The 72,089-nt window shown below is 41.7% G+C and overlaps 1 protein-coding gene and 1 long non-coding RNA gene across 5 annotated transcripts; one reads left to right on the top strand and one right to left on the bottom strand.

The window, feature by feature from the left end:
- Positions 1-12,737: 12,737 nt before the first annotated feature.
- Positions 12,738-40,381, top strand: LOC143785999 (uncharacterized). 2 transcript variants are annotated; one of them, XR_013218195.1, is made up of 6 exons: positions 12,738-12,955; positions 18,165-18,274; positions 18,940-19,023; positions 31,606-31,778; positions 38,497-38,613; positions 40,281-40,381. It is a non-coding gene; the product is annotated as an uncharacterized LOC143785999 (long non-coding RNA). The 2 variants fall into 2 exon arrangements; XR_013218196.1 differs by lacking the exon at positions 18,940-19,023.
- A 19,243-nt stretch (positions 40,382-59,624) lies between these two features.
- Positions 59,625-67,655, bottom strand: NR4A2 (nuclear receptor subfamily 4 group A member 2). 3 transcript variants are annotated; one of them, XM_077272932.1, is made up of 8 exons: positions 67,512-67,655; positions 65,497-65,622; positions 63,921-64,783; positions 63,110-63,239; positions 61,875-61,963; positions 61,089-61,291; positions 60,744-60,922; positions 59,625-60,658 (listed from the first exon to the last, which is right to left on the bottom strand). In XM_077272932.1, exons 3-8 carry the CDS (start codon positions 64,779-64,781, stop codon positions 60,402-60,404), a joined length of 1,719 nt encoding a protein of 572 aa, XP_077129047.1. In that variant the 5' UTR covers positions 64,782-64,783; positions 65,497-65,622; positions 67,512-67,655; the 3' UTR covers positions 59,625-60,401. The 3 variants fall into 3 exon arrangements, with proteins under 3 accessions (XP_077129047.1, XP_077129048.1, XP_077129046.1); XM_077272933.1 differs by having other exon boundaries at positions 61,800-61,963; positions 63,921-64,605; XM_077272931.1 differs by having other exon boundaries at positions 61,800-61,963; positions 67,512-67,649.
- Between the last annotated feature and the right edge of the window lie 4,434 nt (positions 67,656-72,089).

Here is a 72,089-nt window from a genome sequence, read left to right as displayed (position 1 = left end):
CCACCTTGGTCAGGCCTCATCTGGAATACTGTGTCCAGTTCTGGGCACAACATTTTAAAAAAGACATTGAAAAACTGGAGCAAGTTCAGAGAAGAGCTACCAGGATGATGAGCGGACTGCAAAGTATGTCACGAGGAATGGTTAAAGGATCTGGGAATGTTTAGCTTGCAAAAAAGAAAGCTAAGAGGAAATTTAATAGCTGTCTACAAATATCTGAAGGGATGACACAGTGTAGATGGATCATCCTTATTCTCATTTGCACATGGAAACACAAGAAGCAATGGAATGAAACTGAAAGGGAGAAGATACAGATTAGATATTAGAAAAAACTTTTTGACAGTGAGGGTGATGAATGAGTGGAACAGGCGGCCAAGAGAGGTGGCGAGTTCTCCTTCAATGGAAGTCTTCAAACAGAGGCTGGACAGACATCTGTCTGAGATAGTTTAGTGAATCCTGCATTGAGCAGGGGGTTGGACACGGTGACTCTTGAGTTCCCTTCCAACTCTAACATTCTATGATTCTATGATCTACTAAAAGCTAAATCCAATGGTTACTACTCCCTGCTGATTCTCCTGGATCTTTCTGCAGCATTCGACACTGTGGATCACCAGCTCCTCGTCACTATGCTGCGCTGTCTTGATCGCAAAGAAACTGCTCTCTTGTTTTTTTTATTTGTCAGCTTCAATGGGTGGAGCAGCAAAGAATACCACTTCACTACTACTCTCATCAAAGTTGTGCCTGACCTGCACAACTCCACCAAGTTAGCAGATTGCATTCACTCTTCCCTATTTCTTATTACCAGGACTTCACCATGGAGGTCTTCTATTTTGTCTTCTAATCCTCTTACTGTCAGGGTTTCTCAGGGTTCAGTCCTAGATCCCTCTTCTTTCTGTACTCCACCCCTATTAGACAAACCATTAGCAGATTTGGGTTCCAGTACTATCTCTATGCTGATGACGCCCAATTATAAACATTTTCTCCTGACATCACCCCAGCATGACATCATGCCCTCCTCGTTTCTGAAACTGAATCTCTCCAAAACTGAACTTCACACGTTTCCTCCCTCTACTAACCTACCTCTACTAACCTACCTATACCTGATATTGCAATTACCCTGGGTGGTTCAACCATAATTCTCATTCTGCAAGCTCACTCTCTTGAGGTCATATTTGACACTGAACTTTCCTTTATTCCCCATATCCAATCACCCACTCATGTAACCTGAACCTTAAGAAATTCTACAGAATCAGACTTTTTCTCACCTTTGAAACACAAAAAATTGTTACTGTCTGCTGCAATGTTCTACTAATCAGTTTCCCTTTTACTAAACTTTCTCCTCTCCAATCCATCCTGAATGCAGCAACCCGGGTCATATTCCTGTCCAGCTGCTACACTGATGTCTCCACCCTGTGCCAGTCATTGCACTAGTTGCCCATTCACTACAGAATACAATACAAACTTATCTCTGTCACCCACAAATCTCTCCACAGTTAAGCAACACCCTACATCTCCTACCATATCTCTATCTATCACCCTACCCATGCTGTCCATTTTGCAACTGATTTAAGACTACCATCCTCTGTAATTCAAATCTTCCACTTCTGTCTCCAAGACACTCTCTTGAGCTTCACCCGTATTCTGGAATGCACAACTCCAGACAGATATCTAACCACCACATTTTTAAATTTGCTCTAAAAACACAACTCTTTAGGCGTATCTATCACCTCACTTCGATAGTGTAACTCTTAAGGTACCTTCACACTAACCGACTTAGCAGCGATAATGATAGCGATCCGTGACGTTGCAGCGTCCTGGATAGCGATATCGTTGTGTTTGACACGCAGCGATCAGGATCCTGCTGTGATATCGCTAGTCGTTGATTAAAGTTCAGAACTTTATTTGGTCGTCAGATCGGCGTGTATCGTTGTGTTTGACAGCAAAAGCAACGATACCAGCGATGTTTTACAATGGTAACCAGGGTAAATATCGGGTTACTAAGCGCAGGGCTGACTGTGATTGCCGGCCGTAAAGTAAAAGCAGAGCACAGCGGTGACATCACCGCTGTGCTGTGCCTAAACGGCCGGCACTCACAGTCAGTGCAGGAAGCAGACGGCGAGGGACGTGTGACAGACATCAGAGGGTGAGTATGTACTGTTTGTTTTTTTTACATTTACACTGGTAACCAGGGTAAACATCGGGTTACTAAGCGTGGCCCTGCGCTTAGTAACCCGATGTTTACCCTGGTTACCCGGGGACTTCGGCATAGTTGGTCGCTGGAGAGCGGTCTGTGTGACAGCTCTCCAGCGACCACACAGCGACGCTGCAGCGATCGGCATCGGTGTCGATATCGCTGCAGCGTCGCTTAGTGTGAAGGTACCTTTACCCGTTTCCCCTTTCAAATTCATCCATGCACACAATAGCACTTGGCAACTGTACTTTGACACTGACTGATGACCGGGTCGTGCAACTTATTTAAAAACCTCTATTATGATGATGGCTGGACCGTACATGACAAGCACTTTTTGCCTATTATAGTTTGTAAGCTTGCGAGCAGAACCCTCGCTCCTCCTGTAACTGGAATTAAGTGTTACTTTGTAATGTCTTTGTTTATACATGTCCCCGCTTATTCGTAAACTGCTGCGGAATATGTTGGCGCTATATAAATGATATTATTATATTATGTATTATATTATATATATTATGTAAATTAGCATGCTAAATTTTGGAGGGATCTCATAACAAAATTATCTCTTGTCTGAACAGATTCCAGGTAAATTCTACGATTACTCAACCCATGCTCTATAAAAGTATCAAAAATTCACTATGGAGCTACCATATGGTGCCTCCATACAACAATGCTTCCTGCCATGACTATTTTTGTCAGATTTGTACAGAGGTACAATGGGACATCTTTAGACTTAAATATGTGCTTTATTACGGCTCCATAAAACCCAGAAGTTGTACGGAACCATAAGGGTCGTGTGCATAAGCCCCGAGGAGAAAGCATAGAAGACACTCAAGCTTAAGAAATGAAACACGATCCGCTTCAATCTCTCCTTCCCTAGCATTGCTGCTGTGTAAGTGGCTCATTAAAGCAGTTAATTTGCCTATAATTATTACCAAGGCTTTTTGAAATCATTTCCCACCATCAGCTCTACTTCTAATTATTTTCTGACATTAAGCCAATGGTTCTCGCTGGCAAAGTCGTCATACACATGAAAATAGTTAAAGTCCTTACTTTCATCTTCAGGGAGAAGGATATTACCTTGTACAGTTGATCACCACTATATGGAATAAAAAGTGTGACTTGTTTACTGAGAGCTTTGGATAAAACAATATAAGTATCCGGCAGTTTCCTGTAGACTGACGAACTTTGAAGAACCAAAGTGCCGGTTAAGTGCGGTTCCTATAAACAAGTGCTCTTATCAAGTTTCATTAAATGTAAAAGGTTCTCTAAGGTCACTCAATAGTATTGATTTAAGCTCTGTGTACTTGTTGAGCCTCCATTTTATTCTTAATAACACTAAATTAAAATAAGCTTACATTTTTGTAGCTGTTAAACCGCTTTAAATTGCAGGGTCATGACTCCCAATTGCCAAAAAGAACCACTTAAAATGGGATAGATACAGAGCTCTACTTCTATATACTCTACAGAAAGACTCAAAAAGTCAACACAACACATAGTCAACCAGCTGAAAATGGATAATGGTGAATTTCTTAGTTTTTGCTTTGTAGCTTTGCTGTGTAGAATAGGACAGAGTGAGCAGAGTCATGTCATTCTGATTAGTGGGTGTGGAATTCAATGAATGACAACTCTATTCTATTGCTGAAGGTGAGATAAGGCGTAAAACAACAATATATAGTACACTACAAATAACATTAAGTACATTCATGCTTTGTACTCCATTTTTTCCTAGAGACTGTATAAACAATTTCCATACACATGTTCTAACCGTCAGTAAAAGACACCTCTGTCTGTGACTTTTCCCCTGAAAACAAAAAAGACACCTCTGCCAGTGACTTATCTCCCCTGAAAACAGAATGATTCTGCCTTTAAAGTTAACCTTCCAAAACCTGTTGTTTCCCAATCTCATCTGTCAGCAGGCTCTACTCTCCTAAGCCGTCTATATGGACATGCAGGTCATAGAAAGTTTAATAAAATGATCCCTTGATCTCTGCGATCCAATGTCTGATTCCAGAAAAATCCAAGTTTTTCTCAATATGTAAATGACTAATTAAGATCTATGGGCCGGACATAGATCTCCCCAAGAATCTGCCTCCAGAGCTTATTTCATATGAAAGGGAGAATTAACAGTGTGAGACCTTTCGATCAGGGGAGCAGAATGTCTGTCATTACATGTCTCATACTGGTAATGCTTCCTTTCATTTAAAATAAGCTCTGAAACAGATTCTCAGGGGGATCTATATCCGGCCCATAGATCTTAACAGTCAATTTACATATTTAAAAAAAAAAATGTGCATTACTTTGTAATAAAACATCGAATTGTAGACATCAAGGTGTCATTTATTCAACTTTCTATGACCTGTATGTCCATAGGAGGGTTGATCCAACTGACAGATGCCCTTTAAGTCTATGAATACTTTGTTGATATTAAAGGGAACTTACAGCTGATCCATGTTGCCTGAATTCTTGGGTCATTTTTTGTTTCCATGAATGTTTTACTTTATAATGCTGCTGCTTTTCAGAGAAAATATGCTTTAAAAGCTGGATGGGAATGATGCACCTAGAAGGACTAGTCGTAGAGGCCTGTCCGTGCCCTACTTATGCATATTGACAGGTCTCTCCCAATGTTATTGTACAGCTAGAGTGTTGTCAGTCAAGGGGAGCGGGGTGGGGAGAAGCAGCCAAGGACCTGCCTCTATGGGATACTCGTGGCTGCTGCCTTAAGGCTTACACACCCTGCAGCATTGACTTTACCGACAATGTAGGACAAAAGCATGTGTATCCAATATGGCCAACTCTAAGTATTTCATTTTTATTAAATAAACATATAAAACATTTTTAAAAATAATAACACAATAATCACAATAGATCGTACATTCTCAGAATCTTTTCCAAGTCATTACAGTGACTTTTTTTATTTCCATATTGTCCAGTGTCATTAAAATTCATGGTAATTTTAGTATTATTTTGCAGGATTTGTGTCAGCCTAGACTAAACTTGAACTTGTGATGATGTCCAGGCAAGAAGGCTATGAAAAATTTATAGGGGTTGGAAAAAAAATGTTTCTTTTTTCAGAAACAACATCACTATCTATGGTTATAGATATCCGATACACCAGTCTTGAGTAAACTGCCATAGAAGCTATATGCAAATCAGTCTGAAAGTGCACTGTGGGTGTGTCAAGGAATGTGAAAACAATAAGTTAAAGTGGGTGGAGACTGAATACCCTTGGACTCATGAGCTCTCACTCCATAGCTGAGATCATAAAATGCTAATTTTAATATAAGGATTATACAGACATTCTTAGGCTATGTTCACACACACAGCCATAGAAGCTATATGCAAATCAGTCTGTAAGTGCACTGTGGGTGTGTCAAGGAATGTGAAAACAATAAGTTAAAGTGGGCGGAGACTGAATACCCTTGGACTCATGAGCTCTCACTCCATAGCTGAGATCATAAAATGCTAATTTTAATATAAGGATTATACAGACATTCTTAGGCTATGTTCACACACAGCCATAGAAGCTATATGCAAATCAGTCTGTAAGTGCACTGTGGGTGTGTCAAGGAATGTGAAAACAATAAGTTAAAGTGGGCGGAGACTGAATACTCTTGGACTCATGAGCTCTCACTCCATAGCTGAGATCATAAAATGCTAATTTTAATATAAGGATTATACAGACATTCTTAGGCTATGTTCACACACACAGTGTTTTTCATGCATTTATTCTGCAGCCAAAACATGCTCTCTTGGAAGTAAAAATGCATTTTGTTGTGTTTCTTGTGGCATTTTTGCCATGATTTTTTGAGGTCTACATGTTTTTTGTTTACAGTACATGTTCAATAAAGTTATTTTTATTCCCCATAAATACCTCAAAAATGCTGTGAAATCATCCGTGTAAAACCGTGAGTCCGTGGAAACAATCAGACTGCGCTCGGATGATAGCTGAGTGCAGTCTGTTTTCTACGAACTGAAACAATGGAGAAGAGGGAGACTTTTTTTTCTCTATCTTCACCTTAGGGCTGTCCCACACGTCCAGATAATTCCGGTACCAGAATAAATCGGTACCGGAGTTATCCGTGTCCGTGTGCCTGGGAACTCACGTAGGCCATACGAGCGGCACACGTGTGCCGCCCGTATGGCGAGTGGGTACCACACGGAGCGTGTGGTACCCACGCGTCTGGTACCCTGCATCGCGGATTCATATGTTCCCTGCAGCAGCGTTTGCTGCAGAGAAAATATGAAGAATAGTGTTTAAAATAAAGATCTATTTGTCCGCCGCCCTCCCACCACCTGTGCGCCCCCCCGCTGTTCAGAAAATACTTACCCGCCTCCCTCGCTGCTTCCTGGTCTGGCTGCGGCTTCTAGTGTATGCGGTCACGTGGGGCCGATCATTTACAGTCATGAATATGTGGCTCCACCTCCCATAGGGGCGGAGCCGACTATTCATGATTGTAAATGAGCGGCCCCACGTGACCGCATACAGTGGAAGCCGCGGGGCAGAGAGGAAGGAGTGACAGCCAACGTGGGAGCGGGTGAGTATTTTCAGAACAGCGGGGGGGCGCACAGGGGGTGGGAGGGCGGGGGACACATAGATCTTTATTTTAAACACTATTCTTCATATTTTCTCTGCAGCAAACGCTGCTACAGGGAACATATGAATCGCGGCTTCAGCACCATGTGGGGGGGACAGCGCTTACTGTAGCGCTGTCTCCTGCACGCACACGGACCCCAGACGGAGAACGTCCGTGTGAGGTCCGTGTTTTACACGGACCCATTGACTCTATTGGGTCCGTGTAATACGTGCGCTCCCACAAACACTGACATGTCTCCGTGTTTGGCACACGGAGACACGGTCCGCAAAAAATCAATGACATCTGAACAGATGCATTGATTTTTATGGGTCTACGTGTGTCAGTGTCTCCGGTACGTGAGGAAACTGTCACCTCACGTACCGGAGCCACTGACGTGTGAAACCGGCCTTAGTTTGATCAGATTGTGATTAGCATAATCAACCAGATCCTCTTGTCCGCACTTAAGGTACCGTCACACAGTACCATTTTAATCGCTACGACGGCACGATCCGTGACGTCGCAGCGATCGTATGAATATCGCTCCAGCGTCGTAGACTGCGGTCACACGTTGCAATCACGGCGCTGGAGCGATGCCGAAGTCCCCGGTAACCAGGGTAAACATCGGGTAACTAAGCGCAGGGCCGCGCTTAGTAACCCGATGTTTACCCTGGTTACCAGCGTAAACGTAAAAAAAACAAACAGTACATACTTACATTCTGGTGTCTGTCCCCGGCGTTCTGCTTCTCTGCACTGTGTAAGCGCCATAGCCGGAAAGCACAGCGGTGACGTCAGACGTCACCGTTGTGCTCGCTTTCCGGCCGGCGCTCACACAGTGCAGAGAAGCTGAGACGCCGGAGGACAGACACCGGAATGTGAGTATGTACTGTTTGTTTTTTTTACGTTTACTCTGGTAACCACGGTAAACATCGGGTTACTAAGCGCGGTCCTGCGCTTAGTAACCCGATGTTTACCCTGGTTACAAGCGAACACATCGCTGGATCGCTGTCACACACAACGATCCAGCGATGTCAGCGGGTGATCAAGCGACGAAAGAAAGTTCCATACGATCTGCTGCGACGTACGATTGTCAGCAGGGTCCCTGATCGCTGCTGCGTGTCAGACACTGCGATATCGTAACGATATCGCTAGAACGTCACAAATCGTACCGTCGTAGCGATCAAAATGGTACTGTGTGACGGTACCCTTAATGAAAGAGAGTAACCAAGTGCTAGAAAAAAAACAATCACAATAAACTTTGATGTAATGTTTTGTTTATTTTATCTTTATTTATTTTGATTGTTTGTTTTGTTTTTATTTAGTAAGATTGTGGGAATTCCCGTAAAATTGACAAGAATCCATTTTTAGGGATACATTCTACTTTAAAGTCATTTTCTTATTCATTACATTTTTTTTTTATTTCTAAACATAAATGTGTTTTCTCATAAATTTGGTAAAGAAAAAGATTAATTATTTCATAAAAGAGAGAGGCAGGTTTAATAAATCTCCAAACAAGTGCAAATAAAGTAATATGGGGAAATGCTGCATTACGTCTGTGCAAATATAATTTGTGCAGTTCTTACAATTTCTCCCCAGCGCTAAAGATTGTGGATTTCATTAAGAGCTCTTGACTAATGTTGTGGAATTGTGATTCTCCACCTGAGCAGGGACAATGCGATGACAGACCAGATCAGCTAAACACGGAATCTTGGCAGGCGTACTCTTCAATAATGTTGACATTTGTTATCAGGCTAAGCCAGCGAAATCTAGCTAGGGTAAGCACAAGGCACATTTATATCTAACATCAATATGGCCTGTAAAACCACTGTTAAGATGGGAGCTTTGTAAAAAAAATTTTTTGCAGGCAGCGTGGTATTAAGAAATGAAGTTTTGTAAGTATGCACATACGTTGTATTGATATAAAAAGTTTCCCATCGTAAATACAAAAATTGACGTTAAATTGTTAAACAGATGTTTGGCGCGTTTTCACCCAATTTGGCACTGTCCTCAAATTTGCAAATCCATGGCTCGTTCCAGCTTTTCCCTTTGCTTTAGGCTAAGTTCACACTTGGAATTTTTGCTGCGTTTTTTATGCCGGTTTTCAGCTTCATTTTATAGTATCAGCAAAGCCTATGAGATTTCAGAAATCTCATGCACACACATTGGTTTTTTTTTTGCCATCAGTATTTTGTGATTTGCGTGGTTTTTGGACAAAGAACATGTCACTTCTTTCTTTTCTCTTTTTTCAGCGTTTTTCACCCATTAACTTGAATGGGTGGTGAATAAATGCAGGTATCGTGTTTTGCAGCGTTTTTCAACTCTAAAATTTATCAGCATGCACAAGAGACACATCTAGAATGCCAAAACTGCAGCAAAAACCCACAAAAAAGGCATCATAACACAAGAAAAAACAAGAAAAACATGCTTTTTTTTCTGCAGCGTCTTTTTTTCGATTAATTTATTAATTTTATTTGTCAAATATTCGCTGAAAGAATGCCAATTGTGAACTTACCCTAATACACCACTTCTTGTATTTTATAAAATGTATTTTATAAAAGGAAAATCCAAATCTGTGACACAATAGGCATGCACAGATTTTTCTGCTACATGTAAATGGGGTTTTGAAAGCCTCACCCATACACTAGGGTCACACCAGCGTATTTTGTTTCATCTGAGAAAATCGGGCCGATTATGGTAATTACATTTTGATTAGATATTGTTCATAGTGTGATCCGATTTTCTCGCATAAGGAGAAGATGGCAAAAAAATAAATTTCCATCTTCTCCATTCTGCCAGTCCGTGAAAATCAGACTGCACTCAGATGTCATTCGAGTGCAGTCTGATGTTTTCCATGCACTTACTGACTTGATTAACCAAGTGCATTTCAATATACCGTATATACTTGACTATAAGCCGAGATTTTCAGCCCATTTTTTTGGGCCCCCTCTCGGCTTATACTCGAGTCATATCCAGGGGTCGGCAGGGGAGGGGGAGCGGGGGCTGTCTAATTATACTCACCTGCTCCTGGCGCGGTCCCTGCACATTCCTGATTCCCCGGCACCACAGCTTCTTCCTGTACTGAGCGGTCACATGGTACCGCTCATTACAGTAATGAACATGCGGCTGCACCTCCCATAGGGGTGGAGCTGCATATTCATTACTGTAATGAGCGGAAACGGTGACTGCTCAGTATGGGAGAAGCAGCAGCGCCGGGGAAGCAGGGACTGCACCGCGCCAGGAGCAGGTGAGTATAATGTTTCGTGCGCCGCTCCATCTTCAGCGCCTTCTGCAGTGACGCTCAGGTCAGAGGGTGCGATGACGTGGTTAGTACACGCCCTCTGCCTAAATGTCAGTGCAGAAGACGCTGAAGATGGAGCGGCGCCAGAACGAAGTCAGGTGAATATTGAAAGTGCCGGGGGCCTGAGCGACGGAGAGGTGAGTATGTGATTTTGGGTTTTTTTATCGCAGCAACAGCAAATGGGGCAAGTTTCTGTATGGAGCATCTTATGGGGCAATAATGTTTGTGCAGCATTATATGGGGCAAGTGTCTGTATGGGGCCATAATCAACGTTTGTGCAGCACTATATGGGGCAAATATCTTTATGGAGCATCTTAGGGGCCATAATCAAGGTTTATGCAGCATTATATGGGGCAAATGTCTTTAAGGAGCATCTTATGGGGCCATAATTAACCTTTATGCATGATTATATGGGGCATATTTTAATATGGAGCATCTTATGGGGCCATCATAAACAGTATGGAGCATTAAATGGGGCTCCTGATTCAATATGGATATTCAAAAACACGTAACCTACTGATGTCTCAATTAATTTTACTTTTTTTGGTATCTATTTTTACGTTTGACATTTTTTGTGGCAAAATTAGGGGGGTCGGCTTATACTCAGGTCGGCTTATACTCAAGTATATACAGCAATTGAATCCAACTCTGCTGCAATTTGTTTCCGTGGACCGGCTTGGTACGAGGAAATAATCGGCCATGTGCAATCCAGGGTTTTGTCAGATCCCACTCAGATTGAAAGTACAGTCATGTACACAAGGCCATGTGTCTGGTTTTATGACTCATCTAACGAGTTGCATTCTCCAAACCCTCTGTCCGGATTAGTGGTTGTTGGGCAGCAGAGACAGAGGACATTGGTGCAGTGAGTTGAGCAGGTTGGGGCAAAAGGGGCTGTAAAGGCTTAGATGGCAACTGGAGGAGCAAAGTATTTTTCAACAAGGAATCCCGAGACCGATGAAGCAGAGTTTAATAAATGGCACAGCAGAGAAGATGTGGCAGAGCTAAGAAGTTCACCAGACTCGCTGTAGCAATTTAGCAGAGATCAGCGATATAGCAGAGTTAAATCAGAAGATTAATTTTACCGATGCATCAGACAGCAAGGATGGCAGACCAGAAGGATTACTGTAAAATGTAGCAGAGCCTAGTGATATAGCAGTAGGTTCCCAGCAAAGAGGATCACCTTGTTGTTGGCTGCTGGGCACACATGAATTGGCCAATTTATGCGCTAAGTATATTCGTTTTTTCCTATTTTCTAGAGCAGTCATGCATTTCTAATTTCATATATTTCATGTTTGCATGTTATAGCTTTACAGAGTGCAACTTTATTTGTTATTTATATAAGGAGGTGGCTACACCTAGTATGCACCTGTTCACACTTGTTCTCTGTTTAGAAGTGATGGTCAGCATTTGATATTTACAGATATGTAGCAGAGCTGAGTTGGCCAAGAGACTCACTGTAGAAATGTAACAGAGCCCAATGACGTAGCAGAGCTGGTCAGTTGGTATAGCAGTGTTGGATATGTCATAATGTTCAAAATAGTAGAGCAGGTCAGTGGGTACCCACTAGCGTAATAGAGCTGGGTTTAACAAGTGGCCGATGCTGAACTGGTGCAGCGAAACAGTCCGGATGCCAACTACCTGAATACTCAGGTGACCACCTTCTGCCGGAGCCGGCCTGTAATGCCAGAGGGCACAGCATCAGACATGCGCACCTGGCACAGAAATGTGATTTGTCCAAGAACACAGTGTCAAAATCAGGCCTGCTCTAGGAGTCACGGAGCTTTAGTCTAACCATAGAAAGCACACATGGTCAGGGGAAACTTAAAAAGTTTCCAGATGAACACAGCCCCAGAGTTTTTCCTACTCCAGAGATCTGCATTTCTGAAATGTGTTTCTATGAATATGATTCCCTATCCATTTTATCATCACATTAATTGATCCCCATTAAATCTCAATGTGTGCAAAAACAATCTGTTAATCTTCATTAACAACTTCCGAGTAAGTTGCAAAGAAACAATAGCTCCATTTGCATATATTTCCCTCTGTAAACAGCCACCTTTAACTCTTCCCTCATTATTAATAGATGTTGAATTGAATCAATCGGAAGCTTTTGCGAAAGATCGAAATTGAATATACACAACACAGTGTTTTTCAAATGAGAAGCAAAAATTGCTAAAAGTCCTGAGGGATCTTTACCATTGTTGGGATTTTATGGTTCGCTAGTTGTGCACAAATATTAAAACACCAATTAAATTCTACTATAGTGTATGTGGAGCTTGCCAAATATGCAAATATTGATTAGAACTGCCTGTATATTAATCTAGTCCTCTGAACGTTTTAATTTATCGCCATTCACAAATCATTATACTGTCCAGCATAGAAAAAAATCTGACAGAAGCTATTGTCTTGTGGACCCTCCAAGAAACAAAAAATACAAAAAATGCCAACTTTAGGGGTTGTCTGACTACAACAACCTCTAAATATGACCCAATAGTTACTTGGACATCCTAGAGGCATACTTTCGAACTCTACCAGGCCACCCTGGAGACCTGGAGACTGAAGTTAAGGCTCATTCTGACCTGTGTATATCATGGTCCAAGTATGGATTGTGACATCACGACTGACCATGGGTCTTCTGAATGAAACTCGATAGCCTCATATATGCCAATAAGGCTGCTGAGTTCGGGTAAAGAGACCCACAGCTGGTTCAGAAATAACAGTCTATTACTCAGACTCCACTTCATGTCAGACCTACCAGATTATCGGAAGAGTTGGCAAATCTCCAGGGTGCCATTGATGTATCCAAGAAAGCATCAACAGAAAAGTAGCTCTCACACATATCCTTAGGCTAAAAGTCCTTTATCGCGTTCATGTGGACATCTTCCTGGTGGCGTGCAGGTAAAAACAAGGGAATTAAGGTGGAGGGAGGAACCATTTCACGTCTGACTGACGCTTCTATGGGTCCATTGAGAATGGCGTGCTGAGTTGTCTGTTTTTATTGAAAGCTCGGCAGTTAAATCTGAGACTGGTAAGGTGCTGAGCTCTCTTAGGGTGCTCCAGATTCCCTTGGCTGTTCAGCTCTTTAACTGACCTGGCATTCCCAGTGAGCTGTCAGCCATAGTTTCAGCTAAGTGTGGTAGGTTTACTCCGTGCCTTGTATTTTGCTTGCTGATGCATCATTGCCTGACCTTGGACCTCGTTCTGACCATCCGTCTGTTTAAGCCCTTTGCTCTGATCCACTATCCTCCTGGTATTTTGACCTGGAACCATGCCTGTTTACGACTTTGTCTCTTCCCTCTGTTAATGATGTACCCTCCTGGCTCTTAACCTCGGACTGTGTGTAAAAGAAGCCTTAACCTCACAGAGGATCGAAGCTCACTAATGGAGCAGGTAGCATACAGTGGTCATACAGTCAGCAACAGCACTCAAAACAACTCCTCTCCGGATGTGCCAGAATTCTAGTGGCTATACGCCAGCCCTGAATTCATACAAACAAACTCTTCTCTGGAGGTGCCAGAATTCTAATAGCTATAGGCCAGCCCTGAGCACATGCTGACACAGACCACACAGTAGCAAAGTTCATACACACATGAACATAAGTTGATACTAGCGCATCGGCGTGCGCCTCTGAAAACCTTTTAAACGTACAGCTCAAGTCCAGTCAGACAGGACCTTGACGGTGGACCAATCCAAAGCTTCCACATCACCAGAGCAGCTGACAACCGACCACCAATGAGACATCGCCACATCATGAGCATGCTCAGTATGGTGATTTCTGGACTTAGTCTCTAGAGTGTTCGCTCATCGCTGACTACCGCTGGTTACCATAGGCTTGGCTGAAGAGCCAGCAGTAACCAGACAAATAGCACAAGCCTGAGCAAGATGCTGGGACCGACATCTATGCTCAGCAGCACCCGCAGCGGTCAAAGCAGAATGTGAGACTGCAGATGCAGACAAGGCTTGGGATCTACCATGTGCAGAAGGAGAATTCTATTTTATTTTTTTAATTATATTATTTAAAATGGGGCGAATGGTAAGTGATTTGAACTTTTATATATATTTAATTTTTTTATATTTTTAAAAACTTTTTTCTTTACTTTTTGCATGTTTCAATAGTCTCCATTAGGGTTGAGCGACTTTTATTTTTATAGGATCGGGTCGGGTTTCACGAAACCCAACTTTCTCAAAAGTCAGGTCGAGTGAAATCGGCCGATCCTATAAAAAAGTCGGGGTCGGGGTCGGCCGAAACACGAAACCCAATGCAGTGCAATGGGATACTATGGTTCCCAGGGTCTGAAGGAGAGGAAACTCTCCTTCAGGCCCTGGGATCCATATAAATGTGTAAAATAAAGAATCAAAATAAAAAATATTGATATACTCACCCTCGGACGCGCCCTGGTACTAACTGGCAGCCTTCCTTCCTAAGAATGAGCGCGTGAATGACCTGCGGTGACGTCGCGGCTTGTGATTGGTCGCGAGTGGTCACATGGGCGGTCACGCGACCAATCACAAGCCGCGACGTCATCTAAGGTCCTTCACGCGCTCATTCTTAGGAAGGAAGGCAGGCTGCCGGAAAGAAGCAGGGCGCGTCCGAGGGTGAGTATATTCCTATTAGGTATATACTCACCCTCGGACGCGCCCTGCTTCTTTCCGGCAGCCTTCCTTCCTAAGAATGAGCGCGTGAAGGACCTTAGATGACGTCGCGGCTTGTGATTGGTCGCGTGACCGCCCATGTGACCGCTCGTGACCAATCACAAGCCGCGACGTCACCGCAGGTCATTCACGCGCTCATTCTTAGGAAGGAAGGCTGCCGGTTAGTACCAGGGCGCGTCCGAGGGTGAGTATATCAATATTTTTTATTTTGATTCTTTATTTAACACTTAAATATGGATTCCGATACCGATTCCCGATATCGCAAACATATCGGAACTCGGTATCGGAATTCCGATACCAGATTCAGAAGATCGCCGACCTCATGGCCGACCCCACACAGGGGTCGTGTCGGGTTTCATGAAATCCGACTTTGCCAAAAGTCGGCGACTTCTGAAAATGGCCGACCCGTTTCGCTCAACCCTAGTCTCCATGGGAGACTAGAAGCTGCCATAACCCGATTGCCTCTGCTACATACAGGCGATGATCAGATCGCCTGTATGTAGCAGAATTGCTGACTTGCTGTGAGCGCCGACCACCAGGCAGCAATCATAGCAATTCGGCAATGACAACCACAGGGGTCTGCGATTGGTGGTCGCCAATGAGCTGGATTTGTGACGCGCTTCCGAAATTATCACATTCAATGCCACTGTAAGCAATTGACAGCAGCATTTAACTGGTTAACAGCCGCAGGTGAATCGTGATTCCAGCCCACAGCAAAGGTCTCTCTCTCTTTCACTCTGTGTGTGTATATATACACTCACTGGCCACTTTATTAGGTACACCATGCTAGTAACGGGTTGGACCCCTTTTGCCTTCAGAACTGCCTCAATTCTTCGTGGCATAGATTCAACAAGGTGCTGGAAGCATTCCTCAGAGATTTTGGTCCATATTGACATGATGGCATCACACAGTTGCCGCAGATTTGTCGGCTGCACATCCCTGATGCGAATCTCTCGTTCCACCACATCCCAAAGATTTCATGTTGTTTACGCCAAATTCTGACCCTACCATCCGAATGTCGCAGCAGAAATCGAGACTCATCAGACCAAGCAACGTTTTTCCAATCTTCTACTGTCCAATTTCGATGAGCTTGTGCAAATTGTAGCCTCAGATTCCTGTTCTTAGCTGAAAGGAGTGGTACCCGGTGTGGTCTTCTGCTGCTGTAGCCCATCTGCCTCAAAGTTCGACGCACTGTGCGTTCAGAGATGCTCTTAGGCCTACCTTGGTTGTAACGGGTGGCGATTTGAGTCACTGTTGCCTTTCTATCAGCTCGAACCAGTCTGCCCATTCTCCTCTGACCTCTGGCATCAACAAGGCATTTCCGCCCACAGAACTGCCGCTCACTGGATTTTTTTTCTTTTTCGGACCATTCTCTGTAAACCCTAGAGATGGTTGTGCGTGAAAATCCCAGTAGATCAGCAGTTTCTGAAATACTCAGACCAGCCCTTCTGGCACCAACAACCATGCCACGTTCAAAGGCACTCAAATCACCTTTCTTCCCCATACTGATGCTCGGTTTGAACTGCAGGAGATTGTCTTGACCATGTCTACATGCCTAAATGCACTGAGTTGCCGCCATGTGATTGGCTGATTAGAAATTAAGTGTTAACAAGAAGTTGGACAGGTGTACCTAATAAAGTGGCCAGTGAGTGTATATTCATATATACTGTGTATATATATGTACTAGATGGTGGCCCGATTCTAACGCATCGGGTATTCTAGAATATGCATGTCCACGTAGTATATTGCACAGCCCACATAGTATATTGCCCAACCACGTAGTATATTGCCCAGCCACGTAGTATATTGCCCAGTTACGTAGTATATTGCCCAGTGATGTAGTATATTGCCCAGCCACGTAGTATATTGCCCAGTTATGTAGTATATTGCCCAGTTACGTAGTATATTTCCCAGTGACAAAGTATACAGCACAGAGTCACGTAGTATATTGCCGAGTGATGTAGTATATTGCCCAGCCACGTAGTATATTGGACAGTCACGTAGTATATTGCCCAGCTATGTAGTATATTGCCCAGCCACGTATGTCACAGGTTAAAAAATAAAAAATAAACATATACTCACCTTCCGAGGGCCCCTTGTAGTCCTTCCGGTCCCAGGGTTGGTATGAGCACAGGACCTGTGATGACGTCGCGGTCACATGACCGTGACGTCATGGCAGGTCCTTCTCGCGCAGGCGTGCAGGACCTGTGATGACTTCGCGGTCACATGACCGTGATATCATGGCAGGTCCTTCGCACATACCATCCTTGCCACCGGAACCTGCCTGCGGAAGGTGAGTATATAATGATTTTTTATTTTTTTTATTATTTTTAACATTAGATTTTTTTACTATTGGCGCTGCATAGGCAGCATCAATAGTAAAAACTTGGTCACACAGGGTTAATAGCGGCGGTAACGGAGTGAGTTACTAGCGGCATAATGCGGTCCGTTACCGCTGGCATTAACCCTGTGTGAGCGGTTACTGCGGGGAGTATGGAGCGGGCGTCGGGCAGTGACTGCAGTGGAGTAGGGAGGGACTAATCAGACTGTGGCCGTCGCTGATTGGTCGCGACAGCCATGACAGGCAGCTGGCGAGACCAATCAGCGACCAATGAATATCCGTGACAGACAGAAGGACAGACAGACAGAAAGATGGAAGTGACCCTTAGACAATTATATAGTAGATATATAATTTATGTTTTTTTATGAAAAAAACAACTGAAAGAAAGTTATCTTCAGAAATATATAGATATATCATATGTAATAATACATGCAGCCGCACACTCTAGTCCTGAGTGCCAGCGGCAGTGCCGGGTATTGATGCGATAGACGCGTGCATTCTCAAGTGTGACCCCGGCCTAAAGCTTGAAGATGTGTCTAAAAATATTTACAACTGACATTATAGGGAATCTGTCACCAAGTTTGAGCTGCTTCATTTGAGAGTAGTATAACTTAGAGACAGATACCCTGACTCCAGTGATTTGTCATTTACTGGGCTGCTTGCTGTAGTTTTCATATAATCACTGTTTTATCTGCTGCAGATCTACCAGTTCCCTGAATATCCCCACCTATACCACTGATCGGCAGCTTTCTGTGTGCACTGTGCATAGGCAGACAGCTGACAATCAGTGATGGAGCGGGGTTGTACAGAGCTCATGAATATGGAAGACTACATGGTAGGAGGATTATTAGTCCCCTAGTGATAATTTTCTGCTGATAAAATTGTGATTTTATGAAAACTACAGCAAGTAGCCCAATAAGTGACCACATTATTGTAATCAAGTTTTTTGTCTCTACATTATGCTGCTCTCAGATTTGGTGACAGATTCATTTTAAGATGGCAAAATTACACCCTATTTATATCATACGTATTGCAAACAGGCTATAATTGTATTTTAGTAGACTAGTTACCGTAACTTAAAGTGTAGCGGAAAATTATGTTTTCTCTTTCAAGGTCCAATATATTAAAACTGAATCTGCAACTTTAAAATGTTTACTCTGCGCAGTCTTGACTTTGTCGAGCCAAGTTTACATTATGAAGTCTCCGGAGATGAACATGACAAGGTACTGTCCACTTTTATTTACTCATTGAAATGGCAAACTGTCAATGCACTTTACCTGTCATGAGCAAAGAGAAGCTAAATGCCCATATCTGACAATGCAAAGACCCCTGGAGTCTGGTGGATGATTAACATCATCGGCATTAATGCTCTTATTTAGAATTTCTGTTAATTTGTCAAATTAATTTTGCTGTAACAGCATTCATGAAGTATGTAAAATAATTATCCACTAATGTTTGAAAGAAAATGGAACCTAGAAATGAATGTTTAAATTAGACAATAAATACAATTGTCTTCAGTTGTTTAGTAATGGGGGTGCGATTTACATTTTTTACATTTACTTTGACATTTTTTGCCTGGTCCTGAAACAGTCAGTCTAGTAGAAATCCTACAAAGAACACGTTTGACTGATGTATAACAAAAGCCCAATCTCCCTTATGCTTCACAACCACGAGAGCAGGTTTAGCAACTTTTATCTAATTCTAAACAGGGGAGAGGGGAGAGGCTCCTGCTGCAGCCAATTGTCTTACTACTAGACACAGGGTGGTGAGGAATAATACAAAGTTAGATGACTCCAGACCTAAGTGTTACATAATTGTGGCTAGGCTCTAACAACAATAATACATGTATGAGACCAAATATTACTATCCCCCATTGTCTAATGTTCAGGTAATACAAGATATAGAATGTTGAATTTTAATATCGTCATTATTAAACCAAGAGACAAGATCTACAAGCATTGTCTAGCAGCAGGTAAGCCTCAATGTCACAATCGCTATTGTGTGAAAGATGCGTTGCACACAATAATAACTATTTGAGTACTGTTAGGCTATGTGCACACGTTCAGGTTTTTTCGCGCTTTTTTCGTGTTTTTCGCGATAAAACCGCTATAAAAGCTCATTAAAAACGCATACATTATGCATCCTATCATTTAGAATGCATTCTGCATGTTTTGTGCACATGGTGCGTTTTTTTCCGCGAAAAAAACGCATCGCGGTAAAAAAAAAGCAGCATGTTTATTAATTTTGTGGATTTTCCGTGTTTTTCCCGCAATTCTATGCATTTGGAAAAAACGCACAAAAAACGCGTCAAAAACGTGTCAAAAAAACGCGGTAAAATTTCTGGCAGAAATGTCCGTTTTTTGTCAGGAAAATTTCTGCCAGAAATCCTGACGTGTGCACATAGCCTACAGGAATTTAATGAGAATACAGGATCTACACAGATCATACAGAACACCAAGGTAGGATTCCCCTTTTTCTGCTCCCCAGAATAAACAATGTCTTATCGCTTTTAACATGATTTAAATACAGATCTAGCACTTCTAAATTTGTCAGATAGCATACTACTTTAATAACATACTCATATAGCATGTCACCTGACAAAGTAAGAATTACTACATCTACATTGCTACAGAATAAGAATTGCAATCAGTTCATGGATACAACACCAGAACCACATCAGTGCATGAATACAGCACCAAAACCATCATCAGTATATGAAAACAGCACCATAAGTATTATCAGTATGTAAATACAGCACCAGAATCAATATAAGTACATGAATACATCCCCAGACCACCATCAGTACATTACTACAGCACCAGAAGCAACATCAATACATAAATGGATTAGCAGAAATACCATCAGTACATAAATGCAGCATTAGAATCATCATCAGAACAGGAAAACAACATCAGATCCACCATCAGTGCATGAATACAGCACTAAAACCACCAACAATACATGAATACAGTACCAGAACCCCCATATTAGAGCCAGCATCACTACATTCATACAACAGTTGTCATCAATACACGAATACAGCAATCAATTGCAAAGTCAGGTCAGCCATCATATACATTTGAATTGCATTAAAGGGAACCTGACAACATTAAAATAAAATCTAATCTGCAGGCACCATGTTATAGAGCAGGGAGAGAAAAGAAGATTGATATATAATTTTGCTATAAATTCAGTATAACTTGTTTTAATCATTTAAATCTCTGCTCTTTCAGGGTATTTTTTTGCATAGTGGGCGGTCCTAACAATGATTGACAGCTATCTCTGTATACACACTTATATGATGAAAGCTGTCAATCACTAATAGGACCGCCCACACCACGTTGCAGCTGTAACAGCTTCTACTCTGGTGTGAAAAATTTCTACAAGATTTTGGAAGATGTCTGTGGGAATTTTTTGTCCTTTCATCCAGAAGAACTGTTGTTGGATGCGAGGGTGCAATCTCCATCCAAGTTCACCCCAAAAGTATTGGATGAGGTTGAGGTCAGGACTCTATGCGGACAGTCATCTTCTTCTACACCAAACTCCCCCATCCATGTACCTTTATGGACCTTGCTTAAAGAGGTTGTCCGCTACTTTTACATTGATGGCCTATCCTTAGGATAGGTCATCAATGTTTGATCGGATCCAACACCTGGTACCCCCGCCTATCAGCTGTTATTGGTGGTGGCAGGGCCGGACTGGGACTAAAATTCAGCCCTGGCATTTGAAGTTACACAGGCCCACTTGTCACATGGTGACTGTATAATATCTTTGTACACTTGTAGGCAGGGCCGGTTTTAGGCAAAGTGGGGCCCTAGGTAAAGTTTAAAATGAGGCCCCAAATGCTAACATATCGCACATCACACAAAAGCATTTCTGTTGTATTTACGTGCGCTGAGTTCAGGCCGCTAAATGAGTTTGATCGACAATACTGAAGTTGTTCAACGCTTGTTTCCCGGCCTCTTTCCACCAACTGAGGAATAATGATGGGACAGAACGATCACTAATAGATCACTAACAGATCACCATACAGTATCATGTTATAAGCAGCACATCTACAGTTTACACCGGCGATGTGCTGCTGAGAACAATGATTTTTGTTCCAGCAAAAACAATCTGAATATGCAGCATTTTACTTGTTTAGTAAAATACACCCCATAGTCCTCCATATATTATAATGTGCTCCACAGTCCTCCATATAGTATAATACACTCCCTATAGTCCTCCATATATTAAAATACACTGCTCAGTCCTCCACATAGTATAATACACTCCTCATAGTCCTCCATATAGCATAATACACTCCTCATAGTGCTCCATATAGTATAATGCACCGCCATAGTCATCCATGTAGTACAATTCACTTCCCATAGTATACTGCACCCCATAGTTCTTCATATAGTATAACGTATTCCCCATAGTCCTCGATACAGTATAATGCAGCCCACATATAGCATAATGCAGCCACCCCAGAGTATAATGCAGCCACCCCAGAGTATAATGCAGCCACCCCACAGAGTATAATGTAACCCCCCATAGAATATAATACAGCCCACCTCCCCATAATATATAATGTAGCCCCCCATAGTATATAACACAGCCTCCCCCATAGAATATAATATACCCCCACAATAGTATATAACACAGCCACATAGTACATAACATGGCCTCCCCCATAGAATATAATATACTCCCCACAGTATATAGCAAAGCCCGCATAGTATATAGCACAAACCGTATAGTATATAGCACAGCGCGCGTAGTAGATAACACAGCCCACACAGCAGTATACAGCACAGCCCACACAGTAGTATACAGCACAGACCACACAGTAGTATACAGCACAGACCACACAGTAGTATACAGCACAGCCTACGTAGAAGTATACAGCACAGCCCACAGAGTACTATATACAGCACAGCCCACAGAGTACTATATACAGCACAGCCCACGGAGTACTATATACAGCACAGCCCACGGAGTACTATATACAGCACAGCCCACGGAGTACTATATACAGCACAGCCCACAGAGTACTATATACAACAACAAAGTAAGAATGAGCGGGCACCATCCACCTTATATTGAAATAAGGGGATCACCATATGCATACTATATATAATATACCAAACAAGAGAACGTGTATGCACAAAGATTGGGATCACCACAACAATGCTGGAAAAGTATAAACAGTCTTTATTATGAAACAGTACACACAAAAAATGTTAAAAGCATTTAAAAGCCCACATCATCATTGTTGGGTACTGGGTCCATATCAATAACGGGTAAATACCCCAAAATAAGTATACATTACACAACAGCCATATACTCAATATAGTGCTAATGCACATACTGACCTTGAGGAAGACGCTTGCAGCGTCGATACGCGTGGGTCTCTGTATCCACACAGCCTTTTTGACCGGACAGACCAGACAGCATAGGTTTGCAGGGTATTTTCACCCTGGCAGATTAGGTAAGAGCCCTGCTTGTGCTGAGGGGTTGGAGGGGGTATAAGGCATTTTGCCTATACATTTCCATCATCTAGGACATCTTTTTGTCTGCCCTCCCCCCCTCCCTGCTAGTACTTTTAGGCAGGAGATTAGGATTTGGTGGCTCTAATATACCGGCCAAACATATTGGCATACAGGGTGATTGGATATGCAACCTTTGTGTATGGACTGGCATATGTGACCTGTGTATGTGCATTAGCACTATATTGAGTATATGGCTGTTGTGTAATGTATACTTATTTTGGGGTATTTACCCATTATTGATATGGACCCAGTACCCAACAATGATGATGTGGGCTTTTAAATGTTTTTAACATTTTTTGTGTGTACTGTTTCATAATAAAGACTGTTTATACTTTTCCAGCATTGTTGTGGTGATCCCAATCTTTGTGCATACACGTTCTCTTGTTTGGTACAGAGTACTATATACAGCACAGCCCACAGAGTACTATATACAGCACAGCCCACAGAGTACTATATACAGCACAGCCCACAGAGTACTATATACAGCACAGCCCACAGAGCACTATATACAGCACAGCCCACAGAGTACTATATACAGCACAGCCCACAGAGCACTATATACAGCACAGCCCACAGAGTACTATATACAGCACAGCCCACAGAGTACTATATACAGCACAGCCCACAGAGTACTATATACAGCACAGCCCACAGAGTACTATATACAGCACAGCCCACAGAGCACTATATACAGCACAGCCCACAGAGTACTATATACAGCACAGCCCACAGAGCACTATATACAGCACAGCCCACAGAGTACTATATACAGCACAGCCCACAGAGTACTATATACAGCACAGCCCACAGAGTACTATATACAGCACAGCCCACAGAGAACTATATACAGCACAGCCCACAGAGCACTATATACAGCACAGCCCACAGAGTACTATATACAGCACAGCCCACAGAGCACTATATACAGCACAGCCCACAGAGAACTATATACAGCACAGCCCACAGAGCACTATATACAGCACAGCCCACAGAGCACTATATACAGCACAGCCCACAGAGTACTATATACAGCACAGCCCACAGAGTACTATATACAGCACAGCCCACAGAGAACTATATACAGCACAGCCCACAGAGCACTATATACAGCACAGCCCACAGAGTACTATATACAGCACAGCCCACAGAGCACTATATACAGCACAGCCCACAGAGTACTATATACAGCACAGCCCACAGAGCACTATATACAGCACAGCCCACAGAGTACTATATACAGCACAGCCCACAGAGTACTATATACAGCACAGCCCACAGAGTACTATATACAGCACAGCCCGCAGAGCACTATATACAGCACAGCCCACAGAGCACTATATACAGCACAGCCCACAGAGTACTATATACAGCACAGCCCACAGAGTACTATATACAGCACAGCCCACAGAGTACTATATACAGCACAGCCCACAGAGCACTATATACAGCACAGCCCACAGAGCACTATATACAGCACAGCCCACAGAGCACTATATACAGCACAGCCCACAGAGCACTATATACAGCACAGCCCACAGAGCACTATATACAGCACAGCCCACAGAGTACTATACACAGCACAGCCCACAGAGTACTATATACAGCACAGCCCACAGAGTACTATATACAGCACAGCCCACAGGGTACTATATACAGCACAGCCCACAGGGCACTATATATAGCACAGCCCACAGAGCACTATATACAGCACAGCCCACAGAGTACTATATACAGCACAGCCCACAGAGTACTATATACAGCACAGCCCACAGAGAACTATATACAGCACAGCCCACAGAGCACTATATACAGCACAGCCCACAGAGTACTATATACAGCACAGCCCACAGAGTACTATATACAGCACAGCCCACAGAGCACTATATACAGCACAGCCCACAGAGTACTATATACAGCACAGCCCACAGAGTACTATATACAGCACAGCCCACAGAGTACTATATACAGCACAGCCCACAGAGCACTATATACAGCACAGCCCACGGAGCACTATATACAGCACAGCCCACAGAGTACTATATACAGCACAGCCCACAGAGTACTATATACAGCACAGCCCACAGAGTACTATATACAGCACAGCCCACAGGGTACTATATATAGCACAGCCCACACAGTTGTATACAGCACAGAGCACAGCCCGCATCTCTTCCCTTCCTCCACCCCCCCCCCCCCCTGAGAATGGCCCCACAGTCCAGTAAAAAAAACAAACACACTCCTCACGTCTCCTCGTGCCCCGCGTTGCTTCCTGCTCCTGTCTCAGCAGCTGCAGTCTGCCCGGGACACAGCAGGTGAGCGATGATATGACGTAATCGTGCACCCGCAGTGTCAGAGGCAGAGCGGGGAATGATGGGAGAGGGAGCTGTTGTGAATTCTGCTCTTGGGCTCCCTCCGGTGGTTCTTGGTGGTAGTGCAGTTGTCTCTGGGTTGTAATCCAGGGCAGGTGTTTCTGCTGATTGCAGCTCTGCTGGGTATTTAGGGTTGCAAGATCCATTACTCCATGCCAGTTGTCCATTGTACTTGGAGGGATTGCATCTCTGTCTGGTTCCTCATGCCCTGCTGTCAATTCAGCTCAGATAAGTTCTGTTTTTTGTCTCTGTAGCACATATTTAATGTGCTTTACATCTCAGTGCAATCCATTGTGTTTTTGTCCAGCTTAGACTTTGTTTGGATTTTTCAGTCATGCTGGATTCTCTGGAGAGGCAGATATACATTCTATGTCTTTAGTTAGATGTAGTATATTTTGTATTTTCTGCTGTGGATATTTTTAGGGTTTTAATACTGACCGCTTAGAATTCTGTCCTATCCTTTTCTATTTAGCTAGAAGTGCCTCTTTTGCTAAATTCTGCTTTCTGTCTGAGTATGTCCTTCCTCTTATACTCACAGTCAATATTTGTGGGGGGCTGCCTATCCTTTGGGGTTCTGCACTGAGGCAAGATAGAATTCCCATTTCCATCTATAGGGGTATTTAGTCCTCCGGCTGTGTCGAGGTGTCTAGGACGTGTTAGGTACACCCCACGGCTACTTCTAGTTGCGGTGTCAGTTCAGGGATTGCGGTCAGTACAGGTACCACCTACTCCAGAGAACGTCTCATGTGGCTCCAGGGTCACCGGATCATAACAGGGAGCGTCTGTAGACGCTCTCTCCTCCATCATTGCATTCAACTGTACCGGCGTCTATACGCCGATATAGTTGAAATGCGATGGTGAGGGGGGGGAGTCGGCGGGGGCGGGGGGGAAGCGGATGGAGCGGCCCACTACTGGCATCGGCCCTTCTGGCATTTGCCAGAAGTGCCCAATGGCCAGTCCGGCCCTGGGTGGCGGCAGCTGTCGGCTAGAACTACTTACTTGTGGAGCTGGCCGTCTACTTGTAGTGGCTGCTGCAGGGTGCTACATATCTGCCTCTTATTGATTTGAATAGGAGGTGGATGTGTATTACTAAGCATTGGCCCCTACAAGCTCTGCAAGTGAGTTACTTCCGGCCGATGGAAAGTGAGTACTTCCGGACGGTGTCAGACCCCGGCCAATCAGATGTTGATGACCTATCCTAAGGATAAGCCATCAATGAATGTAAAAGTAGTGGACAACCTCTGTAATGCAGTGGGGTACAGTAATGCTGAAACAGAAAAGGGTCTTCCCCAATCTGTTCGAATCAAATAATTTTGTTGATGATCCCATAATACACAATATTTTATACAGGCAAATAAAGTGATGCTTCTAATGTGAATAATATCAGCCTTTTCTCTGGTTCACTGAAGGGTTAACAAAGTCCTAATGTTCCATTCAATATCCCGGTTACAGAAGAACAGCTGGCTTCATTACCATGTAAATGAATACAGCTGTTAGAGGACTTATTGTCTTCATAATTTACATTGTTCCCCATCAAGTCTATAATTTTTCATTGTTGTTCTCTCTGACCAGTCCAGAACAAACCTTTATCATTAGAAACTTTAAAAACAGAATCAAATGCCAATGCAAATACTAACGTTAGGGATCAATCCGCATTGTATGGTACGTAATTCACTTTACTTTGGAAATAGGTGATAACTAAGCCATGTATGATATATAGGGGATGATTAGCAATGCCCAAACAGGCTAGTAAACAACCGCCGATCGGCTTGCATGTCGGTTAACAGCATGGATCGTGCCATGCAAATCCAAATCCAGCATTAGAAAAAACGTGCCAAATTTATCACAGTGACTCGCGCTATGCAACAAATATGGCATATCTTGATAAATGTGACATTTTCCACTTGCTTATGCCTACTCATGGTTGTCTTTATGTCGACAAGTGTTGTTATATCTCAGCTGATGAGGTTGATCCTCAAAAGCCTGGGTCCGGATCAGTAGTTATTAGGCATGTTTAGATGATGTTGGTGAAGTAAGAATATCCACATGGAACAACGGAGACCGATGTCACAGGACGGTAACTGAGGCAGCAGATTTGGAACCACGGGAACTGATCAAAACAGAGTTGAAACACCGTAAACAGGAATGGCAGAGGTACACTGATGGAGGAACATGTGTTCAAATCTGGCCATCAGTCTCCTCTAGAGACTGAGAAGAACTAAGAACGACAAAGCTGCTTTTCAAATGGAGGAGGACGGATATACAGTACAGACCAAAAGTTTGGACACACCTTCTCATTTAAAGATTTTTCTGTATTTTCATGACTATGAAAATTGTACATTCACACTGAAGGCATCAAAACTATGAATTAACACATGTGGAATTATCTACTTAACAAAAAAGTGTGAAACAACTGAAATTATGTCTTATATTCTAGGTTCTTCAAAGTAGCCACCTTTTGCTTTGATGACTGCTTTGCACACTCTTGGCATTCTCTTGATGAGCTTCAAGAGGTAGTCAGCGGGAATGGTTTTCACTTCACAAGTGTGCCCTGTCAGGTTTAATAAGTGGAATTTCTTGCCTTATAAATGGGGTTGGGACCATCAGTTGTGTGGAGCAGAAGTCTGGTGGATACACAGCTGATAGTCCTAATGAATAGACTGTTAGAATTTGTATTATGGCAAGAAAAAATGCAGCTAAGTAAAGAAAAATGAGTGGCCATCATTACTTTAAGAAATGAGGGTCAGTCAGTCCGAAAAATTAGGAAAACTTTGAAAGTGTCCCCAAGTGCAGTGGCAAAAACCATCAAGAGCTACAAAGAAACTGGCTCACATGAGGACCGCCCCAGGAAAGGAAGACCAAGAGTCACCTCTGCTTCTGAGGATAAGTTTATCCGAGTCACCAGCCTCAGAAATCGCAGGTTAAGAGCAGCTCAGATTAGAGACCAGGTCAATGCCACACAGCGTTCTAGCAGCAGACACATCTCTACAACAACTGTTAAGAAGGGACTTTGTGCAGCAGGCCTTCATGGTAAAATAGCTGCTAGGAAACCACTGCTAAGGACAGGCAACAAGCAGAAGAGACTTGTTTGGGCTAAAGAACACAAGGAATGGACATTAGAACAGTGCAAATCTGTGCTTTGGTCTGATGAGTCCAAATTTGAGTTATTTGGTTCCAACCTCCGTGTCTTTGTGTGACGCAGAAAAGGTGAACGGATGGACTCTACATGCCTGGTTCCCACCGTGAAGCATGGAGGAGGAGGTGTGATGGTGTGGGGGTGCTTTGCTGGTGACACTGTTGGGGATTTATTCAAAATTGAAGGCATACTGAACCAGCATGGCTACCACAGCATCTTGCAGCGGCATGCTATTCCATCCAGTTCGCGTTTAGTTGGACCATCATTTATTTTTCAACAGGACAACGACCCCAAACACACCTCCAGGCTGTATAAGGGCTACTTGACCAAGAAGGAGAGTGATGGGGTGCTACACCAGATGACCTGGCCTCCACTGTCACCAGACCTGAACCCAATCGAGATGGTTTGGGGTGAGCTGGACCACAGAGTGAAGGCAAAAGGGCCAACAAGTGCTAAGCATCTCTGGGAACTCCTTCAAGATGGTTGGAAGACCATTTCCGGTGACTACCTCTTGAAGCTCATCAAGAGAATGCCAAGAGTGTGCAAAGCAGTCATCAAAGCAAAAGGTGGCTACTTTGAAGAACCTAGAATATAAGACATATTTTCAGTTGTTTCACACTTTTTTGTTAAGTAGATAATTCCACATGTGTTAATTCATAATTTTGATGCCTTCAGTGTGAATGTACAATTTTCATAGTCATGAAAATACAGAAAAATCTTTAAATGATAAGATGTGTCCAAACTTTTGGTCTGTACTGTACATGCACCTCCATTGGGAGCTATTTTCAGAACAAGAAACCTGAGCTGAGCTCCCTTCACACATGGTAGATACCGGCTGTGTTATGAAGTCTCTAACAGCAGCTGGAGTTGAGCTTCAACTGCTGCTGTTAACCATTTAGTTTATGCTCTCAATCTGGCACAATGGCATTTAAATGTAGTGGATGCTTCAACTGCTGCTGTTAACAATTTGGTTTATGCTCTCAGTCTCTCACAATGGCATTTAAATGTATCGGATGAAGGTACACAAGCACACTGCCTCCTATTAGCACCCCCTGTTCAAAGCCCCATTGCTGTTATCTTGGTACTCCTGTGAAGCCCAACCACAGGCTAAGCTTTTTAGGAGACCCAGATTTACAATATATACTGCAATGATAGCAGGTTGAAGACCTCTAAGGAGACTAAAAGTTAAATTTCAAAAAAGTTGTAAAAATATTAGAACAATTGAAAATAATATAACAAATGTAATATCCCCTTCTTCCCTCATTAAACAAAAAGAAATAAAAAAAAATAAATGAAAAACATTTATTTACAATATTGCCATATCCATAAAAGTATGTTCTATCAAAATATCAAATTAATTAATCCACACAGAATTAAGGTCGGTCTTTCGGTCACAACATCTCCTTAAAAAATACAATAACATTATTTGTATCCCAAAATGGGATCAATAAAAACATTAATTTAGCATGCAAAAAAATAAGCACAAGCCTTCACATAACTCCATTGATGGGAAAGTTAAAAAAAATTAAAGGGTCTTAGAAAATGGCGACATAAACCAACAATTTTTTTTTTACTTCTGAAATTGTTTTTCATTTAAGTAGTGCGAAAACAATCTATGTGACCTTGGTATCACCATAATCATATTGACCTGGGAAATCATTTTTTACCATACAATGAACACCACAAAATCCAAACCAAAAAACAATGGTAAAATTGTATTTTTGTTACCATTTTATGACTGCCGATGAAAAACTGAAAAAAGTTATAGAGTTTGGAATAAGGCAAAGAAAGAAACTAAAGCGCATAAGTGAATAATCGCCGGGTCCTTAAGGAGTTAAAATATATTTATTTAATTAGTATTTGATAAAATAAAGATAAGTGGACTGCGCCAATAAACAAGAAATAAAATATGTTCCGCTAAGACACCAAAGCAGATTTTAGATCTTTAGACTTTATGCAAATCATCCGTTGTCAGGATTTCGGCTGCAGCCTACAGGTTGTTGTCACCGTCTAGCACAGATACTTCTATGACTTAACCTCGCGCCCACTACACCTTCCATAGAAAGTGGTTTTGGAAACAGGAATCAGTTCGAAGTTATTTTGAGAAAGAACATTAGCACTTCTCTGCGTTAGTAGACAGCGGATGATTTCCTGTCCTCATTACTCAAAAAGGCTATTAAAACACTTACAATAGGTTCTCATCTTGCAGTTAAGCACAGTGGAGGATATCCTTAATTAGGGTGAGATAAAGGAGAGATAATTGTGATTTTTTTTCCCTTAAATTGCTAGTTTAATGTCATTGGAACTTGTACATGTAAAAAAACGGAAATTTCTGGAGAGACTTGAAGCCATAAAAAAAGCTTATGCTGAGAAGACAATGGGACGTCACGTCCATTCCTATTATAGATTGTACCCCATTGTTTGCATCGATTTTAATATTTAGTATTAAAGGCGTTTTAATCTTGATGACCGTACCTTTCCTTATGAGGGGTGAGCATTAATAGATCAGTCGATCAGTTAAATAAAGGAGCTGCTGTGCTTCTAAAGTGAGACAGCGCCATCACTGTGTAGTGGCCATGATTGGTACTGCACTGCTGTGCTTCTAAAGCGCCACAGTTCCATTATTATTATTATTATTTATTTATATAGCACCATTAATTCCATGGTGCTGTGCATGAGAAAGGGGTTACATACAGGGTTATAGATATCAGTAAAAAAATGACAAACAATGACAGACTGGTACAGGGGGGAGAGGACCCTGCCCTTGCGGACTTACATTCTATGGGAATGATGGTGTAGTGGCCATGATTGGTACAGCACTCTCTCCCATAGAAGGGGGAGAGCTTCCAGTATTGATATAAGATTATCTCATCAATATTAAATTCACAAAAATCATATTCTCCTACATTTTAAAGTAAAAAAACAAAACAAGTAACCCTTCCTAGCCTGCCATGTTTGCAAAGTGCCCCATAAATATCAAATACAATGCCCCATAGGTGTTATAACGAATGGAAACGGAGGCACAGATGGTGAAGTGCACATTCGTTTATTGAAATTTTCGTGGAACTAGGGGACGACTACCCAGGGGGCTCCCTTGAACAGGATCAGAATTTGAAAGTTCGGGAAACGCAAGGTGCTACCTCCAGTTAGACTCAGAGTACATGGAAGCTGACTCGGCCGAACTGGCAGGCAAGCAGACACTGCAAGTAGTGGAGAACTAGGCAGAAGATATGCCGCTCTAGTGGGTAACAGGTGACAGTAGGCACGGAGAGCAGCAGATGATGCTGGCGCAGTCCCAGAACACATGGGAAAGCACAGTAGAAGCTCTGAGGAAACAAACCAGTATTAGCTAAGTTCTAGCAGAGCATAACACACAGGCACAGGAACCTGAGAACCAGCAACAGGAAACACTTGTTGCTCAGGGATATCCATAAGGGCAAAGGTGCCTGAAATAGTACGAGACACTCAGCCATTGACTGAAAGCTATTTTGAAAATGGCCCTCTTTCTCTTTAAGAAACCAGGAGTGCACACGCGCGCCCTTAGAGACGAGCCTGGAGACCTGCGAGGCGCGCGTAGAGTCCAGGAAGCAGAAGCAGAGGCAGACAAGACGGGATATGGGATGGAAGCCCCCAGAGACCAGCGTCCCCCGCCGGGTACCGCGCAGAAGCAGCAACCCTGAGATCACAGGTAAGGACTGGGGAGCAGAGCGGGACGGAGGCGCTACAGGTGTCAGCCACAGAGTTCCCACACTGAACTCTAAGTGTTAGCAAAACAGTTAGCCGCGGTACCCCATAAGGTGCCATAAATGACTTTTGTCACGGGACCACTACAAAGTGCAGCATTTATTAATAACTCTTTAGCACTGGAGGTCCACGGCATGCAGGACTCAACGAAGCTCTCTATGCTGAAGGGCGACCGGAAGCTGAATTCTGAATAATTCCCAACACTGAAGAACCACAGGATGCAAAATCTCCACTGCACCCTGTCCGCTCCCCTACACCTCCGAAATCCCCATCATGACTCTATATAAGAGCATCGCTGCATTGCAACAAACTTCTAAATGTGCAATATAAGTATTTATTTGGGTGAAAGAGAGTTATAATCCTTGTCTGCAAAATGCAAAATTCTTGTACCTCCTTGGACATGCACATTCAAGGAATACACACCGGGAGGCAGAATGTCACGTGCACAATTTATAGGAACCCTATATTGGCTTCAGCATTGTGCTAAGTGTCAACTGCGCTTCCAAAATTCGAGCCTGGTCCAGTTTGGAGGAATCTAGCTTACATATCGCAAAAAAGGCTCACAACTTTATGTTTCACACATGGAAAGAACTTTATGGAACATGATGGAGTTTGTTTTAATGCAAACAGACTTCTATGAGGCCATGATGAGGGTGTAGGAGGAATAAGGAGCCAACAAGTGTCTCTGAATAATCAAGGACCACTTGACGTATAGCGTGCAGCATGGCTTTTAACACTGGATGATCGTCTGTGAATGATTATTATCTAGAGGACCACAGGACACAGCGTCTTGGATAGGATCTAACACATTACCAGGGGATACTGTTATGGTTCTCAATGGCAAGAGAACATAGCCCAGCAAACATAAGAACTAGCTCTTGGAAGGATGGAAACTAAACTGACCATGAACTAAACCTGCCGCACAACTAACAGTAGCCGGGTAGCGTAGCCTGCGTTTTATCCCTAGACGCCCAGCGCCGGCCGGAGGACTAACTAATCCTGGCAGAGGAAAATATAGTCCTGGCTCACCTCTAGAGAAAATTCCCCGAAAGGCAGACAGAGGCCCCCACAAATATTGGCGGTGATTTTAGATGAAATGACAAACGTAGTATGAAAATAGGTTTAGCAAAATTGAGGTCCGCTTACTAAATAGCAGGAAGACAGAAAGGACACTTTCATGGTCAGCTAAAAACACTATCAAAACACCATCCTGAAATTACTTTAAGACTCTAGTATTAACTCATAACATCAGAGTGGCAATTTCAGATCACAAGAGCTTTCCAGACACAGAAACGAAACTACAGCTGTGAACTGGAACAAAATGCAAAAACAAACAAGGACTAAAGTCCAACTTAGCTGGGAGTTGTCTAGCAGCAGGAACATGCACAGAAAGGCTTCTGATTACAATGTTGACCGGCATGGAAGTGACAGGGGAGCAAGGCTAAATAGCGACTCCCACATCCTGATGGAAACAGGTGAACAGAGAGGATGATGCACACCAGTTCAATTCCACCAGTGGCCACCGGGGGAGCCCAAAATCCAATTTCACAACAGTACCCCCCCCCTCAAGGAGGGGGCACCGAACCCTCACCAGAACCACCAGGGCGATCAGGATGAGCCCTATGAAAGGCACGGACCAAATCGGAGGCATGAACATCAGAGGCAGTCACCCAAGAATTATCCTCCTGACCGTATCCCTTCCACTTGACCAGATACTGGAGTTTCCGTCTGGAAACACGGGAGTCCAAGATTTTTTCCACAACGTACTCCAACTCGCCCTCAACCAACACCGGAGCAGGAGGCTCAACGGAAGGCACAACCGGTACCTCATACCTGCGCAATAATGACCGATGAAAAACATTATGAATAGAAAAAGATGCAGGGAGGTCCAAACGGAAGGACACAGGGTTAAGAATCTCCAATATCTTGTACGGGCCGATGAACCGAGGCTTAAACTTGGGAGAAGAAACCCTCATAGGGACAAAACGAGAAGACAACCACACCAAGTCCCCAACACAAAGCCGAGGACCAACCCGACGCCGGCGGTTGGCAAAAAGCTGAGTCTTCTCCTGGGACAACTTCAAATTGTCCACTACCTGCCCCCAAATCTGATGCAACCTCTCCACCACAGCATCCACTCCAGGACAATCCGAAGATTCCACCTGACCAGAAGAAAATCGAGGATGAAACCCCGAATTACAGAAAAAGGGAGACACCAAGGTGGCAGAGCTGGCCCGATTATTGAGGGCAAACTCCGCTAAAGGCAAAAAAGCAACCCAATCATCCTGATCTGCAGACACAAAACACCTCAAATATGTCTCCAAGGTCTGATTCGTCCGCTCGGTCTGGCCATTAGTCTGAGGATGGAAAGCAGACGAGAAAGACAAATCTATGCCCATCCTAGCACAGAATGCTCGCCAAAATCTAGACACGAATTGGGTACCTCTGTCAGAAACGATATTCTCCGGAATACCATGCAAACGGACCACATTTTGAAAAAACAGAGGAACCAACTCGGAAGAAGAAGGCAACTTAGGCAGGGGAACCAAATGGACCATCTTAGAGAAACGATCACACACCACCCAGATGACAGACATCTTCTGAGAAACAGGAAGATCCGAAATAAAATCCATCGAGATGTGCATCCAGGGCCTCTTCGGGATAGGCAAGGGCAACAACAATCCACTAGCCCGAGAACAACAAGGCTTGGCCCGAGCACAAATGTCACAAGACTGCACGAAGCCTCGCACATCTCGAGACAGGGAAGGCCACCAGAAGGACCTTGCCACCAAATCCCTGGTACCAAAGATTCCAGGATGACCTGCCAACGCAGAAGAATGAACCTCAGAAATGACTTTACTGGTCCAATCATCAGGAACAAACAGTCTACCAGGTGGGCAACGATCAGGTCTATCCGCCTGAAACTCCTGCAAGGCCCGCCGCAGGTCTGGAGAAACGGCAGACAATATCACTCCATCCTTAAGGATACCTGTAGGTTCAGAATTACCAGGGGAGTCAGGCTCAAAACTCCTAGAAAGGGCATCCGCCTTAACATTCTTAGAACCCGGCAGGTAGGACACCACAAAATTAAACCGAGAGAAAAACAACGACCAGCGCGCCTGTCTAGGATTCAGGCGTCTGGCGGACTCAAGATAAATTAGATTTTTGTGGTCAGTCAATACCACCACCTGATGTCTAGCCCCCTCAAGCCAATGACGCCACTCCTCAAAAGCCCACTTCATGGCCAAAAGCTCCCGATTCCCAACATCATAATTCTGCTCGGCGGGCGAAAATTTACGTGAGAAAAAAGCACAAGGTCTCATCACGGAGCAATCGGAACTTCTCTGCGACAAAACCGCCCCAGCTCCGATTTCAGAAGCGTCGACCTCAACCTGAAAAGGAAGAGCAACATCAGGCTGACGCAGCACAGGGGCGGAAGAAAAGCGGCGCTTAAGCTCCCGAAAGGCCTCCACAGCAGCAGGGGACCAATCAGCAACATCAGCACCCTTCTTAGTCAAATCAGTCAATGGTCTAACAACATCAGAAAAACCAGCAATAAATCGACGATAAAAGTTAGCAAAGCCCAAAAATTTCTGAAGACTCTTAAGAGAAGAGGGTTGCGTCCAATCACAAATAGCCTGAACCTTGACAGGATCCATCTCGATGGAAGAGGGGGAAAAAATATATCCCAAAAAGGAAATCTTTTGAACCCCAAAAACGCACTTAGAACCCTTCACACACAAGGAATTAGACCGCAAAACCTGAAAAACCCTCCTGACCTGCTGGACATGAGAGTCCCAGTCATCCGAAAAAATCAAAATATCATCCAGATACACAATCATAAATTTATCCAAATAATCACGGAAAATGTCATGCATAAAGGACTGAAAGACTGAAGGGGCATTTGAAAGACCAAAAGGCATCACCAAATACTCAAAGTGGCCCTCGGGCGTATTAAATGCGGTTTTCCACTCATCCCCCTGCTTAATTCGCACCAAATTATACGCCCCACGGAGATCTATCTTAGAGAACCACTTGGCCCCCTTTATGCGAGCAAATAAATCAGTCAGCAGTGGCAACGGATATTGATATTTAACCGTGATTTTATTCAAAAGCCGATAATCAATGCACGGCCTCAAAGAGCCATCTTTCTTAGCCACAAAGAAAAAACCGGCTCCTAAGGGAGATGACGAAGGACGAATATGTCCCTTTTCCAAGGACTCCTTTATATATTCTCGCATAGCAGCATGTTCAGGCACAGACAGATTAAATAAACGACCCTTAGGGTATTTACTACCCGGAATCAAATCTATGGCACAATCGCACTCCCGGTGCGGAGGTAATGAACCAAGCTTAGGTTCTTCAAAAACGTCACGATATTCAGTCAAGAATTCAGGAATCTCAGAGGGAATAGATGATGAAATGGAAACCACAGGTACGTCCCCATGCGTCCCCTTACATCCCCAGCTTAACACAGACATAGCTTTCCAGTCAAGGACTGGGTTATGAGATTGCAGCCATGGCAATCCAAGCACCAACACATCATGTAGGTTATACAGCACAAGAAAGCGAATAATCTCCTGGTGATCCGGATTAATCCGCATAGTTACTTGTGTCCAGTATTGTGGTTTATTGCTAGCCAATGGGGTGGAGTCAATCCCCTTCAGGGGTATAGGAGTTTCAAGAGGCTCCAAATCATACCCACAGCGTTTGGCAAAGGACCAATCCATAAGACTCAAAGCGGCGCCAGAGTCGACATAGGCATCCGCGGTAATAGATGATAAAGAACAAATCAGGGTCACAGATAGAATAAACTTAGACTGTAAAGTGCCAATTGAAACTGACTTATCAAGCTTCTTAGTACGCTTAGAGCATGCTGATATAACATGAGTTGAATCACCGCAATAGAAGCACAACCCATTTTTTCGTCTAAAATTCTGCCGTTCACTTCTGGACAGAATTCTATCACATTGCATATTCTCTGGCGTCTTCTCAGTAGACACCGCCAAATGGTGCACAGGTTTGCGCTCCCGCAGACGCCTATCGATCTGGATAGCCATTGTCATGGACTCATTCAGACCCGCAGGCACAGGGAACCCCACCATAACATCCTTAATGGCATCAGAGAGACCCTCTCTGAAATTCGCCGCCAGGGCGCACTCATTCCACTGAGTAAGCACAGCCCATTTACGGAATTTCTGGCAGTATATTTCAGCTTCGTCTTGCCCCTGAGATAGGGACATCAAGGCCTTTTCCGCCTGAAGTTCTAACTGAGGTTCCTCATAAAGCAACCCCAAGGCCAGAAAAAACGCATCCACATTGAGCAACGCAGGATCCCCTGGAGCCAATGCAAAAGCCCAATCCTGAGGGTCGCCCCGGAGCAAGGAAATCACAATCCTGACCTGATGAGCAGGATCTCCAGCAGAGCGAGATTTCAGGGACAAAAACAACTTGCAATTATTTTTGAAATTTTGAAAGCAAGATCTATTCCCCGAGAAAAATTCAGGCAAAGGAATTCTAGGTTCAGATATAGGAACATGAACAACAAAATCTTGTAAATTTTGAACTTTCGTGGTAAGATTATTCAAACCTGCAGCTAAACTCTGAATATCCATTTTAAACAGGTGAACACAGAGCCATTCCAGGATTAGAAGGAGAGAGAGAGAGAAAGGCTGCAACATAGGCAGACTTGCAAGAGATTCAATTACAAGCACACTCAGAACTGAAGGAAAAAAAAAAAAAAAATCTTCAGCAGACTTCTCTTATCTCTCCTTTCTCTGTCAATAATTTAACCCTTTTTGGCCGGTCAAACTGTTATGGTTCTCAATGGCAAGAGAACATAGCCCAGCAAACATAAGAACTAGCTCTTGGAAGGATGGAAACTAAACTGACCATGAACTAAACCTGCCGCACAACTAACAGTAGCCGGGTAGCGTAGCCTGCGTTTTATCCCTAGACGCCCAGCGCCGGCCGGAGGACTAACTAATCCTGGCAGAGGAAAATATAGTCCTGGCTCACCTCTAGAGAAAATTCCCCGAAAGGCAGACAGAGGCCCCCACAAATATTGGCGGTGATTTTAGATGAAATGACAAACGTAGTATGAAAATAGGTTTAGCAAAATTGAGGTCCGCTTACTAAATAGCAGGAAGACAGAAAGGACACTTTCATGGTCAGCTAAAAACACTATCAAAACACCATCCTGAAATTACTTTAAGACTCTAGTATTAACTCATAACATCAGAGTGGCAATTTCAGATCACAAGAGCTTTCCAGACACAGAAACGAAACTACAGCTGTGAACTGGAACAAAATGCAAAAACAAACAAGGACTAAAGTCCAACTTAGCTGGGAGTTGTCTAGCAGCAGGAACATGCACAGAAAGGCTTCTGATTACAATGTTGACCGGCATGGAAGTGACAGGGGAGCAAGGCTAAATAGCGACTCCCACATCCTGATGGAAACAGGTGAACAGAGAGGATGATGCACACCAGTTCAATTCCACCAGTGGCCACCGGGGGAGCCCAAAATCCAATTTCACAACAGGATACACTAATCAGCATGTTCGTTAGAACAGGTCCGGGAGGAAAGTTTGCTGATCTGTTTGGTCACATTTAGTATTTTTTCTTACAGTTTTTTAAATTTGTTTTTAACTGTTTTCACAGATTTTTAATATGCCTGGATTGCCATTTCTGATTGGATCAGGACAGGACATGACATAATGCCGACTAACCTGTCTTTGCAATGATTGAAGACTCTCGGTCTGAAATGCGTTTGCTACTGTAAAATATCCCTGCGGGGGTTGTGACTTGTTTATCATATATTTTTATACTTACCTAATAAACATGGTGATTTTAAGAAGATCCTGACGCTGGACCATCCTTCCTTTTTTGATACATATTCCTGCAGCACAAAGAGTGACTGCAGACTTTAACCAAAAGGACATATAATAATCCTCTATAAAAATATAAAATCCCTTCATTCAAATATCGCATCTAACCTACAAGATGGAAAAATTGGATTCAAATTTTTCACAAAAAATATCAAAATGCATTTACAAACATATATAGATATTACCTTGTAGATTGTGAGCCCTCGCGGGCAGGGTCCTCTCTCCTCCTGTACCAGTTGCAGTCGGTGACTTGATATTATGTATACCCCTTTTCACATGGAAAGTGTAATGGAATAAATGGCGCTATAATAACAAACAATAATAATAAATAATAATAACTACAGACAATGGCGCACATAAGTTAGGTCACCACAAATATTTTTAAAAGAAGCAATAGTCGAGGTTATGCTATTGCCCCTTTCATCCACCATGACTGCAGGTAATAATCATTTTAATTAATTAATCAATGCATAATATGGAATGTTATATATTTTTGGTTGCATGATGTTTTGTACATATCATAGTCAGTCTTATATTCCACCTTTGTTGTTAGATGTTCTATTCACAATGTAATTGTATCATATACATGGCCAATTGATCCATTATAGGCTCAATGATTTCACATACAGAGCTGCTAATATTTAGGATATTTGTCCAGTTATCTTTTGCTTTCTGTCTTTGCCAGTTTAATATATATTATATATGACCATCTATGTTTGGAGTCACTTTAGATCATACATCTGGGGGTGTACAGTTCTCAGCTTCTGTTTTCTGTCTATTCTGACCTATCGTAGCTGCACCATTGTCTGTCATATCTATATTTGATTGTAAATAAATTGTGATATTCTTTTTATGAAAAATTCGGATTCCATTTTTTGTTCTTGGACTCTGTAGGTTAGAGACTTTAACCCAAATTCTGGACAATCTCTTCAAGGCAACATTTGTTTAGGCTTTCAAAAAAAAGGGAAGGACCCCCCAAAAATGCACTAGAAAGTGTTGAGAAACAAAAGAAAGATTCCACTGTTTGCAATGTGTTTGATATCAGCTAATCGTAGTATTTTTAGGAGAAAAATGGGCAAAAAAAAGGTCATACAGGTGAAATTGTCTGGAAGTGGAAAGCTTCATCACGAGTGGTGTAACACATAAGCCCGAGGCTGTCGCTTTCTTTCCTCTTCTTTCTACCCTTGCATCAACTATTTTGGTAAAGCTTGACTTTCAGATCATTTAAAATTCTCCTCTCATCCTGACAAACATTAGTCTATTTTCCCCCTGAAAAGTGTGATCCCATCTTCCGCAAAATATAACAAGACATTTACAAAGCAATTTGCTAAATACTAAGGAAACACCGCAAGTTCCTCTCGTGTCATTTGTTGTATGACAGCATTTGAAATGTGTCTGAACTTGAAACTGTGCTAAGAATTTCAACGGCTTTGACAGAAAACATTGCCGCGCTTACGGCTGTGTCACAGGAAATTACAATTAGCCCCGTATTGTGTCTATGATGAATGTTGAAAAACAAACAGTTTAACATACATTACATTCCTAATTTTCCTGCAGGAAAGGTTGAAAGTGTATGGATTGTCAGTCACCGCTGGAGTAATTGAAGGGTACACCTGCCACTATTCAAAGTACTGTTAAATTAAGATTTTAAGAAATAAATTGTAGCAGAAGGTGAGATTTGTCCATTATTATTTTTGTGTGTGTTTAATATATGTGAATGGATTGTAAAAGCCTAGCATGCTGATGGATAATCTGCATACCTACAAGTGAGTCCATCCTCGTTCTCCTATAATTGGGCCCAGGCATTGACAGCGCACTGAAGAATTGTAGGAGAAAAAAAAAATTTGTGTAAGATTATGGAACATTCTGGACTTTGTTTATTATTATTATTATTTAATTTGTCCCTTTACTTTCAGACAATTTCATCTGATTTGATAGATAATATGATAAGCAGATGATTTGCAAATGGCTTTATCTATAAATTTTATACTCTTACCACCAAAAATGAACTCTGAAGTGCCAGCCCCTAGGCTTCTCCCATCTATATCACCTGATATCCACTGCCTGTTATCTAGTGTAATCCAAGTCTAGCAGCAAAGATGCTGAGAAAGATTACAGGAAGTGGAGGGGAGGGAATTGACTCTCTACAAGAAATGGAGGTGGGGCCTTTATCCTCAACAACAAGCAAGTTGAGGTGGGACCTTTACTCTCTACAGCAAGTTGAGGCAGGACCTTTACTCTCTACAGCAAGTAGAGTAAGGACCTTTACTCTCTACAGCAAGTAGAGGTGGGGCCTTTACTCTCTACAGCAAGTTGAGGTGGGACCTTTACTCTCTACAGCAAGTAGAGGTGGGGCCTTTACTCTCTACAGCAAGTAGAGGTGGGGCCTTTACTCTCTACAGAAAGTTGAGGCGGGGCCTTTACTCTCTACAGCAAGTAGAGGTGGGACCTTTACTCTCTACAGCAAGTAGAGGTGGGGCCTTTACTCTCTACAGCAAGTAGAGGTGGGGCCTTTACTCTCTACAGCAAGTAGGGGCGGGGCCTTTACTCTCTACAGCAAGTAGAGGTGGGGCCTTTACACTCAACAGCAAGTAAAGGAGGGGCCTTTACTCTCTACAGCAAGTTGAGGCGGGACCTTTACTCTCTACAGCAAGTAGAGGCGGGGCCTTTACGATCTACAGCAAGTAGAGGTGGAGCCTTTATGATCTACAGCAAGTAGAGGTGGAGCCTTTACACTCTAGAGGAAGTAGAGGCAGGGCCTTTACACTCAACAGCAAGTGGAAGTTGGGATTTTATTCTCTACAGCAAGTTGAGCTGGAACCTTTACTCTCTACAGCAAGTAGAGATGGGGCCTTTACTCTCTACAGCAAGTAGGGGCGGGGCCTTTATGCTCTACAGCAAGTGGAGTTGGGGCCTTTTGTCAGGACTCTGAACATTTTTTTTACCTTTTGTGCATTACTGCCCTTTTTAAAGATGGCGTCTTTGGTCTCATGTGCACTGTGTCTTCCTGCTATAAAACTCCACCCCAGCCTTCAGTCTGTGCTAGAGTATTCTGCCTTGCATCCAGCTCCTGACCTCTGATTACTCCCTGGCTATATACCTGTTCCTGTGAACCTGTGGGGTTATCCTGCTACTCTGCTCTGAGTTCCTGCTGCATACACCAGTTCCAGTAATCCTCCTTCATCTGCATTTGCTGGACATGTAAGCTGTTTCTGCTCTGCAACAACCTGAGACTATTAACCAGACCTCCCTGGTTGAGCTAAGATATGATATGAACTGCCCCATAAGCATATCTATCTGTGTTTGGACTAAGACAAGGATTTATTCGTGTCAAGTATCCTCAAGAATAACTGTGCTTCATAGACTTTGTGCTTGATTGCATTTTCCTCTGAAGTTTCCTATAGACTGCTAAGCTGCGTTTAATATTTACACCAAGTGTTGTGGATTTGAGTTTCTCTCTGCACCTGTTTGAATCACCGTGTGATAATATAGACTTTACCACTTATAAAACTGTGTCCTGTAGTTGTCTTGTTCCACGCAAAGAGTCTCCTGAGTTATCCCCTATAATTATTACACCTTTACTCTCTACAGCAAGTAGAGGTGGGGCCTTTACGATCTACAGCAAGTTGAGGCAGGACCTTTACACTCTACGGCAAGTGGAGACGGGGCCTTTACACTCTAGAGGAAGTAGAGGCAGGGCCTTTACACTCAACAGCAAGTGGAAGCGAGGCCTTTACTCTCTACAGCAAGTTGAAGCGGGGATTTTATTCTCTACAGCAAGTTGAGCTGGAACTTTACTCTCTACAGCAAGTAGAGAGGGGGCCTTTACTCTCTACAGCAAGTTGAGGCGGGGCCTTTGCTCTCTACAGCAAGTAGGGGCGGGGCCTTTACTCTCTACAGCAAGTAGGGGTGGGTGCCTTTACTCTCTACAACAAGTAGGGGCGGGGCCTTTACTCTCTACAGCAAGTAGAGGTGGAGCCTTTATGCTCAACAGCAAGTGGAGGCGGGGCCTTTACACACTATAGCAAGTAGAGGCAAGGCCTTTACTCTCTACAGCAAGTAGAGGTGGGGCCTTTACTCTCTACAATAAGTAGAGGTGGGGCCTTTACTCCCTACAGCAAGTTGAGGCAGGGCCTAAACTCTCTACAGCAAGTAGATGTGGGACCTTTACGCTCTACAGCAAGTGAAGGCAGCCTTGACTCTACAAGAATTGAGCTAGATCTCTAGCTTTCTGCAGGAAGTGGGGGCTGGTCTTTGTCTCCCTGCTCCTGCTCTGGTATCTTTGAAACTACATATAAACATAAAGAGAGTTGGGCATACAGTTTGGGGCAGACAAGGCACTAGAAAAGGAGGGAGCAGCATCCAGTGGGAAAAATAATATGCTACCGATTTTGCAAGTTTTCCCACCTACAAAGAACACATCTGTAATTTTTATCATAGGTACATTTCACCTCTGAGAGACAGAACTTTGAAATAAAGAATAAAAAAATTAAAAAAAACAGAAAATCACATTGTATGATTTTTAAAGAATGAGATTGCATTTTATTGCATTAAATAAGTATTTGATCACCAACCAACCAGCTAGAATTCTGGCTCTCATAGACCTTTTAGTTTTTCTTTATGAATAGTGTTGAGCGATACCGTCCGATACTTGAAAGTATCGGTATCGGAAAGTATCGGCCGATACCGGCAAAGTATCGGATCCAATCCGATACCGATACCCGATACCAATACAAGTCAATGGGACTCAAGTATCGGACGGTATTCCTGATGGTTCCCAGGGTCTGAAGGAGAGGAAACTCTCCTTCAGGCCCTGGGATCCATATAAATGTGTAAAAGAAAGAATTAAAATAAAAAATATCGCTATACTCACCCTCCGACGCAGCCTGGACCTCAGCGAGGGAACCGGCAGCGTTGTTTGTTTAAAATTCGCGCTTTTACTTGGTTACGTGAAGTCCCGGCTTGTGATTGGTCAGGGCGGCCATGTTGCCGGGACGCGGACCAATCACAGCAAGCCGTGACGAAATTACGTCACGGCTTGCTGTGATTGGTCCGCGTCCCGGCAACATGGCCGCCATTAACCAATCACAAGCCGGGACGTCACGGGAGGCTGGACACGCGCGCTTTTTAAAATGGGCGCGTGTCCAGCCTCCCGTGACGTCCCGGCTTGTGATTGGTTGCGCCGCGGTCAACCAATCACAAGCCGGGAGGCTGGACACGCGCGCATTTTAAAATTTTAAAATGGGCGCGTGTCCAGCCTCCCGGCTTGTGATTGGTTGACCGCGGCGCAACCAATCACAAGCCGGAACGTCACGGGAGGCTGGACACGCGCCCATTTTAAAATGCGCGCGTGTCCAGCCTCCCGTGACGTCACGGCTTGTGATTGGTTGCGTCTCCCATGTGACTGCGACGCAACCAATCACAAAGCCGGGATGTAATTTTAAAATCCTTAAGGACCTGAAATTACGTCACGGCTTGCTGTGATTGGTTGCGTCTCCCATGTGACTGCGACGCAACCAATCACAACGCCGGAACTTAATTTTAAAATCCTGAAGGACCTGAAATTACGTCACGGCTTGCTGTGATTGGTTGCGTGCCGGTCACATGGGCGGCACGCAACCAATCACAAGCCGGGACTCACGTAAAGGAAAGAAAAGCGCGAATTTTAAACAAAGAACGCTGCCGCTTCCCTCGGTAAGGTGCAGGCTGCGTCGGAGAGGTGAGTATAGCAATATTTTTTATTTTAATTCTCTCTTTTACACATTTTTACATTAATGTTGTTTCGATACCGATACCCGATATCACAAAAATATCGGATCTCGGTATCGGAATTCCGATACAGCAAATATCGGCCGATACCCGATACTTGCAGTATCGGAATGCTCAACACTATTTATGAAGCCTTCTACTCATTACCTGTTTTAATTGCAGCTGTATGAACTCATTAATTGTATAAAAGACACCTGTCTACACACTCAATCAGTCACACTACAACATCTCCACCATGGCCAAGACCAAAGAGATGTCTAAGGACACCAGGGACAAAATTGTAGACCTGCACAAGCTGGGATGAGATACAGCTCAATAGGCAAGCAGTTTGGTGAGAAGGCAATTATTAGAAAATGGAAGAAACACAAGATGATTGTCAATGTTCCTCGATCTGGGGTTCCATGCAAGATCTTGCCTCGTGGGGTAAGGATTATTCTGAGAAAGGTCAGGAATCAGCCCAGAACTACACAGTAGGAGCTAGTCAATGACCTGTAGAGAGCTGGGACCACAGTCTCGCACATTTGAAGTTTCCCAATGGCCATCTGGATGATCTAGAAGAGGATTGGAAGAAGGTTATGTGGTCAGATGAAACCAAAATATAACTTTTTGGTAATCAACTCCACTCTCTGTGCTTGGAGGAAGAAGGAAACATAATACTTTGGGGGCGCTTTTCTGCAAAGGGGACAGGACAACTGTATTGTATTGAAGGGAGGATGGATTGGGTCATGTATCGCGAGATTTTGACCAACAACCTCCTTCTCTCGGTGAGAGCATTGAAGATGGGTCGTGGCTGGGTTTTCCAGTATGACAATGACCCGAAACACACAGCCAGGGCAACTAAGGAGTGGCTCCATAAGAAGCATTTCAAGGTCCTGGAGTGGCCTAGCCAGTCTCCCGACCTGAACCCAATAGAAAATCTTTGCAGGGAGCTGAAACTTATTATTGCCCAACAACAGCCCCGACACCTGAAAGATCTGGAGAAGATCTGTGTGGAGGAGTGGGCCAAAATCCCTGTAGCAGTGTGTGCAAACTTGGTCAAGAACTACAGGAAACATCTGACCTCTGTAATTGCAAACAAAGGTTTCTGTACCAAATACTAAGTTCTCTTTTTCTATCGTATCAAATATGTATTTCATGCAATAAAATGCTAATTAATTATGTAAAAATCATACAATGTGATTTGCTGGCTTTTATTTTTAGATTCTGTCTCTCGCAGTTGAAGTTTATCTACGATAAAAATTACAGACCTCTACATTCTCTGTAGGTGGGAAAACTTGCAAAATCGGCAGTGTATCAAATATTTATTTTCCCCACTGTAAGATGGGCAGCGGAGTGGCTCAGCAATTATCACTGTACCCTTTTACTGTTGTGGTCCTGGATCTAAATCCCATCAGGGACAATATCTACAAGGAGTTTGTATCTTCTCCCCATGTTTCCATGAGTTTCCTCTGGGTTCTCTGGTTTCCTCCCACATTCCAAAGGCATACTGATAGGAAATTTAGATTTTGACCCCAAATAGAAGCAATAATGATGAGTTATGTAAAGTAATGTGGAAATTATAGGTGCCATATAAGTGAGTAAAATAAATAAACTGAGGCAAAGGAAGTTCCTGCACCTATCGGGCTCACAAAATGAAGATTATGTACAACCGCCTACTTAAAAAAAAGGATGTTTGGCGAGGGAATTGGGCCAGTTCCTGGACATATTAGACTGGCATGTTTACCAAAAAGATTTGTCTTGTGGTGGGGATGAGGGCAGCCAGTAGACTCAACTTAAAAATGGCCTAAAATCTGCCCTCGATAAGAGGTGGTCTTCTTTACCCTTTTACCTTTCCACAGTAGTATGTTGCAGGTCTAATGCTGTAGAATTATTCGTAGTTGTGTTTTAAAGCAGTGATAGTGTGGGCACAGGAACTGTGTCATCATTTGTAAATCCAGATGTGATATAGAGCAGGCACCCTACTATAATGGCCAGGATTGGCGATGTCCCTGACCCTAACCCCCATAAGTGCTCAATATTGATACATCTACAAAGCTAAGCAAGGAAAGGAGCTCCCTTGGCCAGAGCATTGGTTCCACGATACAATTGTAGAGTACTGATATTTTACCATGGGACTCGGAAGCCTAGAAATGGCCTTCAGGCCAGCAAAGTATAGAAACAGGAGTATGTGGGCTCGCTCACAGTGCCATATGTCAGCGTTTGAGCTGACTATCAGTTTACTGTGAATCGCTGCACAAGTGTGGAGAAGATGGAGAACTTACTGTATTTTTCGGACTATACGACCCACTTTTTTTCCCAAAAATTTTGGGGGGAAATGGGGGTGCGTCTTATAAACCGGATGCACTTACCAGGAGACACATCCCAGGCTGATATGCGGCAGTTTTGCAGATGATCGGTGATACGAGGGCACCGCTGGCATTTGTGGAAATCCTGGAGCCCCCACACATCTATCCCAGGCTTTTGCGCACACTTTTGTATGCCGCCAGAGTCCCCGCACCACCGATCATCTGCGAAACTGCCACACATCAGCCTGGGATGGATGTATAGGGGCTTTCACAAAATGGCGGAGCCCCCGCACAACCGAACCTGCTGCACCAGCCTGGGATTAGCCAGACCACCAAACACCTCCTTTGAACCTGCTCCACAAGCGCTCTCTATCACTCCCTACCCCCCAGGTAAGCTGCATAATTCAGACTCTAAGATAGACCCTCATTTGACGCATTAAATTTTTCCCTGTTTTTCTTCTGAAAAATTGGGGTGCGTCTTATGGTCCGGTGCGTCTTATAGTCCGACAAATACGGTAATTTCTCCATCTTCTCAACTGTCTGTGATGACATCCGAGTGAAGTCTGAATTTTTAAATGCACCCATAGACTCATACGGGTGCGCAGGGTCAGATCGGGTGCACTCGCATTCCTCATGCAGAACCATTTTTTTATGAAGTTAGTCGACTCTTTTAATGAACAACTGCAAAAGAAAGTGGACAGGGATTACCTATCCACTTCAACAGTGCACCCTGGATCCTCCACATTCTGTCTACACAGGTCCCTGTCCATCTTCCACTGTATATCAGAGTACACAATGTGCTCAGCAGCCCTTATACCAAACCTTGGGTTCTGGACATGACAAGAGCGTCTGCTCAGGATTCCAATAGGGCTTCCCACTGTTTCGGAAGACTGGCACATGCTGGCCCTAGCAGCCCACTGCACCTGAACTTGATCTTGTCATGGTACTTCCCTATCTGACTCATTACCAGGAAGTGCCCACTCTTCACTAACACTAGTCCCCACCCACTGGACTAGCTCACTCCATTAACTATATCCTATCCTATACACTAAGGGTACTGTCACACAGTGCAATTTTGATCGCTACGACGGCACGATTCGTGACGTTCTAGCGATATTGTTACGATATCGCTGTGTCTAACACGCTACTGCGATCAGACATCACGTTGAGAATCGTACGTCGTAGCAGATCGTTTGGAACTTTCTTTCGTCGCTTGATCACCCGCTGACATCGCTGGATCGTTGTGTGTGACAGCGATCCAGCGATGTGTTCGCTTGTAACCAGGGTAAACATCGGGTAACTAAGCGCAGGGCCGCGCTTAGTAACCCGATGTTTACCCTGGTTACCAGCGTAAACGTTAAAAAAACAAACAGTACATACTTACATTCCGGTGTCTGTCCCCGGCGTCTCAGCTTCTCTGCACTGTGTGAGCGCCTGCCGGCCGGAAAGCGAGCACAGCGGTGACGTCTGACGTCACCGCTGTGCTTTCCGGCTATGGCGCTTACACAGTGGAGAGAAGCAGAACGCCGGGGACAGACACCGGAATGTAAGTATGTACTGTTTGTTTTTTTAACGTTTACGCTGGTAACCAGGGTAAACATCGGGTTACTAAGCGCGGCCCTGCGCTTAGTAACCCGATGTTTACCCTGGTTACCCGGGGACTTCGGCATCGCTCCAGCGCCGTGATTGCAAAGTGTGACCGCAGTCTACGACGCTGGAGCGATAATCATACGACGCTGCGACGTTACGGATCGTGCCGTCGTAGCGACGAAAATTGCACTGTGTGACAGTACCCTAACACTTTACATTACTTACGTGCGGTACATTACCATCATACAACATAAAAGATGGACAACACTATTCACATTACTTGTAAAACCGCATGGCCCTGTACATATTGCCCGATTGTTGTCTTCAGGGGCAGAAACGCAGCAAAACAGTCCATCACCCTTACATTTGTTTACATAAAATTTTACAATTTTGTAAATCGGGAGCTGGACCTATTTTTTAGTTTTACTATTATGCGACAACGTGGGATCAGAACGGAGTTCCGTGCACCTTATTTAATTATAAACGGTGAGCTTATTTTGTCTCCTTATTGACAGAAAAAAGGTAGAAATGGACTGTAAATATCCAGTATGAAAATACAAAAAGTTTCTGATCCTTAGTACAGCAATAGCCCCTGAGATAGTTCCTTTCATCTGAGAGATTTCAGATCCCGCACGATGAAGAGTCGGCAGCGGCTACGGTTGCAGAGCATTCGTGCTTTTTTTTTTTCCTCTTCTGAATCAAACCGTAGACATAATCCAATTTCCGTGGATACAGCAAATTCGTGATACAATTTGATGCTGAAAATCTCTGCTATTGTCAACTTATTTTCAAATCTGCAAAACTCTTTGTCCCAGGAAAATGGTTTTACAGATTGTGGACGACATACTCAGTTGCATATTACATAAATGTATGCGGTGGAACAGAAAGGCTTGACAAAGCTCCGGAGGCTATAAAATACATTAGGGTCTTGTCAGGTCACAGGCTGGTGTGCAGGTTCTGCTTCTGTTCACCATCTCCATTTCCCATTTCAACAGTGTTTAGATCTTGCATGGTAAGGCAGGCTCATATTTAATTATCTCATGGCTATTTTATTACTTGTATAAAAAATATCAAAAAGCTGCACAGCAGGAGAGCCCCAGGAGGGTAGAAATGTCCCCACTTTGGGGTTATACAACTTTGTGAGGAATGTTTCATGCATTAAACTCATTAGATGCCAGTCTGTAGAAATAATATGTTTGTTCTGCTGTTTAAAACTGTATTGGTAATTTCAGGGGACTGATCAGAATCAGTTTTCATGTGTATGTCCCAGTTCCAGTTTTACCATCTGCAGGCTCTATTTTTAATTAGCAGTTGACTATCTTCTATGATAGCTCCCATACACATGTCTAACAGAATGAGGGATTCCTGCTTTCATGTGTCTATGCAGCCCATGTTCAAACGCAGCACCATAGAGGATATTATAGACATTATGCAGCATTATTAAGCAATGTAGCTGTGCATCCAGCTCTGGGAAGACATAAAACCAATAAAAAGCAGCAGCATGGAGGAGACTATACAGCATTATTCAGCAGTGAAACTGTGAGTCCAGCTATGGAGAGACATAAAACACTTACTAAAAAGCTGCATCAGCATGGAGGACACTATCCACAATTATTGAGAAGTGTAGCTGTGAATCCAGCTTTGGGGAGAGATAAAAAAAACTTTCTAAATGCTGCACCAGCATGGAGGACATTATACAGCAGAAGCAGCATTGATGACATGTTACAGCATTAGTGAGCAGTGTCAAGGTGAATCTAGCTCTGGGGAGAGATAAAGCACTTACTCAAAAGCAGCAGCATTGAGCATAGTAAACAGCTTGACTGAGCTGTGTAACTGTGAATCCAGCTGTGGGGAGAGATAAAACACTTACTAAAAGCTGATATCTGGGTCTGTGTGTGTATTGCTGCCCTTCTCTTTCTCTCTGCTTCATACTGTGCTCCTTTGTCCCCTTTCCTCTCTATAAACTTCAATAGGCAGGTAGAATCTTACTTAAAGAGACCCTCAGCCCCTCTTTTTTTAAGCTGTTTTTAAGAGTAAATGATGACTTGTAATAACAAACTATTGCAGTCTGCAGAAGAAGTGATCTAATATACGTGCATTCCTGAAAACCTGGAAGTGACAAGAAAGGTGCATGCAAAGCCTTCTCTATATGCTTGGTGTATAGTGTTACCATCTGGCATTATCTAGTCTCCAGAAGCTTAACAGATCTCTAATGATAATGAGATGACTCTGCTGACTCTGCTCCAATCTACACAGCACAGCCATAAAGGAAGCTGCAGCTTATTGTGCCTACTCAAGCGGCGAGGATGAAAACTGCAATATTTATTAATATCAAATAGACAGTTGCAAAAAAAAAAAAACATTTAAAATTTCATAATCAATAATACAAATAATTTTCAGACCAACATTCCACTTCCCACAATAGTTGGCTTTTTCTGAATCTTGAAAGGCAAATCTGCACATTTAAGTGCTAATATTGAAGCTGATAATGAATTACTCCATACTTAGAAATACAATCAGGGCCGGCATTAAGGGGAGGCAAACTGGGCAAATGCCCAGGGCCCCCACCCACAAAGGGGGCCCCCTGCTTCTGCAGTTTTATGAAGTGCACAGAGGGTGCATTACTTACAGTAAATAATGTTGCGCATCCTCTATAGACCCTGCGCACATCTCTCTGCCTCTCCCCCGGCAGGGGGCTGTCTCACAGCACAGCAGTGGGTCAGGAAGATGCCTGCAGTCCTGTCTATGTCCCCTTCCTAATCATTACTTTATGTGGTGTCAGGTGTGATTTTGCCCACATCTGTTACTTGCCACAGGTGAGCTTGTACGAGCATCACATGCTTGAAACAAAGTTATTTACCGCCAATTTTGGAAAGGTTCCAACAACTTTGTTCTGAATATTTTGGGGTTTTGCGTGAAATTGTGTCCAATTTGCTTTTTTTTTCTCTGTTTCTTGAGATTTTTCAATACAAACAAAGGAAATAAACGTGTATAACAAAACATGTATAATTGCAATAATTTTCTAGGAGAAATAGTTCATTTTCTGGAACAATTTCAAGGGTGCCAACACTTTTGGCCATGACTATGTATATTGTGTGTGTGCATGTATGCCATCCGTGTGTTGTACGTGTTTAACATTGAAATGATAGAAGAAGCATTATTTCATTTCCAGTATCCATTCCGGAAAAACACGGATGACACACTATCGTTACACGAAAAAACTTGGCACTCAAAAATGGTGAGTGCCAAGTTTTTTCTGTTTTTTTTTTCTGTTTTTTGGACATTCTGGGCTGGATACCCTTCTTGAGCACCTTTCGCATCTTTAGTACGAGTGCCGTGTTTCACTACTTTACATTACCGGCACATGGACGGCATATGGATGACACTGGTACTGGTGTAACACATATGGGTTTTATACGAACGTGTGAAGGGGGCCTAACAGTGTTGTTGGTGGAATATTTCAGGATAGGGGGCCCCCACTTTGAACATTTGTCTAAAACTTACTGTGCATACAATATATGGATAAAAGTATTGGACCCCTTCCACATTACACCTTCAGGAGCTTTGATGAACTTCACATCTAAATCCACAGACATCGATATGGAGTTGTTCCCTCCTTCACAGCTAAAACAACTTCCATAGATTATAGAAGAATTTCTACGTGATTTTGGAGGCGTCTGTGGAAATTTTGCTCTAAAGTCCAGAGGTGGCGGCTTTACACCACTCCATCCGACACTCAGCATTGTGCTTGGTGATGTAAGGCTGCGTGCAGCTGCTTAGCTATGAAACTCCTGGAGAGGGCACTTTTTTGTGCTGATGTTAATACCAGGAGGGAAGAAATATCACAGAAGGACTTGTTACCACGGTGGTTCCAATTACAGGACTGCGCTGGTATCAGTGAGTTCTGCCCCACCGGCCATCTTTCTGTCACCGATGTTAGTAAAGACAGGAAGCATGGCGGGGGGCTAGAGGTTATACACCGAGGGGGCAATGTGGCCAAATGTTTTGCACAGGGGCAATAGGAATAAATTTTTAAAAATTCAATTATTAAAAATACTATTGCCCATAGAGTGTATCTGCCATTCAGGAGTATTAGGAAGCTGGATGATCTAACAGAAGATATCGGTTGTCACCCAACTCCCCGGGAGCAGAGACAGTGAGTACACAATGGTTTGTAACCTTGTCCTGGCAGCAGAGGACGGCTCACACACTGGGGATTTTTTGTTTTACTGTAATGGGAAATGCTGACGTTCTTATACAATCCTTGGGGGAATACTTGCAAAATCCTGTTATTTATTCACATGCAACTGGTAAAATGTGTCAGTGACATCATCGTTTATGAGTGATCAATTAGGAAATCTTTACATAAATATCACGATCTGACGGTAACATTAATGTTTTTATCTACGACGTCATTTAGAAAAAACTTTAGATCTGATAAAATTTTCTATTTTTAGGTATTTTCTCCTCCGTAATAACTTTCGCTACAATCTCCATATTAGGGTTGTGTTCAGATGTGGGATGGACAGGAAGAGAGAATTATGGCCCAGGGTGGACTCATCACTGTTTCGATGTGGAACTAAACTGTGGAAGTACATTTTTGTTAGAAGGATTCCCCTGACAATAATGTGCTGTAATAGGAGAATCCAGCAACAAATGTTCTATTTTCCCTACAGCGCCCCCACAGGAGAAGTAAGAAATTACACAAGTCCAATTGAAATGTATTGGTAATCCATGGAGTGTCTGGATATGTTGAGTCCTCCAGTAGAACAAAGTCTCTTTGTAGATAATCTTTCCTCTAGCTACTAAATGGGGGGGCTCTGAATAGAGGACCCCCTATATTAACTCTGAATTTCCAAACGGGTTATAGGAAAAAGTTCTTTGAATACTCCTATGATATACATGGTGAGGGTTATAGCGGAGGTGTGGAATAAGTCATGGACCGGACATCCAAAAATCATGGAGGAATAAATGTTCAAAAGCAACCATGAGGTTCTTATTTAATATTCTGATGGGACTGTATAAAGTGGGAGGAGTTTTGGTCCAAACAAAACAAAAAAGAGGGGACACACCATGCAATAGACCAGTGTTCCCCAACTCCGGTCCTCAAGAGCCACCAACAGGTCATGTTTTCAGGGTTTCCAGGATTTGCATCACCTGGACAGGCAAGAGTTCCATCACCTGGGAAATAATACTAAGGAAATCCTGAAAACATGACCTCCCTGTTGTCGGCTCTTGAGGACTAGAATTGGGCAACATTGCGATAGACCATAGCTGTAGAAAAAGAAGCAGAGCGCACATCCAAACATCTTACTGAACATTGATCTAATGCCGCGAGGCAAAATTACAAAACTGAACAGGAGGTTCTTAGTTCTTAGACCGGCACTCCTCCAATTTGACCCCCCAAAAATTAAATTAGCAGGAGACTCCAAGAGGGGTTCCACTTGTTTTTTGATCTCTGCTCTTAGTCTAAGAGTATGTGGAAGGTGAGTATTTTATAGCCATTCACTTGGTGTTAGTGTTGTGTGGCGGCCATTGCTGCTGTGGTGCTATGCTTGTGTGATGGGGAGCTCTGGAGTCCTGGGGGCTTTGCCTTGCCCCATGGGTGCTGTGGGAATTGGGTCGCTCCCCTTGCTGGTGCACTATTACTTCGCTGGTGGTTGGCACATGTTGCCGGACCTCTTTGGTTTGGGACCCAATAAAAGTTTTTCTGTGATAGATAGATAATAGATAGACAGATAGATAGATAGATAGATAGATAGATAGATAGATAGATAGATAGACAAACAGACATAGATAGATAGATAGATAGATAGATAGATAGATAGATAATAGATAGATTAATAGATAGATAGATAGATAGATAGATAGATAGATAGATAATAGATAGATGATAGATAGATAGATAGATAGATAGATAGATAGATAGATAGATAATAGATAGATGATAGATAATAGATAGATAGATAGATAGATAGATAGATAGATAGATAGATAGATAGATAGATAGATAGATAATAGATAGATGATAGATGGATAGATAATAGATAAATAGATAGATAATAGATAGATAGATAATAGATAGACAGATAGATAGATAGATAGATGGATAGATAGATAGACAGACATAGATAGATAGATAGATAGATAGATAGATAGATAGATAATAGATAGATGATAGATGGATAGATAATAGATAAATAGATAGATAATAGATAGATAGATAATAGATAGACAGATAGATAGATAGATAGATAGATAGACAGACATAGATAGATAGATAGATAGATAGATAGATAGATAGATAGATAGATAGATAGATAATAGTCTATTATCTATCTATCTATCTATCTATCTATCTATTAATCTATCTATTATTAATAGATAGATTAATAGATAGATAGATAGATAGATAGATAGATAGATAGATAGATAGATAATAGATAGATGATAGATAGATAGATAGATAGATAGATAGATAATAGATAGATGATAGATAGATAGATAGATAGATAGATAGATAGATAGATAGATAGATAGATAATAGATAGATAAATGATAGATAATAGATAGATAGATAATAGATAGATGATAGATGGATAGATAGATAATAGATAGATAGATAGATAGATAGATAGATAGATAGATGATAGATAGATAGATAGATAGATAGATAGATAGATAGATAGATAATAGACAATTCGCAGTCGCCCTCCTGTCTGAATTCTGTTCTACCTGTTAACTATCACACCAGCCATCCATCCATCCATCCATCCATCCAGCTGCTCCCATCTCCAGCATATCCTGCAGTAATAACAGGCCTGAGCCTCAGCATTTGCAGTTAATGTCACTCTTTGTGTCACATTATCATTAAAGGAGGAATAACCCAAAAGTCGGCATCTTCTAGAAGTGTTACTGGCATCATCCTCCACATATATGGATGTAAATGTCTGTGTGAGATCAAGAAGTGATCATGGATGATGGAAGAGGGGGGTAGCAGATATTTAGTAGAACGTTTTTGTCAGTAATCCTGTTGAAGAACATTATAGCCAGCCTCTCCTCAGCCTGAAATGGCTGATAACAAGGAACAAAAGACGTTATTCATCTGCACAGCAAGGTGAGATAAGACAGAGTTTAGAGGGTTATGTCCCTTTAAGACTGTAGATCAGGATCAGCCCCTCTGAGCTGTCTGCACTGAGCAGCACTTGCTGCAAGGAGAAGGTTCTTATAAAAAAAAAGTCATATTACAGTATCATCTGACATTAGCCATATTATTAAGGAACAACAAGTCTCAGCATCCTTGCCTTGGAATACACCACAATGTGTAAACCAGTATGTCTGCAAAACCCAGATACAAGTGCAATAGTCTCCTAGTAAATCCCAGCCAGGTCTGACTGCTCTCCAGATCATGCATGCGGATGGGAGAGCTGGGTCAGTACAAATAGGAGCAACTTATCCTGGCAGACTGGGAAAGGGTTAATTCTACAGCAACTGCTGCGGGAAAAAGAAACCAGCAAAGCCAACTGGAAGTTATGCACTTAGCAAATGGGTTGGTCGGTATTTGCTTTGGACAGATATAGCAGTGCTCAGATTGATTTACATAGGACTGCAAGTGGACTAAAGTCATTTAAAAAGGCTAGGTAAAAATATATATAGGAGAGAGATAAAAGATAGATAGGTAGGTAGATAATAGATAGATGAGAGAGAGAGAGAGGGAGATACTGTAGATAGATAGATAGATAGATAGATAGATAGATAGATAGATAGATAGATAATAGAGATAGATAGATAGATAGATAGATAGATAGATAGATAGATAGATAGATAGATAGATAAAGATAGATGATAGATAGATAATAGATATAGATAGATAATAGAGATAGATAGATAGATAGATAGATAGATAGATAGATAGATAGATAGATAATAGAGATAGATAGATAGATAGATAGATAGATAGATAGATAGATAGATAGATAGATAGATAGATAGATAGATAGATAGATAGATAATAGAGATAGATAGATAGATAGATAGATAGATAGATAGATAGATAGATAGATAGATAGATAGATAGATAGATAGATAATAGAGATAGATAGATAGATAGATAGATAGATAGATAGATAGATAATAGAGAGATAGATAGATAGATAGATAGATAGATAGATAGATAGATAGATAGATAGATAGATAGATAATAGATAGATAGACGGGTAGATAGGTACATGTAGATATTATGTCTGGTGTACCATCATCAAGAAACCTTATTTTTCACATTTCCCATGAAGAGTTGGTTAGATTATATTCCCCATCTGTGCCCCTATTTAATAATAATCACCCCCTAGATTCACAGCCATCCTCCTGTCTGAATCCGGTTGTACCTGTTCAGTATCACACCTTACATCCATCCAATGTCAGGATCATGCATATGGAACATTCTCTTGGACAAAATACCAAAAAATCCTATAAATTATATAGTTAAATACAAGCAGTTGATATTGTGCGATTCTTATCTCTGCATCCACTAATTAGAATCCTATCTATATAGAGAGAATAGAAGAGAGAGCTGCACTCACCTGCGAACCTTTAGTGCCAAATTTACCTCCGGCAAAAGTCTCGATCCTGATCGCACCACCAGCCCGAAATTCTTATAAATTAATATAACTAACAATCTGATAAAGAGAAGCAGACAATCTGTGTCTAGATTCTGCCCGATAAATTGATGATTCGGCCCTTGTTTGAATACAATAATTAGTGATTTTCTACATTGCGCCTATTTGCTTCTTTGCGCAAAACAAATGGCTAAAATGTTTCCGTTTATTTCCTGGATCTCGCTTCAGTTATATCAGATGTAAATAATAACAAGGTAAAAGAAAAAAAAATAACCAGAAAGGAAATTATTATCTTTTTCTGTTGATTAACTTTTTTTATTATTATTATTTCTCCACAACCGTTGATTGAGGATAAATGTGAGTTTTCTCATTACTGCGCAGTGCAGGTAAATATTAGCAGTAGATCTCTATTATTGATCTCCTCGGTCATACGGAGAACGGGATCAGAAAGGGGAGAAAGATCGATAAAGATATGAATGTAATATAATGTAATAAAGGGGAAAACAAATAAAACACAAATATTAATCATGATAAAACATGCTAAGTGCCTCCTCTGTGTGAGTCCTAGTCACAGCCTTCCACTATCTCCTGGAGTTTTAGTCCTTTGCTGTATAGGTCGCTAAGTAAATTATTAGATTAGCGATGATGGTGATGAAAATAATTAATCATAATTACTGAATACTAAAATATATTACTGAAGTTCCCGAAGAAGAATATTCCCCTATTCTTCATTCCCCAGACGGAAACCTGGTTACCCGAACATACAATAAAATATATAAAATACTTAGAAGTAGTTTTCTTCTAAGTATTTTATATATTTTATTGTATGTTCGGGTAACCAGGTTTCCGTCTGGGGAATGAAGAATAGGGGACCTAGTAACGTTTCCAAAATTTAACACGATTTATGCCCAAATCAAAACGTATAAAGGATAAACGAAATGCGTTTCTGAAAACATTTTTCTAGCCAAATTAAAAAAAGGACGCCTAGTATAAAAATGTTAGTCATAAAATAATATCTTATATTATAATCTTCTTTACTCCCTGATAATTAACATTTTTATATCGCTGGTGCTCTGAATGGTGGAAAGTTTTTTTTTTTTTTAATTTTCGAATAAAACCTGATACTGATAATTATAGGAAGGATTATTCCATAATCTTAATACTCTGCTTCTTTCACTGGAGGGAAAATACTTTTAACAATAACCGACCTGTGCTCATAGGTAGCGATGTACTACATAGAAAGCTAGAAATCCTGATCCTTGTCTGCTGCTTGAAGCTATGGGCTATCTATCTATCTATCTATCTATCTATCTATCTATCTATCTATCTATCATCTATCTATCTATCTATCTATCCATCTATATATCTATCATCTATCTATTATCTATCCATCTATTTATCATCTATCTATTATCTATCTATCGATTATCTATCTATCATCTGTCTATCTATTATCCATCCATCTATCATCTATCTATTATCTATCTAATCTATCATCTTTCTTTCTATCAGCTTTCTATCTATTTATCTATTTATCATCTTTCTATTACCTGTCTATCTCATATCTATGTATTTTCTGTCATTATATAGTTTTCTATTACTATTTTACATTTTTAAGTAAATATTGTGACTGAGCTCTTGAAGTCAAATGATAGATAGATAGAAAGATAGATATAGATAGATAGATAGATAGATAGATAGATAGATAGATAGAGTTACTTTAATATTGGTAAATAGAATTTGGAAATATCCAGTAATATATAGATAGGGAAAGTATAAGGATTGTAATATAGATCGATAGATAGATAGATAGATAGATAGATAGATAGATAGATAGATGCTACAGATATATATATATATATATATATATATATATATATATATATATATATATATATATATATATATATATATATATATCACTATCTAGGGTTTCAAGTCAAGCATTATTTTTTTGAGTTTACTAGACCAGATATTATTTCCATATTAAACCAGACGTACAAACTCTTTTAAAAGTTTCCAGCTCATCTTAACAGATTTTCTAAAGAATAAGTAAATGTTTAGAACCGATTCTAAAATGCTTCCAATCCAATCAAGCTTTATGCTTTGAGCAGCTGGACCTAATACCAGTCCTATGAATTGCATGAAAATACCCCCGCCAGATACAAGAACCATTGGCTTCATATCATTCATGATCGCTATTCTGCAACACATCTTCAGGTCTCTGCTTTCAGTAAATGCATCTATTTGCACAAATACCTGACTTTTTTGCTTTAATTCCTGAATCTATTTATCTATGTATTTATTTGCCCATCTATGTACTATCTATATGTCTATTTGTCTGACATGACATAAGAAAAAGCATACTGGAGCTGATGTCAGTATTACAAATTTTTTACTTTCCAAACAATGAAATAATAATAGTAATAATAATATTAATAATATATTAACTGACAATTTTTGAGACAATCATAATAAAAAATAAAAAATAAAAAATAAAATCCAAAGTGCTCGTCATCATCATCAGTCATTTCCAATGTAGTTCTGCACTGATGTCCCTGGAAGAAGAAGAATAAGAAGAAACTGCTGCATGCAAGTTCTATGTAAGAAGCCTGGGACAACTGAAGAAAGGAGAACTAAGATACTGTAGAAATGGTGTATTAACATCAACAGTACATACAACACGTACAAACAGGGAATGTGTGCACACGAGGTGTCCTCTGTCCTCCTCATCATCATCATCAGGGTGGAGTGAGAATACAATGTGCCTACTTACAACAACCACTCTTTATAAAATCTAGCAGACTACATAGTGTCTGAATACTATTTATATCCTATAGACATTACTGGCTGAGCAGCTGCCTATAAGTTCCTTGTGTTTCCAGATCTAGCACTGTATAAACATGCTTTACCTTTGTATGCAATAGTTTTATTTCTCATATGTTCTTTTTTTTAGCAAACACAAATTGTCATAAATAGGCACAAAATGATTAAAAATAGCTAAACTGTATCTTATACATTTACAAGCCTTATTATTATTATGATTTGTTTTGTATCCTTCATGCCATCCATTGAACATGTATATCACAATATATTACAACTTTCTTATACAACAGAGTCTCTTTTAAGGAGGGGTGGGGGATGGATGGGCTTGGTCACCTTAATACTATTGACTGAGGTCAGGTCATTCAAAGACTTGTTTATTTTTTATGTTTATTGTTTGTTGTTTTTAATCATAATCGTTCTTCTAATGAATGAATTGCTTTGTCCTTCGATCCTGAAATGTCCACCATCTCCTGTTACCCTTAGTCACTGTTGGCAACTGGCACGCCAAGTGCATATGCTTTAGTTCACAGGTAGAGAGAGACCTCTTTAGTCTGGAAATTAATTTTAAAAAAGTTCATTTAAATTGTCCTGATTTAAAAAGGTAATGTGTCCAAAAAAAGCTTGTCGATGATAGCTGGTGGTGGCACCAAGTCCTCCAGTTTTAGATAAAAGATACGTTGGAGCCCCTGTGTGCAAAGGGTTCTGAGTTCTGGTAGTTTCCCCAAAAGTTTGGACAGGTAGTTTGGGCGATTTAGCCCCCCATTGTTAAATGTTACATGGTCCTTTAAGCAGTTAACAATCTTGTTCTGAAGTTCTTCTACTCTTTTTGGTTCCTTCAAGCCATGTCTCTCTGCAGAAAAAAATGCATAATCCTGTTAGTCCAACACAAGGGCATGGTTTAATTGATATCAAATTTTAGGATTTTGCAAGCTCACCTGTCACCATGGCCAATGCAGCAATACACGAAAAGGCTGAAATGTCAATATTCATACTCTGCAAGTTGGAGGAAAACTCAACGATGGAATCAATCCATTCTCCGAAACCACGAACACATTGTAACCTATGGAGAACTGCCCCATTGCAGAAAATGAGTTTGCCCTCCGATGGGTTAGACCTGGAATTAATTAAATAATAGAAGAAAAAAACTAATTAGTATCATTGTAATAAATGGCCCTTTAAAAGACTTCTAATTACTGCAGAGCCAATAAAATGCAAATCAATTGACCTTGAACGAAGGGGTTGCTTACATAACAATTAAATCTTAATTTGATGATAATTACCTGTATGCTAATCTTAAAACAAAGAGTTCTAGGAAAGCTGATTCAAAGAGAAGATCTTGGTCCTGTTTGTGAAGCTCAGAAAACCCGGGGATTTTTTCAGCCCAACCTCTGATGATCTCCATAGAGCCAGTGAGCAAGTCGTAGAATTGTTGTATATGCTGAGTGTCATCTCCGTTCATTTGGAACTCTGGATTTGCTTGAAACTATGAAAAATGTTCTATTTTTATTAAAGAAATACATTTAATACAAATAAACGCATAATAAGTAATAATAACCGGGACATTTTTCTATGTGATGTGAAGCAATGTAATTAAATGCTCTATACAGAGGTGATATTATAGATAGAGGACATTATATGTGTAGATCGGGATGAAGCATTTGTTAGGGTCAAGACTAAAGGTTGGAGGTCACAAGTTAACACAGTCCTAATGGAGAAAGGTGTAAATAAATTGTATCAATCTGGAAGGAAACAACATGAGATTATTCTGCAATCTCCAGGGATATTGGCGGATATAGGGTATAAGGTGTGTGATCTCCTGCCCAGATCTCCACTAAAGGGAAACCACTCAGTGTTATTTCATCCTAATAATTAATCCTATTTTCATTGTAATTTAAGACTAAACGATAACAATGATATTACAATATAGGGTCGATACAGAACATGGGGTGACCCCATAAAGGCTGATACACCCAGCCTGTGCTCCCACTTACCCTGGAATAGTCCAGGCTGCTCATAGCCGGGTTGGAATCGACGTGGGCTCTCACTAGGGCACTGATCAAACTCACCGGGGGGCTCGGGGGCGACGGCTCCTGGGGGCTCTTGGGTTTGGATGGTAAACGACCTCTCCGACCTTTTAGACTGTCTGTGCGAACCACTGGATGCAAATACAAGACGAGGACGTTAATATTTCCCACACACATTCCTGGCACACAGTGTCCTCTGCCTGATGACAAAGACCCCTTCACTCCGGCCTGACCGCTCACTATAGGAACAATGCAGTGATCACCAGCAGCACTGTGCCCAGGACATTCCCTGGCATCAACGTCCCTGCAAACCACTCTGCCCCCAATATACAGCACTGGGCAATGTATATCTGCTGCTAGGATATGGGGCAATCAGGGTACACAAGTCTCTATTCATAATCTATCTATTATCTATCAATCTACATAACTATCTATCTATTATCTATCTATCTATCTATTATCTATCTATCATCTATCTATCTACATAACTATATATCTATCCTTAACTTTACATGCAATTATGCTCACAATGTAACCCATTTGAAGGGATGTCTCGGAGTTACCTACAGCAGTTCAGAAATGTGTGTCTACCTAGTATGTATGTATGTCTAGATACACATGTGTATATATATATATATATATATATATATATATATATATATATATACATACACTATAACTTGTAATAGATACATAGTAGCAAAATATTTATTAAAAAAAACCTCTGCCTACTCACATTCTGTATATTTATCTAATCGATGTATCTAATGCTGGTCTGTCATCAATTTTATCTACATGTATCAAATATTTCTAATCGATGCATCTAATATCTATCTATCTTACACCTATCAATCTACTTCTCTTTAGATTGTGACTAGAGAAAGTCTATATCTATCAATCTATCTTTTTATCTATTTATTATCACTCTATCTGTTTATCTCTATATCATTTATCTATCATCTACACACCTTTTATCAAAATCTTTGCTTTCTATGTGATGCTTTTATTAATTCATATTATCTATTATCAATCTACCTTTCTATCTACGATTCATCATCATCAGTCTCTAATAATTCAATTTAGTGTATCTATCTATCTATCTATCTATCTATCTATCTATCTATCTATTATCTATCACCTATATTTATGTATCATATATCAATCTATCACCTATATTTATCTATCATATATCTATCTATTATCTATAGCTTATATTTATCTATCATATATCTATCAATCTTATTGGATAATATAAATGGATAAACTAGATTCTGTACCTTCTTTGACCATCCCAACTGCAAGGCACTTCTGGAAGCGACAGTACTGACACCTATTCCTACGTCGTTTGTCAACCGGACAATTTTTATTTGCTAAACAAACATATTTGGCATTTTTCTGCACAGTGCGCTGCAAAGAAAGAAAAGAAAAGGGAAAGAAAGAGGCAGAGGGTGAATCCATGGGATGTGCTCCTTCTCAGGGCTCCTGTGTTCTGTGTGTGATGTGTGTGGAGGGGACATTGAGGAGCATTAACATTCAGCCACAGAGCTGTGTTTTATATTCCAAGAAGACAAGGAGTAAATACAGATCCGTGGCCATTCATATTATTTACATCCCTCAGAGACGTCTCTATTTCACATGATAAGATTATTCAATCAGGACGCTGAAATAAAGAGATCACTTAATTTTACCATAGGGAATTCTGTTCCACTTGGTTAGTTAAGACACGGTTCTCTGTCCTAACCAATTTATATCTGAAACTGCTAGGAAGGAACACAAATAGAAATGTCCTCCCGAACACAAGCAAATGAACACAAAGCGACTGGTGTAATTCTTGGCCCTTTCTTGAAGAAAACCTATAGAAGATTTTCAATTCTTTTCATTCCAAAACTACATCTGGCCACAAGAATAATTGGTCTAATTGCAGATTATGTTTATATTCTTCATCAAAGACCAACATAAATAACTGCACCATTGAGTTACCCAGGAAATTCTTGGAGAACATCACTTGGCTCTCATTTCTAGCACCTTTAAAATGTTTTACCACCCTGAACTATTAAATAAAAAGTATCAAGCATAGCTGGTACTAACCTTGAAAAATCCTTTGCATCCTTCACAAGTGCGAACTCCATAGTGTTGGCAAGCAGCATTGTCTCCACAGACCGCACAGAGACCCTCATTGGAGGGAGACCCCCTGGATGGAGGTGAAGGAATTTGGCTGTCAATGAGTTGGGACGCATGGCCAAGTTGAAGTCCAGGGAAGCCCATAGCTGCCTGTTTTCTGATGGGGTTAGGAACAGCAAAAGTCTGTCCGTCCACTATGTGATGGGCTCCAGATGTTTCGGGGTTCATAGACACATGGTGGCCATCAAATCTCATTTGACAACTAGACACTGGTGTCCCAGGTGGAGACTGCTTGAAAGAGAACAATGAGAGTCTGGAGACAGGACCTTTCCTCTGGTCAATCATGTGGGTGGTGGCCACATAGTTTTGATGGAAGCTGTGAAGGGAGCCAGGGTCATCCCACATTGAACTATGTTGGACAGGGAAACCTGGAGTGTTTGAACTTGGGGGTGAAGAGGATTTGTAGTAGATGGAGCCCGAATGTGGCATCATCTCATCGGATTGGGGTGGGAGGTGACTGTGCTGTTGGTAGCTGTGCATCTGAATATCTTCAACTTTTATTGAAGACTGTTGACCAGAGATTGGCATTTGGTACAAGCAAGGTGGCTTGACGTCGTAGCTTGAGTTGTAGTTGTCCATAAAGGTACTAAAGCTGGGGAGAGAAGTGGTGGCAGTGATTTCAGTGTTGGTCAGGTCCATGCTAAACTTGACAAACTCTGGAGTTAAGAAATCGGAGCTGTATTCTCCTGAAGAGTGGTAACTGTAGCTCTGGGAAGCTGGGCTGGCTCCTTGTGGCGATGACCCATACTGAGCCTGAACACAGGGCATGGCTGTAAATGAAACAATTAAATAGATACCCATACTGTTCAACTGAGCACTTCTCCATACACTGGAGTATTGTTTCATTCACCCCCAAAAAAACATTCTACAAAAGTAAAAAAAAAAAAAGTGCCCTCATCCCTCCCCTCTTAAAACACCAAAAGAACTAGGGTACCCAATGCATGCGAAAACCTGACTCCAACCCCATCAATTGCCATTACCTGCCATCAAATAAAGTCCCACTTGCTACTTAAATGTTGCAAACTACTATGCAAGTCAATTTATACTATGGAAAAATATTTAGAATTGAGAGTCCTCAGTGATTGATACTTTTTAATGGCTAACTGAAAAGATGGTAACAAAGTGCAAGCTTTCGAGACTACTCAGGTTTCTTCATCAGGCATAGACCTGAGTAGTCTCGAAAGCTTGCACTTTGTTACCATCTTTTCAGTTAGCCATTAAAAGGTACCAACCACTGAGGACTCTCAATTCTAAATATTTTTCTATCTACTGGCTAACACGGTACCAAGATATATATATCTTTCCTATATCAATGTATGCTATGCCAAGATATAGTCTAGGTAACTCTACATTACAGTAGCCAAGAATAACTATCCAACCAGTGTAAACATCTGTGACTATAGAAAGACTATATTAAACATATGTGAAGCCCCCACCCCCCGAAAAAGAAAAACACCCAGACCCCATAATGATCTGAACAAACCTTCAGCCGGGCTGCGGGCGTTGTCGATGTAAGTAAAGGATGACAGTGTTGTAGTTCTTGTTGGCAAGATTTCCAAAATATAAAAATGCTTCAATTTAGAAAAACCCACGTAACCAGCATAGGTTTCTGCAAAAAAAAAAAAAAGCACCATAAGTTACCTATAAGCAGATGGAATTTTAAATACACAAATAATACACACATATAAAATGCACCTACATTGGGAATGACAGAGGAGAAATGGCTAAAGGTGGAACACAGTGATGAGTGGAAGTGAGTTTTCTGGTGCACATGAGTCATTAGTGAAATCCCAGACTTTGGCCACTCACTATAAATCCCTGTATGTTCACTACACTGGGTTGAGTCATTTCACTCTTCATTGTGGGTGTTCACTTTATGGAATAGCAATCAATTACTGACAACTATGACAGGCATTTAAATAGCGACAGGACACAAATCACAGTCAGGCCTAGCACCTGTCACATGGAGTCATTATTTCTGATCACCTAAGTGTAAGACCAGAAAAATCTGCCTTCATATCGCCTTATATGTTAGATTACATTACAATCATGGCCCCAATAAAATAATGGAGTAAATAAATTGTGGGGAAAATAACGCCTATTTACAAGTCATTGATATACTATAGATACAATGTAACAGATGTGGTGACAATTCTACACACATGGTGCTTGGTGTAAATGTTCTCAGAATAGAAAGGAAGGGACACAAGCCAGCCAAACGGTTTAGAATAGCAAAATAGCGCTACATTACACAAGGCACCAGATTCAAGTCCCTATTAATTGCTTTACATCACCTCTTCCAGATGATGGCCCCGTGTACAGTAACTAGGAGACCAGAACATCACCTCCCCCAGAGCCAGGAGCTCACAGGGCAACTCCAGAAAGCCAGAAGCAGCACAGGAGACAACGGGGAGGATGGATGGATGATAGATAGATAATAGATAGACAGATGATAGATAGATAATAGATAGATAGATAGATAGATAGATAGATAGATAGATAGATATAGATAGACAGACAGACAGACAGATAGATAGACAGATGATAGATAGATATTAGATAGATAGATAGATAGATAGATAGATAGATAGATTGATAGATAATAGATAGATAGATAGACAGATAGATAGATAGATGGATAATAGATAGACAGATGATAGATGGATAATAGATGGATGGATAATAGATAGATGGATAATAGATAGATGGATGGATAGCTAGATGGATAGATAGATACATAGATAGATAGATAATGGATAGATAATAGATAGATAGATAGATAGATAGATAGATAGATAGATAGATAGATATATATGAGATAAGTAAATAGCTATGGAATAGAATGATAGATATAAAGAAAAACTTTAGTACTACTGGTAAAGAGAATATGGAAATATCCATTAATTCATAGATAGGGAATGTATAAAACTTGTCACAAAAGATAGATAGATAGATGACAGATAGATAGATTGTATCCATGTGCTGTTTAGCAGTAGTGATATGGCACTATGTATAGAGCTTTCTTCATAACTTCCATACAACACATGATAACCTACATAGTGCAACTTTTGATACACAGAGGAACATGGTGTGTTAGACAGCTATATAGATAATAGATAGATAAATAGATGAATAGGCAGATAGATAGATAATAGATAGATAATAGATAGATAGATAGATGCATAATAGATAGATAGTAGATAGATGGATAGATACTAGATAATCCCCACTTCCAATAAGCCATGTACAGTTGATAAGTGAAGCACAGTGACTTTCTTCCAGCCCAGGACAAGTAAACTCTGGATCGGCTCCTGAGCTCCGTGATGTAATAACTCAGCAGTGACATCACAGCCAGCGGTGACATGGCGGCAGGAGCCCTCAGACGCCCAGTGTGCCGCAGGCTCGGTGTCCGCAGTGATGCTCCCCAGTGATGCTGCCCTCCTGCTGTCAGGGCTGATGCTCGCAGTGCGGGGATGAATGAGCGGAGCCGGCACTTACTTGCAGGGCAGCGCTGTGGAGCCGCCGGCCCCTCTATGCCTCCAGCTGTGCGGCGCCGCTGTACATCCCTGGGCTGCTGCGGACGGAGCGGAGAACTTGCTGGCGGAGCAGTGATCGGTCCGTGCAATGTGCCTTTGTTTATGTGGGCTCAGTATACCTCAGCGCTCACTCTACAAGCGGCGGCGTCAGCTGACGTCAGCAGGGCCGGCCAATCAGCGGCGCGCTCCGCTCCACCGTCTGTGCTGTTGGCCCCGTTCTGGCTTTTGGTAAATTTCCGATGTGACGTCACGCAGCGAGCACTGGTCTGAGGTGGGAGCGAGCCGGGGTCTCACTTTCTGTGGAGCCTTCCTAGTGGGGGCAACCCCAGGAAAGTGTGCGTGTGTGAGTGTGTGTAGTGGTGTCTGTGGGTGGGCGTGTGCTACTACACCACTGTGGGACTGCGACTCTGCAAATACACTCAAGTACTGATAGTGTGTGTGTGTATATATACTGTGTGTGTATGAGCGTGTGTGTATATACTGTGTGTGCCATGCGTGTGTGTGGGTATATATATATATGTATATATATACATACAGTATATATATATATATATATATATATATATATATATATATATATATATATATATATACACACACAGTATATATATAATACACACACACAGTATATATATATATATATATATATATATATAACACAGTATTCACACTACACTATAGAGCTATATATATATATATATATATATATATATATACATTATTCACACTCATACATACACTTCAATATGTGCAGAAACTTATACACACACTCACATATAGACATACATACATAAGTATATAAACTTTCTACATACACACACACGCCTATATACACACACATACACAATCATACACATGTAGACACATACATATACTCATATATGCACACACACACACATATACTCACACACACACACGCACATGCACACATATGTACACAAACACACATATATATACACACACACATATATGCACAAAAACATGTACACACATATACACACACATTGCAGCTTATGAACACAAAAGTACACACATATACTCACACACACATATACACACACATATATGTACAAAAACATCTACACACACACACATATATATATATGCAACTTATGAACACAAAAGTTCGCACACATTATATACACACACATAATCACACACATGTATCCATTCTATTGCAGATACTCACAGTCACAGCCCAATACCACAGCATACACATAACACTGTATATCCTGCACACAGATGTCCCCCAGCCCTGCTCCATGGGGGGCTATTGCTGGGGTACAGGAAGCATTCTCTCTATAACTGCTGTGATCCTGGGTCTATTCATATATTGTGTTAGATTATTATTATAAATTGGATTTCTTCCAGTATGATGTCTGTGGATCTGGTCGGCCTCATTACTGCACACAGACCCACAGGATCCAGTTGCTCTGTGATTTGTCAGTTGTGTGTTCTGGGATCATTGTATCTGCAGCTCTGTTCTTATGTGTGGATACACAGTGTATCTTTCTTATCACTACGTTGTTGATACAATTCATTAGTGTTATATATCTATAGGTAAATCCATGAAGATTGCACACATATCTCCTGCTCGGTCACTCCAGCTCCAGCATCCCCATCCCTGCCACCAGCTGGAAGTTTGAACTTACATAATAAAATCCTTGTATGAGGCTGCAGCTGCTGCACAACATCATGTTCATCCATTCAGATCCATAGTCTGCTGATAGTTCATTTCTATTCAAGAGGTTCTGCAGCAGCTGTCTGTAGAAAGTTACAAGCTGCCCATGCACTATAACACTGGAACACAATCCATTTCCACCTGCCCCACGTGTGAGAATAGAGGACTTTACACCCAAGTAACCTTGTTTCTTTAGGAGGCTCCTGAGTCATAAATAACAGAATGACATAACAGCTACACACATATGCAGCTTGGATCCTATAATTAGCCATGTGGGTGAGGAGGATGCTGCTGTCTTCTGAGCAGCCAGCATTTTCCTCTGAGCTCCAGAGAGGAGTGTAGTATCTGCTTGGCCCCATCCATCCAGACACTGTGCAGTGTTATAAGCAGGACCCCCCCATCCATCTCTGTGCTTGTAGTAGCAGCTCCTGCCCCCTTGAAGGATCCAACAGTCTAATTCCTGCCTGCTGCTGAGATGGGCAGACCCCAGTCCTTGTGTAATGATAATAGAGGAGACCTCCTGTTATTTAGGGGGGAAAACAAGGCAGATTCTGACAGCTTTCAATGAAAGGACAATTAAAATGACAGAGCTGCTCTATCTGCTGTATGCAAAGGGAGCATTAGCTGCTAATTAGAAATAATATTAATTATTGCTATTATCACTGTTGGTATTGGATGCAATAGGAAGAAGAAATAGGTATGTCTTTTAATTGGACACAAATGTGTCATTTTTAATTAAAAAAAAATCAGATTTTTTCTTTAGTCATTACAATATAATGACACGTCCCATATGTTATTGTGTATACACTTGATAGTGTACTAAGAACCTATGACTGGTATCGTCTTTGTTAATAATGAGGAATTATCATTCATATCTGTTCTGTGTGATTACATGAATGCAATAAAAAAATTGATGTTCCGTCAATATTCATCAAATTGGTTTCTGAAGCAAAAGGGATTATGTGTGGAATAACATATTTCAAAGTAGGTGTAGAAATTTATTTTCAGATATGCTATTAGAAATGGACATCCATTTATTCCAGAGCATTTATCACTTTGGGAGACCAGCAGACGGCCATAGATTATCTCATTCGAGAGAATAGGGCCGATTTTGACACTCTGATCAGAGTGTGATCTGATTATCTCAGAAGAGAAGGCGGAGAAAAAAAATAATTGTCTTATTCATTATGTCAGTTCATGGAACTTGGACTGCACTCAGATGTCATCAGAGTGCATTTTGATGTTTTCCACGCACTCATTGACTTGCATGGCCGAGCGTGATCCAAATATCAGATCAAACTCGGGCGTGCTGTGATTTTTTCTTCGAACAGACTCTGTACAAGAAAACAGACATGTGCACAGCCCCATAGATTGCACTTGGAGCGATAATACGATCGTCTGCCCTGAGGCCACGTTCCCACCTTCAGTATTGGGTCAGTATTTTACATCAGAGTGGGAGATAAATACAGAAGTGGTGACGTGTTTCTATTATACTTTTCCTCTGATTGTTCCACTCCTGATTTTGGCTACAAATACTGATGTAAAATACTGACCAAATACTGAACATGTGAACGTGACCTTACAGAGAGAGTTAATTACGTTCAATATGAGATGTGTAATACTTCATTATTCCTGTGGTGGCGCTGCAGGGAAACTGAACACTTTGCTTCTGGGTTCTTCTTCAGCAGATCTCCATCGATCCCCTATTATCAGCCAATCATTGGAGAATGTAGATAGAAAGGGTTTCTGCAAATCATCCATTGGGTATATTGCTTTGCCATATTTGTTATATTTACTTTAGAAGATTCTGCAAAGAATTCTAATGGTCGGTGAATTAACGAGTTAACTTACTCACCTTCCCTCATTAAAATGTTAAAAGACTGGATACATTTTCTAAATAGGCTTAATTGCTCATACCCAATTGATTTGGTACCATAGGCATAACGATTCTAACGAGGGCTCGTTAACGGTTGTAACATATGTAAAATCATGAAGTTATATGGCCGCATAGTGAAGTCTTAAAATATCTTATAAGGAGGCATGCTTTCCTTTTCTTACGGAAGAATGACCACTGATGGCTCACTGAATGTGTCAGTTAGCACGGCAAATGAAGTGTTAATAATTTCTGCAGCCAGTGGTCAGTATCAGTCAGACACAAAGGTTGCATGGTGTTTTAGGTTGCAGATGTTTTACCAATATTTGCACAGGTAATACCAAGGATCATTTCCGATTACCTGCATGAGGATGTATTCATTTCACTCAAGTACATATTGTGCCTGTATGGAACGTCCCATCCCCCGCTCTGGAAATTCAATACACAGGATGGTTGCCAAATGGCAATCTCAAGGTAGTAGAGCATTGTCAGGATGAAGGTTTGAGTCCCAGTCCCTGGCCAGGCTGACCCTAAGTGGTGAAGATGAATAGGAGCGCAGGGGGGTTGTAATTAGAGCAGTCAATCATATCTTTTCTAAATGAGATAGTTCTCCAATAGGGGAGTCAAGGAGCCGGCGGTCTAATGCATAAAGCCCTGCTTAATCAGAGCGATCGCTGTATTCTGGAAATGGTAACATTTGCAATATTCCTGTTTGGCTGCATTGTATCAATTGCAACAGGAAACGCTAAAATGTACATGTATCCAATCAACCATAAATATATTGGGCTACAAAAGTACAAGAGCAGGCCATAGGCTCCGGAGAAGGGATCCATACAAAACGGATCAGTAATATGGCCACGTGAATGTAGCCTATGGCTACGTGGTGATGGATGTGCTAGCAGAATATGTGCTGTGCCAACTCTTGTAAATGCTGGACATGTCGCAGTCCTGTTAGTACTATATGGTAAATATTGTATGACTTTTAG

The sequence above is a fragment of the Ranitomeya variabilis genome, chromosome 7, assembly GCF_051348905.1.
Source record: "Ranitomeya variabilis isolate aRanVar5 chromosome 7, aRanVar5.hap1, whole genome shotgun sequence".
In the NCBI taxonomy this organism is placed as follows: Eukaryota; Metazoa; Chordata; class Amphibia; order Anura; family Dendrobatidae; genus Ranitomeya; species Ranitomeya variabilis.
This window is presented reverse-complemented; position numbering and strand designations above follow the sequence as displayed.

What these genes read in the sequence shown, in the direction of transcription:
- NR4A2 (XM_077272931.1), bottom strand. Translation starts at nt 64,781, where the DNA reads ATGCCCTGTGTTCAGGCTCAGTATGGGTCATCGCCACAAGGAGCCAGC. An exon ending in GATGCAAAGGATTTTTCAAG is followed by an intron (nt 63,240 to 63,920) that starts GTTAGTACCAGC and finishes CTTTCTTTGCAG; the next exon opens with CGCACTGTGCAGAAAAATGC. An exon ending in GCAGCCTGGACTATTCCAGG is followed by an intron (nt 61,292 to 61,799) that starts GTAAGTGGGAGC and finishes CATTTTTCATAG; the next exon opens with TTTCAAGCAAATCCAGAGTT.